Source organism: Abrus precatorius, unplaced genomic scaffold (genome assembly GCF_003935025.1).
Source record: "Abrus precatorius isolate BTA unplaced genomic scaffold, Abrus_2018 Scaffold9, whole genome shotgun sequence".
NCBI lineage: Eukaryota > Viridiplantae > Streptophyta > Magnoliopsida > Fabales > Fabaceae > Abrus > Abrus precatorius.
Window position 1 is genome coordinate 1,566,047 of NW_020874439.1, and position 72,089 is coordinate 1,638,135.

Genomic DNA, 72,089 nt, shown 5'->3' on the forward strand with positions numbered 1-72,089 from the left:
GATGCCTAATCCATTGAAGGGCTTGATTGAGGGGTTTGTAATTGATAACAAGTCTGGGAGTACCTCTTTCAATCTCAGCAGGTTTATTAACATAAAAAGCAGAGCAAGACCAAGGACTCTTGCTTTTCCTGATAAGATTTTTGTCTAAGAGATCTGTAATCTCTTTCTGACAGTAATGGAGGAGTTCTTCATTCATCTGAATTGGTCTGGCTTTAGTGGGAATTTGGGTATCTTTGAATCCAGATTCATAAGGGAGACTGACAATATGTTTTTTCCTATTCCAGAAAGCGCTGGGTAGGTCAGAACATATAGAAGTTTGGATTTTGTTTAAAAGTGACTGGATTTTCTTTTGAAGTGAAAAACTACCTAATTGTTTTTCAATATTAGCAAAAGAAACTTCTTCTTTTAAAAAGTTAATCTGATTAACTTTGTTTTGAATAAAATTAATATTTTTTGTAAAGGGCTTATTAGAAAATTTGAAGGTTATTTGTTTCCCTAAATGTCGAGTGGATATACCATCTTTCGAAATTTGCAAAGGGAAAAGAGCTTTTATGAAAGGTGTTCCCAAAATCACTTCATTTTTTAAATTTTTAACAAGAAGGAAGTTTGTTTCAATCTTAAGTTCTTGATTTTCAATTACAGCTTTAGAAAGCTTATAATTAATTTTCAGTTTTGAACCACTAGCAGTGCTGAGTTTTTCAGAGGTTTTTTCAAAATATTTTGTAGGAATTAAACCTTCTAAAATACAATTTGAATCAGCACCTGTATCAAAAAGGGCCAAAGTGTCAAGAACAAAATCATCAATAACGATTCTGATATTAATGTAAAATTTTTGTATTTTGACCTTGTTGATCAAACACATAAAAGTTTCTTCTGGATTACCAGAGTCAACCTTTACAGAATCATTATCCTCAGGAAGTTCTACTTTCTCAATGTCAGAATCATCATCTAACTGAGAAAGAATAACTTGGTGAATTTGTTGTTGATCTTTGATTTCTCTGATTTCTTTCTTGAGATTATTTATCTCAATCTGGAGATCTTGAATAGTGGTTGGTTTAATATTAGAATTCTTTTCTAACCTTTTGAAAATATCTGTAATATCGAATTTATTTGAAGTAAAATATTCTTTAGGTTTAGGTTTATTTTCTAAAACCTCTTTGAATTTGTTTAAAAATTCTTTTCTTTCTTGAAAATCCGAAATAGAGCTTATAGCTTCAAAAAGAAGATCTTGTTCTTTTGTCAAAACATTGATTTCTGGAGTTTCATCACTGTCAGAAGAAGAAGCTTGGTCATCATTTTGAATTTGGTTGACCTCTTCTTCAGATTCTTTATTAGAATCTTCCTCTTCATCAGAGGTATTAGCCAGGAGATTATTGATTTGGTCCTCTAAAGAAGGCTCTAGATTGAGGCTACTAATCTTTTTCTTAAGCCTGCAATACTTACTAATATGGCCAGGTTTACCACAATTGTAACAGGTTACGCCTGTTCTGGGTTTTTTGGGAATATTGGTGGGGATGACATTATCCCCTTGTTTCTTAGGACTGGATTTTCTATTGTACCTGCGCTTATAGGGCTTTTTGTAAGGTTCTACAGCCTCTTTCTTAGGGGCATGTTTCTTCCTTTTGGGAGAGCAGGATGGAAGACCAAACTGTTCGCAGAATGACCCTAATTCTTTCTTGCTCAAAGCTTTTTCTTTAGCAAGTTGTTTTTGGAGTTTATCTTTCTGGCAAACTTTAATACCGCTATGGATAATGATAGCAGTAAGTTGGCCATAATCATAATTATCATAATTGATTTCTCCAGTAGGAGAACGACTTCGGAGTTTACTTCTAATAAGATCTCCGAATGCTTTAGGAAGACCATCAAGATATTTTTCTTTCCAATAGGCTTGGTTGCAATCTTCCCTAGTAAGGACCCTAGACATAAAGGTATCTTTATACCACTTGAAATGTTCTAAGGAATCACATTTGAGTTTTGAAAGTAACTCACCAGATCTTTCCCTCCAAAGAGAAGGATCACCTAGGAAATGTTGGGATATTGTGTATAATAACGTATACACAGCATCAGGGAGATGCTCATTATCACTGACAATGGTTTTCCCTTTATCATTAATTTTAACTGCAGAGAGAATGTTATCTCTGTCAGCTTCAGTGAGATAATTATCCCACCAACCTTTGAGTTGGCCAGTAAAACCGGCAACAAGAATATAGACAATGGTGTCTTCAGGCATATTTTGGTTAGTAAAATAGCCCATAGCGACAACCGACATATTTTGAAGTTTGGCAATGATATTATATTCAGATAATCCATCGATATTCCAAATATAAATATCATTAGAATTAAAACTTTGAATAAAATCTTGTTTTTCTTCTAAAATAAGATCAGGAGCAGTAGCTCTATTATAATAAAGCTTGGAAGAATTTTTCCAATTATTGATAGGATTAATGGCTAAAACAGAATCTGTTTCAGAACAATGTTCTGAATCAGCCTTAGAGATGGCATTGATAGTTTTGGCAAGAGACCTAGTCCTGGGTTTAGCACTAGATTCTTCAGAAGGTTGAGGAGTGTCGGGAATGGTAGTGAGGAGACTAGTAATTTTACTAAGCAACTCGTTTTGGTTTTCCTCATTTATTTTGGTTTTCTCTTTTTGCCTAAGTTCTAAGATTTTCTGCTTAGCTTTGGCGCTAATCTTAAAAGGTTTAAAAAGAGGTTTTTCTAGTTGTGGTTGGGAGGATGAAGAAGCAGTTTCTTCAATTTTCGTTTTGACAGGATTAACAGAGATTTTCTCTCCTAAAACCTGAAGGTATTTATTGGTATAATTGGCCTGTTCCATAAGGCCTTGGATGTCATGAGGAGTGATAGACTCATCAGTACTTTTAGACTTGAAAGGAGTGGCAGTAACAGGGTTACCGCCTTTGTCTTTCAAATTAGGCAATTGGTATTGAGATGTGGGCGGTAAATCACTTTGGACTATTTGTCCATCTTTGATTTGCCAGGTTATAACATTAGCAGAGGAGGTACTAATAACATCTTCTTGCCAGGGATAATTAATATTATTTCGAATGGTATAAGCATGATACCAATCAAAGAATGGAATATTTTGTTTGACTTTTTCGAGAAATTGGTAGAATTTCTCTTGGATAGCAGACCTGTTTTTTCCCCTATAATTTTGAAAGAACCACTCTCTTTGAGGTTTCCAATCCTCAGAGTAAAAGTCTTTCCTAAGGGTTTCCTTATCTATAATGAATTTATGAGATAACATCATAAGACTCATTAAGGGAAGAGTAAGTTGGAGATTGGATACTCTGATTTTCGTCTTCTTTTTCAGAAGTCTGATAAACATTTCTAGGAATCCTAGAAGAAGTGTCTAAACCTTGAAGATTTAGAGAGGGGTCATGATTAACAGACCTAGAAATATCAGGTCTAACATAAGATCTAGAAGAAAAAGATCTCCTAGCAGAGACAAAATCAGATCGATTACTATAAGCATCGATCCTAGAGGAGAAAGAGTTTCTCCTATCAAAGGTTATTTCAACCTTTCCAGAATTGTCCTGTGAGATGTCCTGTATTTGAGGAGCAGGACGAGGAACACTAGGTGAGGCTTTATCCATCACCCATTTTTCTGGGAGAGTAACCTCATCCCATTTAATAATTCTAGGTAGAGAAACATTAGCCTTTGTCATATCAGTGATAAACAAAGTAGTTTCTCCCTTTTGAGGCTTGAGAAGGACTCTAGAGGCACAAGAATTCATGACCTTATACTGAATCCTATAGATTAATGCGGCGGGAATAGATCCCTCTTTCATGTCTAACCCATGAAAGCAAATATTAAGAAATAAGGAGTCTAGGATGTGTTCATCCATAAGACTCACAGTTTTGTTGGGAAAACAGTTAAAATAAATCGGACCTTGACCGAGACTGGTTTCAACTGTTCCTATGAGAGAATCATCAAATTTATTATGACAAATGTCTCTGAGACAAATTAAGACAGCAGCATCTATGCCTATGTCTATCAAAGGTTTAATTGCTACCTGAACACATCCTATGTGAAGGTACTTGTACTTTCTTTTATGGTCATTGAGGGAGGATTTAGACAGGAGATGAAATTCTTCCCCTATACCTTTCCCTAAAGGGATATTATTTTCAACAGTCTTGATAATATAATCAAAACTGTTTTTCTTAGGTTGGTCTTCAGGAACATATAAAGTATCCTGAGGAATGACTGGGATGGTCCAGTCATCCATACTTTGGTTGATCTCTTCAAAACGAACTTCTTCGTCGAAGAGGTTGTGTTTGGGTGTAATTTCAGGAGAATGATTCTCCTGGTCATTAAAGAGATTGGTTTTAGTTGGAGAGGAGGAGGAGGAACTGGAGCCAGAACGAAAGGAAATGCGAGAGAAAGAGCGTAAGAGTCTAGACATAATATAAAAACATCTGGCTCATCACCCTCATTTGGTTCCGTAACAATACATCTGTTAATTATTTATAACTTATTCAACTGGATCTGGTTATTTGTGGACTTTTTTTTTTTTTTTTTTTTTTTTTTTTTTTTTTTTACAAAATTCTGAAAATTCTTTTACTATAGCCACCAGCTTCTTATGTTCTTTTGTTTCTTTTGAATACAGCATCGTCAAATTAGCCTTACTGCCCTTTCAACTATACGGGACTTACTGCTACAGCCCTATTCAAAAGAACGAAGAACTGCTGTACTTCCAGTAAAGGATTTTCTAAAAACAAAGAACTGTACAAAAGCAATATTTCGGTATCATTAGTTCGTGGCGTTGTTACAGACAGGGACGATCATTACTGATCTCACCCGAAGGGCCTGTCAGCTGTCCAGCCTATAAACCATGATTACAGAAATTTCATAAAGGAATTTAAAGTCCAGATCTAGAAGAACATAGTTACAGACAATTAACAGTTATATTCCTACTTCCCCATCAGGCTCTGATACCAGATTATGAGTAGTGGATCAAAGAAACAAAGACTGAAAGGAAAGTAGGCAGTAGCAGGACTACTAAATGATATGCAGAAATTAAAAGTGCAGTATGTAAAACAGTTAGCTCATAAAGAAACTAGAACGGTGGTATAACCAACACAGATCTAGTGAAGGGAGAAGAGAAGAAAGCCGGAGCGACGGTAGTCTGAACAGGACCGGTTTTGATTATATTATCAAGACTGTTGAAAATAATATCCCTTTAGGGAAAGGTATAGGGGAAGAATTTCATCTCCTGTCTAAATCCTCCCTCAATGACCATAAAAGAAAGTACAAGTACCTTCACATAGGATGTGTTCAGGTAGCAATTAAACCTTTGATAGACATAGGCATAGATGCTGCTGTCTTAATTTGTCTCAGAGACATTTGTCATAATAAATTTGATGATTCTCTCATAGGAACAGTTGAAACCAGTCTCGGTCAAGGTCCGATTTATTTTAACTGTTTTCCCAACAAAACTGTGAGTCTTATGGATGAACACATCCTAGACTCCTTATTTCTTAATATTTGCTTTCATGGGTTAGACATGAAAGAGGGATCTATTCCCGCCGCATTAATCTATAGGATTCAGTATAAGGTCATGAATTCTTGTGCCTCTAGAGTCCTTCTCAAGCCTCAAAAGGGAGAAACTACTTTGTTTATCACTGATATGACAAAGGCTAATGTTTCTCTACCTAGAATTATTAAATGGGATGAGGTTACTCTCCCAGAAAAATGGGTGATGGATAAAGCCTCACCTAGTGTTCCTCGTCCTGCTCCTCAAATACAGGACATCTCACAGGACAATTCTGGAAAGGTTGAAATAACCTTTGATAGGAGAAACTCTTTCTCCTCTAGGATCGATGCTTATAGTAATCGATCTGATTTTGTCTCTGCTAGGAGATCTTTTTCTTCTAGATCTTATGTTAGACCTGATATTTCTAGGTCTGTTAATCATGACCCCTCTCTAAATCTTCAAGGTTTAGACACTTCTTCTAGGATTCCTAGAAATGTTTATCAGACTTCTGAAAAAGAAGACGAAAATCAGAGTATCCAATCTCCAACTTACTCTTCCCTTAATGAGTCTTATGATGTTATCTCATAAATTCATTATAGATAAGGAAACCCTTAGGAAAGACTTTTACTCTGAGGATTGGAAACCTCAAAGAGAGTGGTTCTTTCAAAATTATAGGGGAAAAAACAGGTCTGCTATCCAAGAGAAATTCTACCAATTTCTCGAAAAAGTCAAACAAAATATTCCATTCTTTGATTGGTATCATGCTTATACCATTCGAAATAATATTAATTATCCCTGGCAAGAAGATGTTATTAGTACCTCCTCTGCTAATGTTATAACCTGGCAAATCAAAGATGGACAAATAGTCCAAAGTGATTTACCGCCCACATCTCAATACCAATTGCCTAATTTGAAAGACAAAGGCGGTAACCCTGTTACTGCCACTCCTTTCAAGTCTAAAAGTACTGATGAGTCTATCACTCCTCATGACATCCAAGGCCTTATGGAACAGGCCAATTATACCAATAAATACCTTCAGGTTTTAGGAGAGAAAATCTCTGTTAATCCTGTCAAAACGAAAATTGAAGAAACTGCTTCTTCATCCTCCCAACCACAACTAGAAAAACCTCTTTTTAAACCTTTTAAGATTAGCGCCAAAGCTAAGCAGAAAATCTTAGAACTTAGGCAAAAAGAGAAAACCAAAATAAATGAGGAAAACCAAAACGAGTTGCTTAGTAAAATTACTAGTCTCCTCACTACCATTCCCGACACTCCTCAACCTTCTGAAGAATCTAGTGCTAAACCCAGGACTAGGTCTCTTGCCAAAACTATCAATGCCATCTCTAAGGCTGATTCAGAACATTGTTCTGAAACAGATTCTGTTTTAGCCATTAATCCTATCAATAATTGGAAAAATTCTTCCAAGCTTTATTATAATAGAGCTACTGCTCCTGATCTTATTTTAGAAGAAAAACAAGATTTTATTCAAAGTTTTAATTCTAATGATATTTATATTTGGAATATCGATGGATTATCTGAATATAATATCATTGCCAAACTTCAAAATATGTCGGTTGTCGCTATGGGCTATTTTACTAACCAAAATATGCCTGAAGACACCATTGTCTATATTCTTGTTGCCGGTTTTACTGGCCAACTCAAAGGTTGGTGGGATAATTATCTCACTGAAGCTGACAGAGATAACATTCTCTCTGCAGTTAAAATTAATGATAAAGGGAAAACCATTGTCAGTGATAATGAGCATCTCCCTGATGCTGTGTATACGTTATTATACACAATATCCCAACATTTCCTAGGTGATCCTTCTCTTTGGAGGGAAAGATCTGGTGAGTTACTTTCAAAACTCAAATGTGATTCCTTAGAACATTTCAAGTGGTATAAAGATACCTTTATGTCTAGGGTCCTTACTAGGGAAGATTGCAACCAAGCCTATTGGAAAGAAAAATATCTTGATGGTCTTCCTAAAGCATTCGGAGATCTTATTAGAAGTAAACTCCGAAGTCGTTCTCCTACTGGAGAAATCAATTATGATAATTATGATTATGGCCAACTTACTGCTATCATTATCCATAGCGGTATTAAAGTTTGCCAGAAAGATAAACTCCAAAAACAACTTGCTAAAGAAAAAGCTTTGAGCAAGAAAGAATTAGGGTCATTCTGCGAACAGTTTGGTCTTCCATCCTGCTCTCTCAAAAGGAAGAAACATGCCCCTAAGAAAGAGGCTGTAGAACCTTACAAAAAGCCCTATAAGCGCAGGTACAATAGAAAATCCAGTCCTAAGAAACAAGGGGATAATGTCATCCCCACCAATATTCCCAAAAAACCCAGAACAGGCGTAACCTGTTACAATTGTGGTAAACCTGGCCATATTAGTAAGTATTGCAGGCTTAAGAAAAAGATTAGTAGCCTCAATCTAGAGCCTTCTTTAGAGGACCAAATCAATAATCTCCTGGCTAATACCTCTGATGAAGAGGAAGATTCTAATAAAGAATCTGAAGAAGAGGTCAACCAAATTCAAAATGATGACCAAGCTTCTTCTTCTGACAGTGATGAAACTCCAGAAATCAATGTTTTGACAAAAGAACAAGATCTTCTTTTTGAAGCTATAAGCTCTATTTCGGATTTTCAAGAAAGAAAAGAATTTTTAAACAAATTCAAAGAGGTTTTAGAAAATAAACCTAAACCTAAAGAATATTTTACTTCAAATAAATTCGATATTACAGATATTTTCAAAAGGTTAGAAAAGAATTCTAATATTAAACCAACCACTATTCAAGATCTCCAGATTGAGATAAATAATCTCAAGAAAGAAATCAGAGAAATCAAAGATCAACAACAAATTCACCAAGTTATTCTTTCTCAGTTAGATGATGATTCTGACATTGAGAAAGTAGAACTTCCTGAGGATAATGATTCTGTAAAGGTTGACTCTGGTAATCCAGAAGAAACTTTTATGTGTTTGATCAACAAGGTCAAAATACAAAAATTTTACATTAATATCAGAATCGTTATTGATGATTTTGTTCTTGACACTTTGGCCCTTTTTGATACAGGTGCTGATTCAAATTGTATTTTAGAAGGTTTAATTCCTACAAAATATTTTGAAAAAACCTCTGAAAAACTCAGCACTGCTAGTGGTTCAAAACTGAAAATTAATTATAAGCTTTCTAAAGCTGTAATTGAAAATCAAGAACTTAAGATTGAAACAAACTTCCTTCTTGTTAAAAATTTAAAAAATGAAGTGATTTTGGGAACACCTTTCATAAAAGCTCTTTTCCCTTTGCAAATTTCGAAAGATGGTATATCCACTCGACATTTAGGGAAACAAATAACCTTCAAATTTTCTAATAAGCCCTTTACAAAAAATATTAATTTTATTCAAAACAAAGTTAATCAGATTAACTTTTTAAAAGAAGAAGTTTCTTTTGCTAATATTGAAAAACAATTAGGTAGTTTTTCACTTCAAAAGAAAATCCAGTCACTTTTAAACAAAATCCAAACTTCTATATGTTCTGACCTACCCAGCGCTTTCTGGAATAGGAAAAAACATATTGTCAGTCTCCCTTATGAATCTGGATTCAAAGATACCCAAATTCCCACTAAAGCCAGACCAATTCAGATGAATGAAGAACTCCTCCATTACTGTCAGAAAGAGATTACAGATCTCTTAGACAAAAATCTTATCAGGAAAAGCAAGAGTCCTTGGTCTTGCTCTGCTTTTTATGTTAATAAACCTGCTGAGATTGAAAGAGGTACTCCCAGACTTGTTATCAATTACAAACCCCTCAATCAAGCCCTTCAATGGATTAGGCATCCTATCCCCAATAAAAAAGATCTTCTTAACAGACTCAATTCTGCTAAGATCTTTTCAAAATTCGATATGAAATCGGGATTTTGGCAAATCCAAATTTGCGAAAATGATAGGTACAAGACTGCCATATATATATATATATATATATATATATATGTGTGTGTGTGTGTGTGTGTGTGTATAAGCGTAAAAGGGATGTTAGAAATTTGCATTGGATGTGTGATGATGGTGTTTTATGTGTAATGAGTATGAATATATGTACATATATGTATGTTGTGGATAAGTGTATATATATATGTGTGTGTATGCATGACTGGATATGGCTGAAATGGGCTAAGTGCCTAAATGTAGGGCATGATACTAGGCTGTTCTCGCTGCAACGAGAGGATTCTTGTTGTAGCGAGAGGGCCCTAGGTGGAAAGATCAGAATTATCGCCTTCTTGCTGTAGCGAGAGACGTCTCACTATAGCAACAGGGCAACAATTTCGGGTGCATTTCTGGGTGTAGTCTTGCTGTAGCGAGATTCTGCAGAAACCAGAGTACAGTTTTCTCTGGTTTTTTCACTGTAGCGAGAAGGCGTGTCACTGCAGCGAGAGAATACCTCACTGTAGCAAGAGTATCACGACTAGAAAAGGATTTAAAGGGAGTTAGAGTTCGGGGAGAGTTATTTCTCCCTCTCCCTTCAAAATTTCTTTAGTCTTCTCGTTCCCAAAGCCCTATTCCACCGATTAATTACCTCCAAAGTCGTTCGGGAGCTTGATTAAAGGTTGATTCCGTGTGAGAAATGCTTGGAGGTAAGTTTTAATGGTTAGGGTTTCAGTTTTTCATCCCCTTTCTCTATTTTCGTGTTTTCCCTGGATTCTTATGGAGTTTCTCCATGTGTTTAGGACGAAATCCGTGAGGGAGAGCATTTCTTGGTGGATTTAGCGCATGGAATGTCAATCCAAGCTAAGGGGGGCTCTATCCTACTCTTTTGTGCATGAATTGTTGTTATTTTGCTTAATATTGTGTTGTAGCTGAGTTAGTGGGTAGGAAATTGCTGAGAAATGTAATATGGGTCATGTGCCGTGATGTGTGAACATTATGTGTGTTAACCCGAACTTGATGGATGTGGATTGTATGTAAATGTGGTGTAATATAGATGAATATTGGTTGTGTCATGTAATGTGAAATGAATGTGGGCCTAGTGCCGTGTATTTGAATGCAATGTGGGTTGTGTGCCGTGTGTAAGCATGATTATTGTATGCGTGAATGGAATTTGTGTGAATGGGCGTGTTAGCGCCATTGTAATGTGTTGTGAATGGTTCAACAATACACTGGGGGTGTGGGAGATGAGGACAGTAGAAATACCTTGGGGAAGAGGGAGTGGTGGTGACACCGACTGTGGAACGGGTGCATCACGGGTCACATACTCTCTTCCTGACTAGACCTCTGACCATTACCTTTGCTGAGCGACCCGTGACTGCCCACATGGTATCCGTGAGGCGGGGGTAACCGGCGACCATTCATGGTGTAAATCTGTGATCAAAGTGCTGCAGTGAATGTGACTGGCGTGCATATGCATGAGTTTATGAATTATACTTATGGGTGCGAAATGCTACTAGTGATTGTGTTTTTTAATGTATTGGAATGTTCTGGAAGTGAGACTCTACGTTTATTGTGTGTTTTTGGGTAGTGCAGAGTACTCACCCTTACATTCATTTTTCAGGTAACCAAGACGATCAGCACCGGACTTAGTGAAGAGATAGATGGACTGCTATAAGACTTAGTTTTTATTTTAAAATTTGTTGTAACTAAACTAGTCTTGTAGTAGTTATTTAATATTAACTTGTAACCCTTCACTTATTTTGAAATCTTTTATGAAAAATTTGGTTATCCGATTTGTGAAATTATTATTTAAATGAAGTTAAATTTAAGGTGTTACATGAAGGGATGAATAATATGTCTATAGAAACTAATGAGTTCAGGCTATAATGACTATTGAGAGAAGTAGAGGCATAATGAAAAACATGGAAATGAAATGGGAAATATAAAAAGAGAAATAAAATGAGAAAGGCAACTGATAAGGACGAGTGTAGATAGCTCAGAGATACACTATGAGTGTAAAAGATGGAGCCGATTTGGAAAATTTTAGGGAATTGAGGGTGGTAAATGCTCGCTTGAACTGTGCATAATGAATGAAAGTAAGAGTACCACAAGCCTTACACTTATTTTCTGACCTAAACTCTTTACCATACTTTTGCTAAAAAGGGTCAGGTCGGTACATATTATATCTGTGTAGCTACAGTTATCCAGTAACTATCTGTGCTAAGAAAGACTTCAAGAGATTCTAGGGGCAATGAAAGTGTGAGATGATAACTCTAAACATTATTAGGAACAAAATGTCATAAGACTGAATAATTAATGATTATTGCATGTATATGAACTTGATTTTGTGGCATGATTAATTATTGTGTTAGCTTTATTTGTATTGCATGACTTAACTGTGAATGCATGCTTGGTAGTAAGAATAGAGACTCATCCTTACATAACCTTTCAAGGAACCAGGATGATGACACCCAGAGAGAGTATTAGCCTTATAGATAGCTCTGTACATAATAGGCTTAATTATGTGTTTAATGAATATAAGAGGACATGCTACCTTTAAGCTGGCTATACATGTTGATGGTATTCCTAGGAATATTATTATATTAGAGATGGACTTGTATTATAGTATCCCTTTTGACTTTCCTGTAAATAGAATACACCACACTCTATGTATATATATATATATCTATAGAGACATGGTTAGGACCCCAGTAGACTTCACATATCTGTTTATATACCATAACCATGACCATCTTGGAAGATTGACCAAACTTACCGATGAGCGGGTCAAAGGAGTTGAGGTTGCGGCAGTCTCAGGAGATTTATATCTCGGATCATATGATAACCTCGACTTTGAGGATCTAGAGGAGATAAAGAGATGACATGAGGATGACTAGCGCCGGGTCCTTAGTATCAGGATATTTTGAGGCTGCTATGAGGCTTTATCTATTTTAGTTATATAATTATTATTTTGAGTCTACATATTTTCACAAACAATATGTAAATTCTTACAATTAATATATGTAATGTATGTTCAATATCTAAATTAGAACAATTTGTCTCTAGTTTATTATGATCATTAAATTTTACTGCTATTTAATTAATATTGCATGACTGACAAATTTTATGAAATAAATTGATTCACAAAAGATTTTAATTAACTGGTATTTATAGAGTTGATCACATATGAAAATTCTATTTTTCTGACTTTGTATAAATAAAACAAGTTGTTTTAAGAATTTAAAATTGAAAGATGTTACATATCTATTCTTCACAAGACATGCAAGGTGAACAAGGAGAAAAAGCTTTGCAATCAATTTCTTTTTACATAACAATAAGCCATGTAACTGAATTTCTAGCATGAATCCTATTCCATTTATTTATGGGTGTCTTTGTTGGATATCGTAAGAGTTGTTATCACAATAATAAAATTTTATCCTTTTATGAAATGTCACAATATCTAACTTCTCAACATGGTTGGGGTCATCATAGATATAATCAAAAGCAAATTTACATTTGTAATGAACAAAGACAACAACATAACAAGTATGTCAAGTGAGTTTACTAAAAATAGGGCTTATTATAACACCCAATGTGACATCTCGCAAATTGACAAGGATGTAAGCGATCATCGATACAAAAGAGGCATGAAGAAGGGAGCGACTCTTGGTAGGCTTCCCGCGGAAGGGACACATAAATAAATCAAATTTTTATCGAAATAAGAGGGACTTAAACTATATATATATATATATATATATACATGAGACTATATAGTTGATAATAACTTAAAGGAATTGATTTGTACTAGTTGCACCAACAAAATATATTTGCCTTTTGATAGCCTATCACTTAAGAACTCAAAGATTAAGCATGCTTGACTTGAAACAATTTTGGAATGGGTGACCTTTTGAGAAGTTCTTAGGAAGTGTGTGAGTGAGGGCAATATACACTTAAAAAGTCTTATGTTGGTTAGTGAGAAGCAAAGTCTCTCCTAGTACAGTGTGGTTTGAGGATAAATTGGGTGGAAGTTGGTGGATATGTGGCATCCTAATTACTGATGAAGACTATACAGTTAAGGATAACTTGTACTACTTATACCAATAAAATGAATTTACTTTTTTTATAGCCTATCACTCAAGAACTCAAAGGTTTAACGTGCTTGACTTAGAGCCTTCTCAAGAAGTGTGTGTGTGTCAGGAAAAGACATATTCAAAAGTGTTGATTTGTAGGAGCAATCATCAATATGAAATAGCAGCTGAGCGTTACAATCACAAATTAGAATTATCTTTAGTTAAGCTCTAGATACCATGTAAAAAGAATGAAAAACGTAGGATAAATTTTTGTGTTTTGACTACGTAATGGAACATATATTTATAATAAGAATCATTAATGCAAAATATATAATTACATAATTATTGTAATTATAAAGATACTAAATTTTCTATTTATCACGTTACTATAATTATTGAATTTCAATAATATTAAATTACCTTTTAGTATCTAACTATATAATTGGCCTCTAAATTTTTTTATTTAAATAATTTATATTTAATTATTTTATTTATTTTCCTAAGTTAAAATAAAAAAAAAAAATCTAAACATGTTGAAAGAAAAATCCTAAACAGAATATGAGACTTAAACCTATTATTAATGGTTTGAGAATTTCTTAAGTTTGAATTTATATTACTCTTAGAATTTAAGTACTTATATATTAAAGAAAATTAATTTCTACCAATTTTTCTCTATTAAAAAATTCTCCTCTCCACCCTAAGTTTTTGCCTAGTTTACTGTTCACCTATTCTTGAACCTTCAAAATTGTTTCTTACACTTGATTTAATATATATTTAGGTTGGGTTATGAAGGAAATATGAGATTTAATATACTACGGATGAGTTTGAAAAATGATTTAACATGATAACTTGATGATGTTTTTGTGTTCTTGTATTTCCTTTTCAAAATTTTGTTGAATTTTTCACCAAAAATAATTTTGTTTCACTCATAAAGGAATAATTTTAGCCACAAAAGGTGATGGTTTGAATTTTGACTATCTAATTAAATTGTAATTTTATGTCATATATATTTAAAATTTAATAAAATTTAATTTCAAAATTTTTACTTTATCTAAGATTTTGTTTGGAAGATTGGAAGAAGAGAAATGGAAAGAGTTTGAAGGGGAAAAAGGATTAAACTTCTCCCTTTGTTTGGATGAAATTATTACTCTTTATATCTTTTATTTATATTTTTTTTCAAAAGAACAAAGAAATTAAATATTTTTCTTTCTCTAAAAATATTTTTATTTTTATAATTTTTTTTAAAAAAATTAAAAACTAACATATTTTGAAAAACAATTAGAATCCTGATCATGAAATAGTACGAGAGACTAGGATGACAATAAGTAAGTCATAATGGATAGAGTATTTATCCGCTATACGAGTATGGGTGTGGATAAAAACTCACAAATTTTAATAGGGATGAGTGCGAATATGAGTATCTAAGTACTCATCCCGTCTCATACCCACATTATATATATATATATATATATATATATATATATATATATATAACTATATATTAAATTTTTATATTATTATATTACTTATGTGAAGTTATATAAGATTAATATAAAAATATATTTAATAATAAAGTAAATAAAAAAAAATATTTTGGTTTATATTTTTAATAGAAAAATTTATTTACTATTTTATATCATTTAATTAGGCTAATACAATTTAATTATTACATAGTCGATATAAGATTGACTTTTAAAAAAAATATTATTTATATATGACACACATAAAATATTTTTCAACATATTTTTGCTAATAAAATTATATTAATATTTAAATCATAAAGTGAATGATAAATAATAAATATATTGTAAATATTTTATAAATTTTATAATCACCTACTATTACCGCAAACTTATTATTTATTAATAATATTTAAATTTTATTTTTTATATTTTAATTTAAAATAATATTTCTCTATCTAACATATGTATTACAAGCACAACTATAATCTATTGAATCTAAATAATATTATTCTTACTATTTATTTATGTATAAGAAAAATTTTGAAAAGATATAAAATATAAAAAATTATTGTTAATTTTTATTTGTTAATTTTTTCTTCAGATAAAAAAGTATATATATATATATATATATATATATTTCTTTATTATAAAATTTTATTGCGACTATTTATCTTTTATTCAAATTTTTTCTTTTAAAATTTATATACATTATAAATATTTAATTCATTAAAATAATTTTTCAAAAATTTATATTTTTGACAAAATACTTTTGTATAGTATGAGTTAAAAATAATAGTATTAATATCTATATATATATATATATATATATATTAATTATATTATTTTAATTAAATCTATTATTTTTCTTACAATTTCAAATTTAAAAATTAAAAAAATATTTTATGTATCCACTTTTCGTTGTTAGTACTTGAAATTCTCTACCCTAACTCTATTCTCATTCTCAATGTTTATCTCGTTAAACCTTACAACTATGAAACATTGTTTATTAGAGTTAATTGTCAATGTCGCCATAAGAGGTCACCAAGTGATCCCACACGAAGGGTCACCAATTGTGCAGATCTATTTCGTTATCGCTTTGACGTTGCTGATCGAATATCACACAATATAGGGTTATCGCTGACAAATAACTTGTGTGTTTAGTTTCGCTTATTGTTTCTAAGAATTTTAGTTTAGAAAATTAATTAAGATACATTTAGCACTTGTAATATTTGAATATTTATTTATTTTATCTATGTTTGTACCTTGTTCGGCAACTACATATTAAATTTTTGTATTATTATGCTACTTATATGAAGTTATATAAATATATTTTTCTTTATAAATATTTTTTTTCAAACAAGCGCAAGTAATAGGTAAAAGATGGGTATGCGGATATGCAGAAGGTACAGGTACGGAGATTAATGTTCATATCTACACGAGTATGGGATTGGGTACATGTATTTTTTTAAAACGCAGGTATGTGAATGAGTATTATAGTACCCTACCCATTGACATCTCTAAGAGAAAGTGAGAGAAAAAAAAATCATTAGAATAAGATATTGGAGAGTTTAGAAAACTTCCTTAACCTTCACCCTCCTAATTAAGTAACTTTTAAATAAGGGATAAGTTTTAATAACTCTTTTTCTTTTCTCCTCTTCTCTTAAACATAACTCCCAAACATAGCCTAACTAAATTAAATAAGATTAAAAGTTTTAATTAGAGATTACATGTCATTGACAAATCACGTATAAAATTAGAAAAAAATTAATTAGTTATTAAAATAAAAGAATTAATAAATAATAATTTAAAATAAGTTCTAATTAGAGATAACAAATTTTTAAAAAAATTTAAAATTAATCAGTGTACTGTAAACAAAAATTTGAACATGATAGGATAAAACTGTGTTGAAGCAAAAAGAACACAAAACAAAACCAACCTGTACCGGGAATACAACAAGCCTTTCGAGTCCAAACACAGAAGAGTTGGCTTTGGCTTTACCTCTTTCGAATCGACATGAAAGCCCCTTCCACTATTTTCCTCAAAGGCAACCTTCCTTCTTCCGTTTTACTCCTAAGAACCTTCAAAGGTAAAACCATTCATTACACTTCCAACTTTCAACACTCTTCTTACTTTCTATCATTCCTTCTAATTTACATTAGAAACTTGAATTGGGCGCGTAATGCAGGAACACCCAATGTCAAAATTCACCCAATCATGTGCTTCTGTAAGGGTATCCAAACTGATTCATATGAAATTGCAAATGGAAGCTATCATCCCACTCTGCACCACACAAAGCAAAACAACACTGTGGTATCTAACTCCCACTTAATTGCGTCTTTCTGGTTGTTTAGAATAAAGATTTGCCATTGTTGCCTTTACCATTTGATATATTCTAATTGTAGGAAAAGCCTTCTAGAAAAATTGAATCTATTGGAGCGTTTCAGAAGTTGCCCATAGTGATGCCTTCTATTGACATTCTTGGCTCGGCACTGAGGAAGGCCAAGAGGATATCTCCAACGAAAGGTTCGCGGGTGACTGCAGTTATGTTCTCTGATTCCACGTTTACATGTGTGTTTGCATATTGAATTAATCCTCTGGTTGACGTTTACTTAGGAATTGCCAATATTGCAAAAAGGGAGAAAAACAAGGGTGCAAAGCAACTTGATGCATTGATGAAAGTATGTTCTTTATTTCTGAATGTGTTCTTCTTAGTGCTATAATGTATATTTCGGCATCTATTGTCCATTTTATATGAAAATGAATGTATCGAAAGTATAATGTACTGCTCTTGTTAGGAACTTACTGTTCCGTTGAGGACATATGTCGAGAATTTTCCTAATAAAGCATATCTTCATCCTTATGAGAGGTCTCTTATTGAGCTGACGCTTGGAGATGGATACTATGAACAGGTATGTTAGTAAAATTGCATTGCATCACTGAACATGTGTTTTTGGAATTCTGCTAGCGTGTTCTAGTAGTAATTACAGGACATAGATAGTCTTATGATTATTTATCATTTCCATTTTGAAAAGGCTGAATGAGTACATGTTTTTGGTTGATGGCTATACTCATATAAACTTGTTATTATGGGTATTTTCTAATTTTAGATTTAAAATTGTTTAACAGGTGCTACGAAAGGTAGATGGTTTAAGGAAGAGGGTAGTATCTGTTGGAAAGGAACATGCTTCATTTTGTGCTAAGGTTTATTTAGTAATTTTCATTTGATTTTGACCTATTTCTTGGCTGGTTGATTCTGAAGTTGTCCTGCTGCTTGAAAGTATTATTTGCACTTATATGTATGAACTTTTAGTAGCAAAGTTCTGAATACCTTGTGCTAGGTCTATACATTAATAGCAATTTGTTCTTTTTTGTAATGCACCATCAATCCGAAAAACTTGAGCTATTAGGTGAACACATGAATGGTTTTAGTTTTATTCTATATTTTCAACACACCCTCTCACGCAAGAACCCTTTGGGCTTGGAGCATGGACAGTGCATAGGCCTACCTGCCCAGTGCTAATAAATAAACTTTGTTTATTAGAAGCACCAGGGTAGTAAGGGTCGACCACTTGGTCTTAGAGGCTTTGGTACTGTACAATGTCATGAAAATTCAATCTCAAAAGCTTAAGCTATCTACTATTAGATGAAGATTGTTGCATGTATGAAATCTTCTTGTCTTTGCATTGATATGATTTTATGTTAAAGTATTTTTGAAGAAATTGTCATATGAATTGTATGGTCTCCATTGCTTTATCCCAAGGGCAAGAAGTATTGTCCATGTCAGTATTTGTAACATTCAGTTGGTTATTATTCTGAAATTGAATCCTTTTAGATTGAGTGTTCTGATGTCCCCTTACATAATCATCTTGTTACGTTGGTGATTTCTTTTGTCATCCTTTGCTTTCTTAATGTGATCAATTTCAGTTCATCTTGTAACACAGTCTTCGTCAAAGCGAGAAGCAGAGGAAAGACTGAATGAGGTGAGGTGCATATCTTTTGAGGAACCATATGCTTTCTAATTTCTCTGAAGATTTCACTATGTGGCATGATTTTATGCAGGGTCTTAAGAAAATTGAAGAGATTTTTGCCGAAGAACGGAAAGTTGTTGATGATTTGTTAGGCATAGCCAAGGTATTCTGCATTTCCAACATACGAAATCCTTCTTGGTCGCGTGTGTGTGTGTGTGTGTGTGTGTTTGCTTTTTGAAAACATAAATATCATTGTTCACAATTTGGGTGGCCTGTGAAGTTGAATTTATTTTCTTCAACAATGTGCATTCTAAGCTTAATTCATATCATCTAGCTCATAGTTATAAATTTTACAGACTCTAAGGGCAATGCCTGTAATTAGTTTGGAAACACCAACTCTCTGCCTTGTTGGAGCTCCTAATGTTGGAAAATCTTCTTTGGTCCATGTACTTTCTACTGGCAAGCCTGAGGTATGCAGCCAAATGTGTGAATATTTCTTTGTTGAAATCCTTCTTACATATGCTGTTTTAATTTTATTTTATTTTTTACAAAACTGAGCATGAATTGAATTATTGACCTTTCTAAGTAACCAGTCTGAGTTTCTAATAAATTCTACATTGCTGGCATCACTCTCGATTTCCTTCCTATGGGTTTTCTGAAAATATTTAATATGCATATGATGGTATAAATAAAGATACAATCACTTTGGCTAAAATTGCCACTGGGGTAATAAAATATATAATTATAACTGATTCTCTGTTATAATGTAAATATTTCTATTATGTTGCTTGGTTTATTTGTGCGTGCATCTCCAATGGTTCTATGCTGGTGGTTCAGGAATTCTTTAGTGCCTTATGTCATGATTATGGTAGTCAAAATCGTGTGCCGGAATGTAAAATCGCACGATTTTATGATCTCCAACCCCCTCTCCGTGCTAACTCGGTGCTAGGATCGTGAATTAGCAAGATCAAGTGGGATTGCCATGCCAGAATATAAAACCGGTAAACTCAGACAATCCCCCCATGTTTTTAAACCCAATATTTAACCTAATGACCTGCTTTGTGATCGAGTTTGCTTGAAACCCTCAAATTGATTTCATTCTGTGATTCCTAAACCTTTCCTCTGATCTATGACTTTGTTCCTCTACACTGCAATCCCTATAGCTTTCGCTCTAGTAACTGTGTCTGCTCTTATGTCTGTTCAGTGCAACCTTGTCTGCGCTGCCAACCTTGTCATAGCAGAGCATTTTGCTGTGGCGGCCATCGCATTTGTATTTGCAGCCAATCGCAGCCTAATTTGTAGTGCAACTGTTGTAAAAGTTGTCAACTTTCCCTTTCTATTCCTAAGCAGATTTTAGGATTTTTTAAGGGTAAAAAAGACTTCTTATTGTTTAAAAATAATTTGACTTTTTCTTTTTGCCCTTAAAATGATTCTGTTTTAAGTTTTTTAAGGGTAAAATAGTCTTTCCATCAGAATACATTACCTAATCCATCTTTTCCTTCTCCTCTTCTCTGTCTCTGTTTTTAGTGGGCATGTCCCTCTCTCTGTTTTGAGCTGAGGGTGGCTCCCTTCCCTCATTTGTCTTTGTTTAGCTTTCCTCATTTTTATATTTATACTATTTTACATGCATTTATTTTGTAGGATCTTACAATCCGCGTTACAATCCTACGAGTTATGATCTTTCGCCCCTTCTCCGATCCTACAAGAATCTTGATTTTGACTACCATGGTCATGATTGTAGTGTCTTTTCCTTCTCTTATTCATTTGTTCTTGAAAGAATGCTTTTTTAGAATATTAAAAAATAAATTAAGGAATATCCAGCTGGTGCATGTGTCATAAGCATGAGCTTGTGAAACATGTTTGTTACCCTTGGAGCCAAGGAGATTTTTAGCAAAGTGATCAGCCAGTTAATCATTGGAGCTCAGTGATTTCTCTTTAGAGAAAAAAGAGAAGCATATGTTGAAAATCATATGTCAATTCACACTTTAGACTGCTGAATATATGTTAATCTAATAATAAATACACGTCTTTATTTCCCTAGGTAATGTATTTACAATAAAACAGAACCTAACAAATCATATGTACAATGAACTAGATACCAAACTAAGCTAGATTAAGTCTAGCACATGTTTTGCTTCAGGCTTCTGCAAAACTTCTTAGTTGCTGAAGATTTAAAGATTCCACCATCCACTTGTTATCTCATCCTTCCTCATTTCCTTTCCACTTAACATTTCAGATTTGTAACTATCCCTTCACAACAAGAGGAATTCTTATGGGTCATATTATTTTAAACTATGAGAAATTTCAGGTTAGCAATTTTCTCTGACTTGTTATTTGCTTTTTAACAATTTTTTTATCATTTTTTAACCTCATATCACTCAGTTGTAATTGCTTACCTGGCATGGATGTAGGTAACAGATACTCCAGGCCTGCTGAAGAGGCATGACGGTAATTAACATTTCATTTGTTTTTCTCAATTTAAGTTGTATTTGTTTATCTTATTTGGTGAGGACTATATACCCAAGGTTTTCTTGTTGAATGTTGTTTTACTCCCTCATTGGTTTGAGAATTAAATTTTCTAAGAGGGGAGTAATATAGACCCATGTGGATAGCGATGTTCAGTTGCATTTTACCTTAGGTTTTTTAGCCCCTTCTGAGAATTTGCATTGCAACTTATTTGGTGCCCTTTGGGTGCTAAGCTAGCTGCTCCGAAGATCTGTATTGAAGGTTTGATGGCTGGTATAATTTTATTTACTATAAATCTTTATTTTTCTTGATTAAGGATTGTAGTTGCAATTTCAGGTAGAATATAAAGATTTGTGGGAGATATCTTGTGGTTTAGGGATGGTGGTAGCAAGAAGGATCACTTGTTTAGTTTGTAGAATTGTTGCACACCAGAGAGAGAGAGGATTTGTTCTCTGTAATTTGGTTTCTTAAAGCATTATTATACTATATAAATGGCTACAGTATTACACTTTGTTTGGCATAAGACAATTAAGAGTAATAATGGCTTGAGGGAAAAGATGGGGAACCTTGAAAGCATGCTGTCTTGGCTTGGGTTCTATTTGGATACAGTGACGTGCCAGAATATTTACACAGCATTTTATTTTACCTACTGATAAGCGTAGGCCACCTTTAATGAAAGTTTATCAGAGGAAGCGTAAGAATAGGACAGCTGTAGAGGATTTGAATTGTCAATCATAACTGTATTAGTTATAACTGTATTTTGTTTCATGCTTTATAAATAGTTAGTTAGAAAGGGTGGAAGGGATCTTTTGGAAAAAAATCGGAGATTGGAGGGAGAGGCTGGAACTCTCGAAATTCCAGTAGGAAGGTGTTGTACAGTTTCCTATTTTCTTCTCTGAACAAGAGAAGATCCAATAAAGAAATCTATTCTTTGTTCTGTACCTATCACCTACACATTATGGGAAACACTGGTTATTTCAGCTTTGGGTAGCAGTCAGATTTTTTTGGGGAATTTCTGTCATGCAAAGAAAGTGGGTTGCTTTTCTCAGCTGATATTCCCTTTTCCATTTTCTCATCTGAATTTGTAATTCTCTATGTATTAACATTTAACAATCATTTTATTATTATTATTATTGTTATAAGCAAATATAGAAATGAATTTCAATAGAAAAGGTAGGAGTCAGAACTGGAGTTCATGCAACTTGTTGAAAATTAGTAGGCCCCTTCCATGTTGGTATGAGTTGTTGGGGTTGGGGGATTTTAGATCTCCTGTACCTCAATTATTTCTAATAAACTGCATTGATTTCTTGTTCTTTTAACATATTTTAAACATAATACTCTTTTCCTCCTTTTTAATTTTTCTTTTCTGGTTTGGATATTTAGGGGACAGAAATAATTTGGAAAAGTTGACTCTCGCTGTCCTTTCACATCTTCCGACAGCAGTTTTGTATGTTCATGACCTTTCTGGGGAGTGTGGCACCTCACCTTCTGATCAGGTGTGCTTCTATGACAACTGAATATTAGAACTGAAATAAGAGTGAAATTGATCTCTCCTTTAACTGGCTATAAAAGTAGTTGTCTGGTTCTTTGTTCAAACTTGCAATGCAAGAAGACAGAATTTCATTCTCGTGGTTGAATAATTAGTGATAGCCTGCTACGAAGTGGTATTGAGTTATGTACTTGTCTACATTACAATGGCTTGTTCAGGCCTGTGGTTACCACCTTTTGGTTATCTACTTTGCAATTACTTCCATTGAAACCCATAAAAGGTACATGTGATGGCATTCAGAAATAAAGTAACAGAATTTTAGATGAGAAAGTGATGGGAATTGAATTGACTCAATTGAGGTGGATTCATGTTCTAGGCCCTTCTACATTGCCCTACCCTTTTGTTTTCTGCATACTACTGTAAAGGAAACAAGAGAAAGGTCCCTTGTTAATTACAAAAATGGATTCTCTTCCCTCAACTTTGATGCATAACATGAAATTCTGTTCCTTTTTATCCAGTTGAATAAAACAAGCTGATCCCTATCACAATCCTTTCAAATTGCGGGGAGAGATTATACTATATTGTATAGTTGGCATTGGACTGTCTGTAAAATATCACCTACCTATTGAAGAATTTTAGCAGAAAATATTTAGCATGTCATGCTTGTTACAAAGTGACTCAAAACTAAAGAGGGTGGTAAATTGAGTTTATAAAAATTTTCAGACTTTTTACATTTGAACTTACTGATCGAGTTTAAAGGACTGAATAGATAGATGATGAAGAGTACTTCTCACCTGGGTATACCAACACACACCCATGTTAATAGTATTTAAATTGCAATGTAATGTAAATAGGCCGTAAAAAGGATGAGATAGAGATAGAGAAATAGAAATGGAAACTGAGATTGATAATGATTCAGCCGCTTCTTGTTACCTTCATTTTGTCCCCCAAGCAATTTAACATTACCTTACTCTTCTACATGGATAACACTAGGAAGGAAAATTTTTTATCACAGCTCAACATGTGTTTGTTTTCTTGGACTGTTTTACATATGTTATGGACAGATATATAGTTGGGATAGAAACAAAGACTGTCAATGACAATGAGTAATAAATTATTTCAAAGAAGTAATTGATTATTGCAAGGACATTGAGGCTTTATATTTTTATCAGGATGTGAAATGACCAATCATAGCAGACATGCCAAAAAGCCATGGCATTGTTGTCAATTTGTGGTTCTTTGGTATATTTGGTTGGAAAGAAATGCTATTATTTTTTGTGCCAGCAGTCATCTTATGAGTTCATTTTGAGATCCAATAGTTTTTTGGTCATTTTTTTTGGGCTGAGGGGGAGGTGTCTTTGTTAGATCTAAAAAAGAGATTAGCATGTTGTGTTGCCTGATTCATGTTCTTAGTTCTCTCTTTCTCCTTTTGTTTCTGGTCATGATTTCTTTAGTTCTTGAGGAATGAGGATTTCTTATCCTCTTGCATATGTACTTTTCCCTTCTATCTTAATAAATTCTATTTATAAAAATAAGTACAAGATTTTTGGATCAAGTCAAATTATTTTCCCCTTTTAAAAGCAATTTGAGATATTCTAAGTAAAAGTATTTTTGGAGGAATAGAGTCACATAGACTGTGCATATGCAATTTCACAACTCTTTAAATTTTAAGTGCGATTACAGATATGAGCAACATAGAACTTACAAAGATTAAGGCAAATCTTACCTCACAAGCTAACTTTTAGGGTTGAGTTGGGAAAATTTAAGATTATGTTGAAGCTTATCATAGATTCGATATTAAACCAGCATTAATTGTCCAAAAATAACCTGGTCTCACAGATTACCTAGTCCTGTAGCTTTCCTAGTGCAATCTAGTTGGTCCTAGTTTCTACAGCTTTCCCAAAATCCGAATACAATATGTGTGTGTCACTGTCAGTCCTACAATTTTCATGCTCCAGATGTCCAATCGTTGGCATGAGAGTTGTGTGCTGAGATTCCACATCAACTACACATGACCAAAATAGAGCCTATAAAAGTTAAGACAATCCTCACTTAATGAGTTAGCTTTTGGGGTTAAATTAGGCCCAACACAAATTCAAGATTGAGCTTAAGCATAATCACATCACATATGTCACAAAGCATCAAAGTACTAATGATCTAAACCTTGAAGTCCTTGACTTATGCTTGTCATTTTCCTTGCTTGTTAGTTATTATCAAAACCTTGCTTCTATGTTGACTTGCATGCTACTTTCACCATGGTTGGAGGAGAGCATTTTTCCATGGTTTGAAATGTTTGTATTTCAAATTTTAATTCTAGGAGTATCCAATGCTGTGGGGTAGAGCTTTTTCCATTTTGATGAACCCCTAATAATCTCTACAAAATTGTTTTTTGGATGTTCTACTATTCATAGTTTTAGTTGAGGTTTTTCATCCCTTTCAAGAATCCTCCATTCGTTACTGTATCAAAGATCCTGTAGTTTTTCTAATTTGAAATATATATAGGGGATGTCTCTAGTGAATGATTAAGATTAAAACACGAATATTAACCATTGGATCATACCTAAATGGACTGGATGAAATCAGCCATGAACTCGATCTGCCATTGATGAAGAGAATCAGGTTGGCTAAAAAAGTTTTTTAACTTCAGTTATTTTGGAAGGTCAATCACTATGAGCTAGAAAAGCCCACTGTTTGAGGTTGATGAGCATCTGGCTTTTTGTCTGTTTTTTGTCCATTAAGTGCTACTTTATTCCATTCTTGCTTATAATAAACTGTTGTCAGTTGATTGAGGGAACATTAAACAGTTCAAATGGATGGTCCTAAGACAGTACTGATATCTACAAATTGTGATTGCTAGCTTATGGTTGTCTATGTGGAATTTTGTACAGTTAAACAGAAAAACCTACCTTCCCATAGGTTAATTGTAAAAAACTGGAAATTATCTATAAAGTTATTGTGACATTTTACAGACAGACAAAAGAAAGTTCCTTGCTTTTAACCTTTGGCTATTATCTTACTTTTGGGGGAAATCTGGATTGGAGATGGGGTATAAAAAATCTGAAAATAATTGTAATCGACAGTTTTGGTCTTTTGATAAGGCATTCAATTGATGGTGGTTGGTTATGCAGTTTTCAATATACAAAGAAATCAGAGAAAGGTTCACTGGACATTTGTGGCTTGATGTTGTGTCAAAATCAGATCTGTTGAAGATGTCTCCAGTGGTCTATGCAACAGAGGAACTTTATCCCACTCAATTTGAGCTCCAAAAATACCGGAAATCAGGTCCTGATGGAGCTATTAATGTATCTGTGAAAACACAAGAAGGGCTACATGAGGTGAGGAAATTCTGTTCTAATTTTTCACATTTTCATTAGAATCTAACAATGATAAATTCCTAAAAGTTTGTAGAATCATGGAAAGAATAAGCTATAACCCACTTTTTGCTAATAATCACAATTTTATGGATAGAATTGTTTGTAATGATAGCCATATTGGCACTCTTTATCCCCCACCCCATTTTTGGTGGAAGCACATGGTGCATCCTGTTGAGGCAACTGCTAATTTCTTTGGCATGATACAAGCCATTTTCCTCACATGGGCTTTCAACCCACTGCCTCAGCACATCACATTATATATAATTGTTTGAATAAAAGTTATAATGAATTTTAAAATAAGTTGCTGCGGTTCATTGAAAACCAAATTATAATTTTGAAGCTTTTAAAGAATTAAATTATGTAATTGGTGCTTGGTGATTAAAGACTTAAATTTTGTAACAACCCCATCAATATTAGTTGCTAATTTGTTTGTGTATGTAAAATACAAAACACCAACATCTATTTATACTAATAATTTGGTTAAGTATTAGCGTACTACTACCAATGCAAGCCCAAGCTCACTAATAGACTCCTAAATCCCTAATTAAATTGGGAAATAAATAGTAAACCTAATGAAATTAAGAAACAGCTAAGATTGTTTCCCCATTTTATTCAAAATATTCTATAAAATGATTAAGATATTATTTGATGTTTTAAAACTTAAGATAATAGGATTAAAATACACCTTTAGTTCCTAAAATTGACACTTATTTACAAATTGGTTTTGGGCCCAAAAAACTTACGTTTTAGTCTTTGTATAAATGTTTCGTTGTGTTTTAATAGTCATAATAACACCATTTGGAAAATGTTAACGTGGCTCAGTCATTGTAATTTAATAAATAGTAACTTTTACTAATGGTGTTGAAATGATAGGAACTAAAGTGTAATGAACCATTCATATAGGGACTAAGATGTAAGTTACTTTAGGAGAGACATTAGCGGCTGTTTGGTTTAAAAAATGTTTAGTTTTCATTCAATTTCCTATTTTCAAAGATTTGTACAAGAAACACTGAAAATAACTTTTTTCTGTTTTCGCAGTTTCATGTACAAATTTTAGGAAGCAGGAAATAGAATCAAAACAAGGTGAAAATTTTGTAATTAAAAGTGAAAACAAAATGAAAACAGAAAACGTTTCCATGAACCAAATAAGGCTCTTAATTTGTAAATGAATGTTAATTATAGGAAGCAAATTTGTATTTTAACCATATAAAAAATTGGTTTGCTCAAGGCAATTAGAGGTATGAAGATAGGATCATCTTACTTTCATAAACTTCAATTGAATAGATAGGTTAGGACGGATAAAATAGAAATATTTGAAAGGATTATCTTAGGTGTAGTACCATTGATTCTGCAGGTGTTATTCTTCAATTAGAATTAGAGTTTCACTTCAATAATATGCATAATAAAGGTCCGCATTAAAGGTTAACATACGAACATTAAAAATTATCACACGTTATCAAGGTAAAACTCTAGTAATATTAGAGAACACGACATCATTAGTACGTATAATACTGCATTTAAGTTTTGTCCAATTTAAAGAGGAGGAGGAGATGGGGTAAGGAACATAGTCCATATGGTCCAAAGCATGGGTATAATTTCAAGTTTTTTTTTTTTTTTTTTTTTTTTGCAAGAAAAACAAGATGCTGAGAGACATTTGATGCGCCAACTATATTGGAGCAACCTTACCTTATTTGTTAGATTTTTATTTATTTTACCTTTTTTTTTGTGCCCAAGTTTATTGACTAATAAGGGTTGTTGCTTTTCTTGTGTAGCTGAAGCATAGAGTGCATGGACTGCTTAATTTGCAGATGTCCAAGATAAAAAATATGAGCAACAACCAAGAGAAGTGAAAGGTCACAAAAGAAGGGCAAGGTGCCATTCTAAGGGTATATCTAATCTGTGAGGAAACTTCTTGGTCAAATAGGGAAGTTGAGATCTTCATGAATATCTTTGTAAATTAAGTCAGCAGCTCTTTGGCCAGCCTCCAAGCAGGAAAACAAGCAAAGGCTTTGTAGAGTAAATTGACGAGGAGACTGAGCATGTAAAACTTCCAGAAAGTGTTTGGCCACCTATTTGGCTTTGTTGAGGGGATCTTGTTTCCAACCGTATCGAACCTTCTGAAGAAACTAGAAATGCTTCCTTATTGGCTATCGTTCCAGGCATCTGGCCATGGTATTTAAATTTGTTGTCGTTGATTGTGACCATAATGTATCCATGTCCATTGTCAGAAGTCGTCTTAAATTGGTTAATAAAAGTATTATTATTAGTATTTCTTTTTTCATGTTTATGTTATGCTTTGTCAACGAAGATAGAAAATGTTTCCTTGTGCTGAATGTTAATCATGGTTAGAAAGAACTTACATTTTAAAGATAATTTATATCCATGGATATATATACGTATATCGTATGTATGTATGTATGATTGATACCTAATCAAGGAAAAGCAAAATACTAGTTTTAATTGGTCTTTTTATGTAAATAAATCAAATACCATTCTTGAAAGTAGCAGGTAGGATTTAGTTATGGGTTCATTCTAGTTTTAGATTAACTTCAATTTACTTGGAGATTTTTTTTGTTAGTTTAAAGTATTATAATATTTTTTTTCGACTATGAATATTTGAAGAATTATTTATATGTAAGAAATAAAGATATTGAAAATAAGAGAAAGGGATTGAATTTATTTTTAAAAGATTTTTTAAAACTTTAAAAGCAACTCCTTCAAAGCAAATGAGAGCAAAGTTAGAAAGATGAGTACATTGGATTTTATACTTGTATACTCTTAAGACAATGTTATGTTCAATCCTTGATTTTTAGCCAAGATATTTACTATATTAAATATTTAAGTATTTCTTTTTTTACATGAAGTGACTTCAATTTATAATAAATTCACCCAAAGTCTTGATACTTAAATTGTTTTCTAAATTGACTTTTAGATTATTTGAACCCAAAGTCTTCAGGTTTTTAGATTATTTTAAGATGCAAAATTATTTGCTTAAGTACTTCGAGTACCTTTTTTACATAAAGGTTGGAAGTTCCCAAGTACTTAGAATGGTTTTCTGCTTCTTTTATTTGCATTCATCCTTGGATTTCTTCTATCTCCTTGCTCATTTTCGACTAAAGCGAGCTGACTTATCTACATTGATAATTTGTCTTGAAGCTAATTGGTATTAATGAAGGATCAAACTCTAATATTACCTCTGCCTCTAAGCTACTAGCTTAAAAAAAAAATGTCAGCTATCCATCTAGACTTGGAGTAATTGAAAGTTTCATTTGACACAATTTTAAAAAGAAAATCTTTAATGAATTTCGTATCCATTTCTTTCCTCATGTCTTCTGCCACTCAAATTTTCGCCGTAGTAGCATACTCTAAATTAGAAAGGTTATAGAAAAAAAAAAGCTTTTAAAAGAATTTTAGTTATGACCTTGATAATGCCATGTTCTTCTGTACAGTTTTCCTTTTGTTTTCGTAAAATTTTTTAATAAAATATAATAATTTATCTGTTATAGATAAAATTATATAATAAAAATATTCTAACGTTATAATAAAGTAATTACAACAAAATATTATATATATAATAAAAATTTTATGAATTTAATACTTTTTTACTCTCTTATAGCAATAGTTTTAAAAAGTATATTATATGAACATACGATTTTCTTACAAGTGCACAAGTTGTTAAGTAGTAAAATATCATATCCATATAAACTATATTGTTAAGTGCCACGACTATAAACGATTCAATAATTTAACTGTTCCAATTGAGATTTTTAAAATAGAAAAAGTGAATAAATATTGCAATACAACAAATTGGAACGCAAACTTAAGGATCGACATGATTTATAATGCAAAAACTTGTAAGACTAAGGTTCTATCCAATTTGCATTGCCAAAACTAAAAAGATAATCACTCTTGTTGAGTTTTACAAGTTTGGAAAGTGAATCAACCTTAGCTAATTATTCATTTCTTTCAAGATACAATAATGTGCTTAATTAAACCAACCTATACTTTCGTTGCAATTGTATTTGACTAAAATAAATCAAAACTATTTTTGTGATTTTAAGGTAATTTTTAACACCGAAGTTTGTAAAATTGGTGGATTGTTTGATATTAAATAGTGTTAAAGTATGTTTGAAAATGATTTATAAGTGTTTTAATAAAAAAAATTTGTAGGAGATCTCGCTCAGGCGAGACAAGTCTCACTCAGACAAGACTGAGTACTCAGGACCACAAGATTTTAGGGCTTTCTCGCTCAAGCGAGAATGGAATAAACTCAGCTCAATTGTCATCTCGCTCAAGCGAAAATAGGCTCACTCAAGCGAGAATATTATAAAATAGTTAGAAAGACCACTGTCTGCATATCTCACTCATGCAAAATAGAGCTCACCCAAGTGAGGATACCATTGGTCAGGCGAGAGCACGCGAGAATCCAGGTGTATTTAAGGCATTTTAGACTTGAGACTTGCATTATAATCCAAAAAATACTTCCTAACTCTTTTCCTCTGAACTCTTTCTTCCCTTATTCAGATAAAAGTCTTAGAAACTCCAAAGTTACTCTAAATCTGAGCTTGAACCTCAACTCTACAGAATCATTGGAAGATCTTAGCCTGTTAGACCACTTTTTCCACTAGTTCTCTTCACAAAACTTATTCATTGAGGTAATGAGAGCTCTATTCCATTACTGAAAACATGATTTATTGTATTCGTATGAGTGTGGCTATGTGTCCTTGTTTGTGAATATATGTCTAAATAATTTTGCTGATAACATGATTTTTCTTGTCCTTAATGGATTGAAATGACATGTGAATTAGAAATAAATGTATGCATGAGATGAAAAAATTAGAAAGAGAAAAGGATGAATAATATGTTAGTATAAAGAAAATAAGTTCGGGCTATAATGACTAATGAGAGGAGTAGAGTCATAAAGAAAAACATAGAAGTAAGATGAGAAATTTGAAAAGTGAAATGGAATGAGAAGGGAAAATGATAAGGACAAGTATGGATAGTTGAGGGATACACAAGGAGTGTGGAAGATTGAGGCAATTTGAAAAATCTTGGAAAAATGAGGGTGGTGGATGCTCTTCTTGAATTGTGCATAACAACTGAGACTAAGAGCACTACAGGCCTTACACTTATTTTCTGACCATCTTTTTACTAAAAAGGGCCACGTTGTATCTATTTAATTGTGGCTATCTAACAATTATGTATATTAAGAAAGATCTCAAGGGATCCTAGGGGCAGTGAAAGTAAGAAATGAGAACTCCAAGAATCAGTAGAAAGGAAATGTGATAAATTGAATGATTGATACTTTTTGTATGAATATGGATATGATGGTATTGTGTGATTGATTAATATATTATCCTTGCTTGTATTGTTTAACTTAAATGTAAATTCATGTTTAGTAATGAAAAGAGACGCTCATCCTTATATAACCTTTCAAGGAGCAAAGATCACGGATCCCCCGGAACTTGTTAGTTTGTCCAAGTTACTTATCACTAGTAGAATAAATCATGTAGCTAGGGAGTGGCAGCGGTTATGCCATTGTAGTTTTATTATACGTAGTAATGATGGTTCGTGTATTACATTTACCTTAGAGATGACCATAGAATATGACGTACCTTTTGATTACCCTCACAGTGGTAGAATCCACCATACTATATGTGTAGTTATATACAGAGGTTTGACCAAGCCACTAAATGCATAGAACTATACTTTTCTAGGCCACAATCAGCATGGAAGACTAAGTCATTGCACCGTTGAGCAGATCACGGGTCCTAAACTGGTAGCTAACAAGGGTGACTTTGATGAAGACAAAGACTTATTCCCCAAAAAGATAGCAGAGATAGAGGGGTGATTTGGGAATAATGACTAGTAGTGTCTTCAGTCTCTTGGTGAATAGACTGCTCATTAGGACTTGTCATATTTATATTTTGAAAATGTTAAGCTCTTATAAATTTATGAGAACAATGTATATTAATGTTACTTTATTTTTTAATTAATTTGTTTAATCCCTATTACTTTATCATTTAAATTTTTATAGGTATGAGTAAATTAAATAAAATAGTTTATATTTCTGCGCTTTGTATTCTGCGAGCAAACAAATTTAAACTAATTTCCCTTATCGACTCCAAAATTATTCTCACTACTGTATTAAATAAATAAGGATGTTACAAAGTTTACATTTTGTACTTTCTTAATGTTTAAGATCATGCAAAAGCTATTTCTAGAAATAATTGCAAGCATTCAGAATTTCATAAATTGAATCAGAACTCATAAAACAAAAATTAATAATATAAATAAAAAGTTTAAATAATTATCATCTAGAAAAATTAGACTACTCCTAAATCCTAGGGTAAGGAAATCACTTGTTTATCTTCAACATAGAATCCATAAATATAATTTAAAACAAAGAACACATCACGAATAAAGGAAGAGAAAGAAAAAAGGAGAATAAAAATCTAGTTTCCATCATAAGAATCCAAGAGTTCTTTAGTTTTCTCCCCATCAGTCCATAGTATTTCTATTTATATTTAGAGCTTTAAGACTCTCTTTAGACCACTTAATCCATGTTCATGATGAGTATTATTAGTTGTTAGTAGAGCTTTCTAGAACTAAAATTATAAAATATGATGCTAACAACAAAATTCCCAAGTGTAATTAAGCACCAATTGCTACTAGTGGAACTCTCTAAATAGTAAATAATAATGAACTCCTACTATAAAATACTAATTTTTTTCTCATATAATAAATTCTACTATTTCTTATATTTTTAAAAATGAATTTCTTAAAATATTTAAGTTAACAAGTGAAAGATCAAGATGCTCTTAATTGATAGAACTTGGATAAAGGTTCCATCAAGTATTAATTAATAATATTAAGACTTAATTAATTTTAATTTAGATAAAGCTAGATAAATTAAGAAAGTTAGAACGAGAAATTGAAAAACCAAAAAAATTCATTTATTGAAGTGAAATTACCAAACTGCTCCTAAAATAGAAATGCTTTAAATACCCTTGGTTTGCTTGTAATTTTGAGCAACTTGGATGTTGATTTCTTAACAGAAAATGGCAGCACATTCCTACACTTTGATAGTCTAAATTGACAATCATAGATAGGATTTTAGATTAAAATATTAGAATAAGTAACAATTCCTTAAAGAATTAATTAAGTCTTAATAAAATCATTTATCATAAAGTTTAGTATTTTCTAATATACACACTTTCTCAATTTTAATAAAATCATTTATTTTAAAGTTTTTAGTACCTTTTAACACATATCATATAGAATAATAGTTTAATATTAACTGTACACACATAATAATAGTAAAATCATAAAAAGAAACTCCTCAGAAACTTGGTTTACTTATAACTTTTACTATAAAATTTTGTCTAGATAATTTATGAAATAATTATCGGTCTTTCATGCCCAAAAGTTCAATTCTTAGTATTAAAATCTCAAGAATATTAGATTTTTATGAATAAAAGTAGAAAAATTTAGGGTTTGTAAATCAAAGTAGAAAAATTTAGAGTTTGTAAATTGAAACGCATAAATAGGAAAAATTTAGGTTGTAAGATCGCGTTCTTCGTGAGGTTTAAAAGATATATACAACAATTTTGATGGAAGATTTTGTCCTAAAGACCAAGATCTTCCTAGTATTACAAAGTAGAAAACTTTAAAGAAGGAGAAAACAAAGGAATATGAGAGAATTGGAGAACTAAGCTCCAAGAAACTTACTTGAAACAAGTGTTCAAGCTCAGATTCGGAAGAGTTTCAGAACTCAGATGGTTTTCTCTAAGAAGAGAAGGTGAGAGAGTAAAGAGAAATGAGAAGGAATGTTATTTGGTTCTAAATGATATGGAAATTCCTTAAATACCTCTCCAAACTCGCGCGTTCTCACTTGAGCAAGTGAATTCTCGCTTAAGTGAGACCAACTCTCACTTGGGTGAGAAAATCAGACAACAATTTTACCCAATTTTTTGATATTCTTGCCTGAACGAGAGGTAAGAGAACTTGAGCGAGTGGATTCTCGCTTAAGTGAGATCACCTCTCGCTTGGGTAAGAAAATCAGACAATGGTTTTACCCAATTTTTTGATATCCTTGCCTGAGCAAGAGATGTAACATCCTACTTTCTATTAATTAATTTATTCTATAAAGATATGGAAATCTCATCAATTATTTGAATAAAATGGGTAAAACATAGATGAATGTAGAAAATATTCCTGAATATATATATTCTAAATCAGTGGAAGTGTGTTATATTTTAAATCACAATTATATATTTTTTTTGAATTCTCAATTCACACTCTCTAGAAAAGCTAAAATAATTCTTTTATTTCTTTTCTTGAGTAAATTAAGTAAAAGATCAATAAATATATAAGAATCTTTTATCATGTTGTTTAGAGTTACTAAAATTGAGTAAGATAAAGAACTTCATTCATAAACAATTTAATTTAATACTTCACATTTAAAGAAAACTGAAAGGCTATATTAATCGTCCTTCACTAGAAATTTTTCAAAGTGCTTTATCTTTAAATTAAAACTTTCATCAATATAATAGTATAAAGTAAATAACTTTAAATAGAATTTATTCAATAAAATCTTTTCAATTCTCTCTCTTAAATAAACTAAACTCTACAGAGCAATTTCCTTCCTGTTATTCCTTACGAGTATGACCCTAGAATGAATCGATCTTCTTTACCTGAAAAATAGTTGTAAGGGTGAGCATCTCTTGCCCACTAAATCTTAATTTATAAAATAAAAGAAACAATGCAGACAGTATTGTCAAAAACCACATATAATAAGTTAGGAACAATCAATTTCTAACAAATTCATTCATCATTTGGTTAATTAACATCTATTTCTCCTTGTATAATATTGTAATTCAATTATTCAATTCATTTCCACTTTATCAAATTGATTCCAAAATATTTATCAATTTATATTCAAAGTCTATGCATTCCCTACTTCTTCTAGCATACACATGCAACATAACTTCTTTTATTCTTGAAAAATAATTAATCCATTCACATTATTTCCCTCCAAATTTTAATTCTCAATTAAACATACAATAATAATAAGACATGAAAGCACATTACTTTACACTTAGCCAAATATCATAATCCGATTCATAATTTTGTGTCACTTTATCCCTTTCACTTTCGAATATTCCATCAATTCAATGGTACTCTCGGGCCCCTAACTCACTGCCAACATACTCTTTCTAGTTACAGAGAACTTACGCAGCATAGATAGTTGTTGATGAGCTAAACCACACACGGATACAACGTGTGCTTTCACAGCCTTCTAAACAAAAGTATAGTTAGGAGTTCAGTCAAGAAATAAGTGTGAGGCCTGTAAATGTTTCTCACTTTTACATTGTGTACAATTCAGTGAACTGCATTTACCACTCTCATTTTCCCCAAATTTTCACAATCAACTCCAAATCCTATACCCCCAGTATATCTCTGAACTATCCATATCATATCTCAACCATGACACCTCTCTTTATATTGTTCTGACACATTATATTGTTTTAATACATATGTTGCAACTACATTAATCGATGTATTACAACATATGTGTTATAATCTCACCTATCGATGTATTACAACACATATATCATAATCACATCAATCAGTGTATTTGTAACACATGTACTAGTATTCCATTTTCTTTCCTTCACACATATCATTACTTTTTCATATCACATAATTTCCCAAAAGCCATACTCATACACCTCTATTCACTGTTACAATTTCCATCCTTTTTTCTCATCATTCAATTCATCAAAACATATTCAGTAATTCATATATCCCAACAAATTTGGATTCACATATTTATACATTTCTTCTTCCCAATATCCACTAAACTTCATTAAATTCAAACAATCATCATATTCTTTTATTTCAATACATAACCTCAAACAATAACACATTAGCACATAATATACCGAGGGTCAGACACCCTCGGACTCAACCCAAATCGTGCAATTTCATAATCATTCACCAGAGATCATATTTCCTTAATCTCAATAGAGGTTTCTAACCTAGAGTTCAGTATTCTGTGTCTTTTATTACTTAACTCCTATTTATCTCAATTAACTTAGTCCTAAAACTTCTTCATGTTGTTCTAGCCTATAACTTTTGCTAAGAATCTAATTCCAGTGATTTGAAATAAACCCAAAACCTTTCTTTATACCAAAAATTCTCTTTTACCATATGGTTTCATCAAAATTTATAGATTATTACTAAAATAGATTACTCATATTCTCATGGGCTCATTACATATAGAAATAAAACAAAGGCTCAAAAATACTCCCCTTACCCGGAAATGGGTCTGAGAACTAAGTTCTTTGTGAGCTCTAGGAAGAAACTCCACATCTCAACCGGTAAAACTTCCCAAGAACTAGAGTTCTTTCTAACGTCACAGAATATATTACTATCTGAAGGAGAAAGAATAGAGAAATAGAAACTAGATTCAAAGGTTAGGCTCTAGAAACTTACTCGGATTTGAGAAGAACGGATGTTGGAGCTCCGATCCAACAAAGATTCAGAGATATTGAAAGCTTTCCTTATGATAGGAAAGGGAGAGAACACAGAGATCAGAGAAAGAGAAGTGGTTTTGGTGAGAAATGAAATTTCTAAATGTAAAAGCCCTTAAATACCCTTTAAACCCGCGTGATCTCAATTGAGCGAGCACATTCTCGCTTGAGCGAGCTCTTCCTCACTTAAGCGAGCTAACCAGACAATGATTTTTTTGATATCCTCGCTTGAGCGAGAGGTATTCTCACTTGAGCGAGCACGAGTCTAGAGAGTTCCAGATTTTTCTCCGACATCTCGCTTGAGCGAGTTGCTCCCTGCCTGGGCAAGCTTCCTTCTCGGCTAAGCGAGAGGACAATTGAGGCAACCCCATCCTTTCTTGCTTGAGCAAGGCTTACCTCGCCTAAGCGAGAATGCTCCAAAACACCAGTTTAGAAAATGTCTGTTTCGCTTGAGCGAGACACATCTCGCTTGAGTGATAAATCTTGCAGCAAAACTCTTATTTTACCCAATAACAAGAGAATAAAAATAAGTGTTACAAGAGACATTCTTGCCTGGGTGAGAATGGGTCCAAAGAACTCCCCACTTTTCCTACGATTTCTTGCCTAAGCAAGTTCCATTTCACTTAGGCGAGAGGATAGTTGCAGTAATTTTATCATATATTGCTTGAGCGCTTGAGCGAGAGTACTCCAAAATGGTTAACCCAGAAAATCTTGTCTTGCATGAGCAAGACGTATCTCACTTGAGCGAGATACCATGCAGCAAAATTCTTATTTTTCTAATACAAGAGCAACAAAATTGAGAGTTTAACATCTCTTCTTTTTCATCTTCTTTCTCATCACTTCAACTCTCTTTCCACCACTATATCAGACTCATCCTTCTTTGCGCCAACAAGGTTGTCCCCCTTTAACAACTCTTTTTGTTTACCAAGTAATAACGTAAAGAAACTTATTAAAGAAGAAGTTTCATATTTTAGATATGTAATTTATAATATAATAATTTACTTAGTTGGAGTTTAAGATCGAAAGGACCTAGTGATTATATGAAATATTCATTTTGCAAAAAAATTTAGTATATGGAAATTTTAAAGTTGATAAATACTTCTAAACAAAGTAACATTTCTACTTGAATAGTAGTAATTTTAGCTTTAATAGTAATGATTCATGTGAAGTAGCACTTGAAAAGTAGTTATGAAAATTGCTCTTCAAGTGACATAACTCTTTAAGTACATTAAATTTTACATAACAACACTTGTTATAATAGTTTGAATTGCTCTCCAGAATAATACAAAATCACTCTTTAATATATTTTTTTGGTATAATGTTTCTTATTTTAGTTCCTAATAAATGTAAAATATTCAAAATTAGTCTCTCTTGTTACTCATTATGTTAATTGTTGATTTAATTAATTAATTTTCACATAATTGTACTATTAAAAGAAGGTTAAATATGTTTTCTAATTCCTATAAAATTATCAAAATTCACTTTTAGTTGGGATAAAAAGTTATTTTAGTTTCTACTTAATTTAAACATAAAATATTCATTATATAATATTCAATTTATTTTTAAAATTTTAAAAATTTTATTAAGATATATGTTTAATAAAAATAAAAAGAAATTAGATATAATTTTATATATAATATTAATTTATCATATATTAAAAGAAACAACATTTACTTGATTACAAATAGAATGTGTGTACCACTTGTGTTTCCTACAATATTTATACTTATGAGAAATGCTAGTAAGGCACTAGCATACACTCTTTCTCTAACATATTATTGGCTAAAATTTATTGAAAATTACAAAAGTATGATAATGAAATATTAATTTAAGAATAAGAATGAGTGATGTAACACCCTCTTTTCATTATTTAGAATATTATATTTTGTTTAATATTAATAGCATTAAGATGTGTTAGAAGTGTATTTTGAGGAGTATTAGAAGAGGATGATGCAGGGAATCTTGCTCAAGCGAGATTGAGTGCCCAGAAATATCTTGTTTCATAGCAATCTTGCTCAAGCAAGATGATTCTCACTCAAGCGAGATAGGATAGAATCTGCCCAACCATCACCTCGCTCAGGCGAGATGAAGATCTCGCCTAGGCGAGCTGTGTCTTTCAGGCGAAGACTCACAGGAGAAATATCGCCCTCTATGGTCGTCATCTCGCTCAGGCAAGATGGAGCATGCTCAAGCGAGCATACAAGAAAAATATTGAGAAAACCATTGTTTGCATATCTCGCTCAGGAGAGGGATCCATCGTTCAAGCTAGATGTCGTCGCTCAAGCAAGAGCGTGGAGAGCTGAGGGTATTTAAGAGATTTTCAACATGAAAATTCATTTCATTTCTATAACTCACATCCTTCTATCAATTTCTCTAAACTTTCTCTTCTCTATTACATATAAAAGTCTTAGAAACTCCAAAACTTCACTGAATCTGAGCTCAAACTTCGACTCTATGTAATTGTCGAACTACCTTGGTCCATGAACCAACCTTCTCTTGCTATCTCATCACCAAAACTAGTTTTTTAAGATAAGGAGAGCTCTATCTTATTGCTAAGAACTGTTGTGTTTGTATTTATGAAAATGCTTGATTTGAGTATGTGATGCATGATAATATGTTTTTGACATATTTGGAATATGATTTGTTATGCATGAAGCATGTTTCGGTAGTGATTGATGATGAGTATGATCTTTATTTGAATATATGCATGTACATAGTGGACTGAGTCCGACGGAACTAACTCTCAACAATAACTGATTTATTGTATGAAGTAATAATGAGTTAGAATAAAATATGGAAAAATGAGATAGAATATAGAAAGGGAAAGAAATATGATAAGGACGGGTATAAATAGTTCAGAGGTATACTGAGAGTATGAAAGATGGAGAAGACTGAAAAGTCTTGGGGAAATAAGGGTAGTGGATGCTTCTCTTGAATTGCGCAAGACAAATGAGAGTAAGAGCACCACAGGCTTCACACTCATTTCCTGACTAATACTTCTAACCATGCTTTTGCTAAAAGAGGTCGGGTCAGCACACGTTGTATCTGTGTAGCTGTGGCTATCTAGCAACTATCTATGCTAAGGAAGATCTCAAGAGATCCCAAGGGCAGTGAAATTGAGAAATGAAAGTGTTAGTAGTAATAGACCTAAGTTTAATAAATTAGATTATTAATGATCTTGTTATATGATGCTTGCATGATTTCTTTATCTATATTCTTGAATTATTTGCGAATGTATGCTTAATAATAAAAATAGAGACTCATCCTTACATAAACATTTCAGGGAACCAAGATTACAGCACCCACCGAGAGAATTAGATTAGTAGATAGTTCTGTAACTAATAGATTTAATTATGTATTTAATGAATGTTAGAGACTTTGTTTCTTTAAGATTGCTATATATGTAAATGATATACCTAGCAACATTGTTATGATGGAAATGAAATTAGCTTATAACATTCCTTTTGATTATCCTATAAGTAGAATCTATCGTACCCTCTATGTATATATCTTTCCTGGCACCGTGAGGACCCTAGCAGCATTAACCTACTTGTTGACGTACTATGATCATGATCATCTTGGAAGACCATCTCGATAAACATTTGAGCAGATGACGGGTACCCAAGTTACTACAGATCCTGGTGATCTATATTTTGAATCGGATGATGATCTCGACTCCGATGATATAGCGATGATAGAGGGATGGCACAGGGATGATTAGTATCTCTTTGGTCATGTGATGGATAGACTGGTCATTAAAATTTATTATGTTTTACATTTTGTAAATGTTGGAAAATAGTCTTAATATATTTTGATGTATTTTGATGAATATTTTGTAAATGTTACTATTTTGTATATCAAGAGAACAATGAGTGTTCATTTTATTTCAATTTTTATTGTTAAAATTTTTTTTATTTTATTATTTTATTATTCAAAATTCTGATACATTTGAGCAAATAAACAGGATATATAATAATTTCACATGTTATATTTGACCAGTAATAAATTTAAGTAAATTTTCATATAAATTCTAAAATTTTACTCTTATTGTGTTGAATAAAAATAAAGATGTTACACATGAGACTTCATAATTTTTATAATTTTTAATAAATTTTAACCAATAAATTTAGAGTGTGTTAAAAAAGTATATTGTTAACTTTCTTCTTATACTTATTTATCATATTATTATACTTGATTATTCTTTCCATTTATCACCTTTTTCTCATTTCATTCTTAACTCTTTCAAATATCTCCGTCTTCAAAATATTTTCTAAAATAAAGAAAAATCATTGTTCTTGTATGATATATAAAATTTATTATTAATTTTTTTTATATTTTTGTAAGTTATAATTTAATATTTTTATTATTTGATTTGTTTTAATTTAATTTTTCATTATTTTATAAAATTAATAAATAATTATGTTTTTATAATTTCAGTCTTAAAATTTAATGCATGTTTAGTAAACAAATGTATTTTTTAATATCCATAGTTTTAATAATTTTTATTAATTAAAATAATAACTAATAGATATAGTAAATTTTTTATAAAAATAAAAAACTTCAACTCTTATATAAAATTTTAAGAATACTTGAATTAAATGTAATAATACATTAATATCTTTTTTTCTAGTAATATATTAATATCTTTAAACTTATATAACGGTGATTTCAAATAAACATTACTTTAATTTAAATAATTATAAAATTTTAACTTTTAATATAGTCCTTCAATTTAAGTTGATTAAATAATTAATTAAAAATTAACATTTATGTGTAATTTTTTTTACTTAAACATGTTGTACAACAGGTTTTTAATTTTATTTTTAAATTCACTATTTTCATATATTTACTGACTTTTAATATTTTATTTATTTATATATTTATTATATATAATTATATTTAAATATAGTAGAGACTAAAACATAATTTTTTTATAAGGAGTTAAAGGAATTTTAATAATTTTATATAGATTTAAAAACCTATCAAGTGAAGCTTTTATAGCCAAATTAACGATTAATTAAAATTGAATAATAATAAAATTAATTTTAAATATTTTATACTAACTAAAAAATAAAACAAAAATTATAAAATTGAAAAATAAATTTCAATAATTTTATAAAAATTAACAATATATTTAACTCTTAATATAATATAGCGTAAAATACATTATAATGATGTAGTACTAAAATACATTTATTAACATATATTATAATTAAATAGAAATAAAAAATTATAAAATTACAAATAAAATAATAGTCATAATTGAGAGCTAATTTTACAATTATAAAATAAAAATTTAATGTCTATAATGAAATATTCTTTAGATAAATAACGATAATATCAGGAATCTTCTAAATAGCGCTGCTAGAGTTTTCTCCAAGATTACCATTCGTTCTTTCAAGAAAAGGGAAAACGCTGCTAGGGTTCTTGTCTTAGTTTCCCAAGCCAAATCGTGCTTGAGCGACATTGAATCTAGCAACTGCTCTCTGGGAAGGAAGAGTCTCTGCTAACTGTCTTGGTTTGAGTAGTATGGACAAATGGAACGTACTGAAGGTAAGAAAAGATCCAAGAAGGAGATGGATTTGATGAATCATAGCACTAAGGTGCCTTCTATCCCTCGCTCTTCTGAACCCTATTCTTATAAGGATAAAGTTATAGGGGTTAATGACTTAGATCTCAGTTTAAATGATGCTGAAATATTAAAATCAGTTTTAGATGACTTTAACATTTTGGATGAGAATGAAGACAATGGCCCTGTTCATAATACGGTACAAAATCTGTGTCCAGATCTCAAGATTCCTCTAAAGGACTATGAGGGGTGGTGTGCGTCGTGGAGGTACACCCTAATAGTAAAACTTCTTAGTAAAATTGTCAGCTTTAACTATATTAATCAGAAACTAAGTAGCCTCATAAAAATCTTAGATTTAAACAATGAATTCTTCCTAGTTTAATTTGAAAATATGGAGGATTATAAATTGGCTCTCTTTGAGGGGTCATGGCTGATTCTGGATCACTATCTTTTAGTCCAAAGGTGGAGACCTCTTTTTAGAACTAAAAATTATAATCTTAGGCGTATTGCAGTCTGGGTTCAGATTCCTGACTTACCTTTAGAATTGTATAATAATAAGTTCTTGTGGCAGATAGGTTCTTGTTTGGGTTCTATGTTAAAAGTTGATCTCTATACATCGCTTCTCTCTAGAAGGAAGTTTGTTAGGATATGTATAGAAATAGATCGTAGGAGGAAGTTGATCCCAACTTTCAAAGCTTTAGGGCAAAAATTTAAGGTGGAGTATGAGGGGCTGCATTTGATTTGTTTCACTTGTGGTAAATATGGCAATCGCCAGGAGATGTGTGTAGAGTCTGTCAAACCTAGTTAGCAAAATATGGAGACTGAGTCTAGTATTCCTATTAATGTTGATAGAGAGGAAGGTGGTCTAGGTAACTGTGCTAGTCTGGATAAAAATAGGATAATAGATGAACCTGTTAATGAAGATAGGAAAGAGGAAGACCTTTTTCGGTCCTTCGATGCTAGCAAAAAAAAAATTTAGGAGAAGGGCTAGTTCCCCAGCAAGTCTTAGGATTAATTCTAAAAATGGAAATGTAAAGGATGTTGTATCTAGATCCAAGTTTGATGTTTTAAGTACCAATAATAAGGTTATGAATCAGGAAGTAGAAAATAACAGTCTTGAGTGTCAAGAATCATTCCAGAATAAGTAATCTAGTACTCAAGATCACTTAGTCTCTAAGGAGCAAACCAAGCCTCAGAATTCTATCAAACCAAATGATAATGGCAGGCGAAGGGGCAAAAATAAATTGAATTTTAAAAGTGAAAGTACTAGTAAAGGCAAGGATTTAAGGCCTACACAGAACCAAGACACTATCATAAATAAGGATCAAACTCCACAAGTATTCCAACCTAGTAAGGAGGACCAAGAAACTATGTTCTTAATGAGCACCTATGCGAAAATTCTAGAAAAGAATAAGAATGTTATTCATAACATCCAAGACATTATAGGACTTAACCCTGACTTTATTTGGAAAGGAAAAGAAATTCCATATCCGGACCCTACTGATAGACCACCTAATAGGACCTTTTTAATAGACCTAGATTTAGGGAAAAATTAGGAACTGGATATAACTGATAGCAATATCTCTGACTCTGAGAATATAAGATTATCTCTGCATCCTAAGGATGTATTCAATCTTAAAAACTGATTTCATGAATTACCTTTTTTGGAATTGTAGGGGTGCTGGGGGAAATACCTTCCCCAAACTTATAAATGACCTTATTAAGATCCATCATCTGGATTTTCTGGCCCTTTCTGAACCAAGAATTAACCTTAGCAAAGCTGATGCAGTTATGAAAAGATTTAATTTAGATGGTCGTGTAAAAGTTGATGCAGTGGGTTTCTCTGGGGGAATTTGGAACTCTAGGAAAATTAAGGTTGATATTTTAGAAAAGACTAAATTTTTTATCCACTTAAGGGTTAAATTTGATCAAAATTATTGGATCCTATCCTCTGTCTATGTCAATCCTCAGGAAGGGCTTAGAGCTCAATGCTGGGAATCTCTTATTAACTTTAGTTATACAGTGAAATGTACTTGGTGTTTGGCTAGAGATTTTAATGTTGTTCTCCTTGAAAAAGAAAAATCTGGGGGCAGACCTGTTAATATAAATCTTCTTAATTAGTTTGCTGCTTGTCTTAATACCTGTGGGCTCCAGGATTTGAGATTTAAGGGAAGTCTCTTCATCTGGTAGAGGGGTGATATTAAAGACAGAATTGATAGAGTTGTAGTTAATAACTCTTGGAGGATGTTATTCTCTAATAGTTCAGTTATTCACCTCCCTATCCTTAAGTAAGATCATATGGCTCTGTGGTTAAAAATTAGGGAAAAGGACCAGGCTAGACAGTGTAATAAATCCTTTAAATTCTTGGTTCCTTGGTTAACTCATGATGATTTTCAAAATCAGGTTAAGAAATCCTTGGTCCCTTCTAAAACTTGGATTGAAAACATAATTAACTTTAGAAATAATATTTCTAATTGGAACTTGAATGTTTTTGATAATATTTTTTAAATAAAAAGAAGATTTTTTAATAGAATCAGGGGCATTACTAATAAATTAGATGTTAAATATAACCTTTTCCTAGTCAATCTCAGGAATTCCTTGTGGCTAGAATATCATCATATTTTGGATTCTGAAGAAGCCTACTGGTTTCATCATTATAAAGCTAGCTGGATCAATCTAGGTGATAAAAATAATAGTTTTTTCATAAGGCTGTCAAAATTCGTAGACAAGCTAATCACATTGAGGCCGTTAAGAATGATAAGGGAGAATGGGAATTTGATCCTATTAAACTAGAAACTATGGTTCTAAAATATTTTAGGGATATCTATTTTGATTCCTGTCCTATTAGTAATAATCTTGAAACAATTTTTACCTTTCTTCCTTTTAGGAATGCTAATTTGGATTTGATAAACTATGTTCCTTCAATGGAAGAGGTTAAAACAACTTTATTCAGTATAGGAAATTTTAAATCTCCTGGGCCGGATGGGATGCATGCGGTTTTCTTTAAGGATCAATAGGATTTTTTGGCCCCTTTTATTTTTAAGTTTGTCTCTGATGTGTTTAATAACCCTATGAAAATTTCTGAGGTGAATGACATTATGATATCTCTCATTCCTAAAGTAGATGTCCCTGAAAATATTAAACAATTTAGACTTATATCTTTGTGCAATGTTAGTTATAAAATCATAACCAAGCTGTTGGCTAATAGAATTAGGGGGTTCTTCCTTATATTATCTCTAATAATCAAGCCAGTTTATTCCTGGTAGGCAGGGAATTGATAATACCCTTATTTTACAAGAGTTGGTTCATTCTATGAATAGTAAAAGCCACAAAAATAAATTCATGATTATTAAGATAGATTTAGAAAAGACTTATGATAAAATTAAGTGGAACTTTATTTCTGAAACTCTTCAACCTTTGGGTTTTAATTCCAATATTTTTTCCTTAATAAATCTGTGTATTTCCCCTTCATCTTTGTCTATTAATTGGAATAATAATGGTACAGATGTTTTCAGGCCTAACAGAGGAATTAGACAAGGAGATCCTATTTCTCCTTACATTTTTGTTATGTGTATGGAAAGGTTAGGTCACTTGATTCAGGATAGAGTAGAGAATGGTAGTTGGGTGCCTTTTTCTTTTAGTAATAGGGGTCCTAAAATATCCATTCTCATGTTTGCTGATGATATTATTTTAATAGCTAAAGCTGACCATCAAAATGTTAATATTATATCTGAAGTCTTAAATAATTTTGCCTCTGTTTCTGGTCTTGTTGTTAATAAAGATAAATCTTCTGTGTATTTTGGTAATGGATGTGATTCTGCCCTCACTCAAGACCTTAGCACTAGATTGGGATTTAGGAAGTCTAATCAGTTTGGTAATTACCTGGGAATTCCTATTAACCACCTAAAACCTAATAGACAGGATTTTAAATTCATTATTGATAAAATTAGGAAGAAACTTTTTATTTGGAAAATGAATTCTCTATCTATGACTAGTAGGATTACTCTTGCTCAATCTTGTCTCATGAGTATTTCTAATTATTTTATGCAAGCTATTACTATTCCTTTAGCTATCTGTAAGGAATTTGATACATTCTGTAAAAGGTTTATTTGGGGTTCTCTGAATGGGAAAAAATGTCATCTTATTAATTGGAAGACTGTGTGTAAACCCAAGTGTGAGGGAGGTCTGGGTTTTAGAAATATTCAATTAGTTAATCAAACTTTTGAAAATGAAACTTTGTTGGAGGCTTTTAACATCCCCTAATGATTTATGGGCTCAAGTGGTTTATTAAAAATATAATTTTAGCCTAGAAAATTTTTAGGTTTGTACTAGTCGTAAAACTGGTTCTTATATATGGAAAGGAATATTGGATGTTTGGGATAGATTCTATCAAGGTTTGGGTTGGATTCTGAGTAATGGTATGATAGTTAGGTTTTGGAAAGACCATTAGCTCATAATATCCCTAATTTATCTAGATATGCTTCCCATATAGTTAATTCTAAGGAGTTACAAAAGTCAGTGGCTATTTTTTCTCATAATGGCTGCTGGGATTGGCAATACTGAAGCAGGTTCTTCCTGATTTTGTTTGTAATATGATTGCTAAGATTGACCCTCCCAGAATTACTAATGCCCAGGACCAGTTTTTTTTGGAGGTTGACTAGCAATGGTTTGTTTTCTATCAGTTCAGCCTATACTCTTCTTTCTGATTTTAATGATAACATGAGTAATAATAATCAACTTTTTAAACTAATTTGGGACTAGAAAGGTTACCCCAGAATTGTTGTTTTATTGTGGAAAGTTGCTCATGGGAGACTTTTAACTAATGATGAGAGATTTCAATGTAATATGACTACTTCTTCTTTGTGTTCCAGGTGTAATGAGGCACCTGAAACTGTGATTCATGTTCTCCGTGAATGCTGGTTTGTATCACAGATTTGGTCTAAGTTGCTTCCCCTGGATATGGGAGTTCCTTTCTTTAGTTTAGGTCTTCATAATTGGCTTATTTTTAATCTGTCTACCATTAATTTTTATTCTCGGCCATTTTGGCATATTCTGTATGGAATTGTGATTTGCAACTTATGGCATAATAGAAATTCTATTATTTTTTAGAATGGTCCCATAAGCAATGAAGGCCTGTTGACCAAAATTATTCATGAAATTGATTTCTTTTATCTTTGTGGCCGAGGTATTTTGAAATCTCTTTCTCATTATGGTAAGCCTACTGATCTGATAAGATGGCAGCCACCCCTGGACAAGCATTTCAAATTGAACACTGATGGTTCAGTTGCGTATAACCTAAGGACTGCTAGTTGTGGTGGCCTTATACGTGATTACATGGAAAGATTTATAGCTGGTTTTTGCAATTTCCTCCAACCTTGTTATTCCCCTCTTGCTGCTAAACTTTGGAGAATTTTCTGGGGCCTCAAATTAGTCATTTCTAAAAACATTCATATTATTTGGATTGAAAGTGATTGTAAAGAGGCCATTTCTTTAATTACAATGATTCAGAATAAGAATCATCCTTTATTTTTTGTTATACAGGAAATTAGGTTCCTCCTTCGTAGTATTAAGTTGTTAGGTTTAGTCATGTTCTTAGAGAAACAAACCAATGTGCAGACTGTTTGGCTAAGATGGGGCTGAGTCTGCGGTTGCTTCTATTGTCTTAAAAAATGAAATTCCTCTTCCCTTGGATCCTCTTTTGAGGCTGGACTCTTTGAAGATCTGTTGTTCTAGGTTTAGTAATTAGCATGTTTGTTTTTGGGCGTTTTGCCCTGTTAATTAGCAAAAAACAAATAAAAATGATAATAACAATTGTTTTAATATTTTACATTGAATAGTATCAACCGTTGCATTATAAGATACTTAACTCATTGCTCATATTCAATTTTATACTTTTATTAATTATATATTTTTTAATATTTAATACTTTTGTTCTTGCAATAAAAAATTTTATCAGTATTATGTGTATATTTTTACCAACTTTTACACTTACACATATAATATTTAATTTTTATTTTAAAATATTTTAAAATTATCAGATACTTATGTATTTTATTATATTAATATAATTTGAATTTACTATTAATACTTGCAAATAATACATTATTTATAAAACTTATAAATCTTCTATATATTAAATAAAATAAGATGGTAAAAACTATTTACCTTATTAATATTATATATATATATATATATATATATTAATGTTTAATATTAGAATCATGAAAATTAATTTTTCATTTGTCATAAAAAAAACCTATAAAAATATGCTTTAAAAGTTTATTTTTTCACATTTTAATAAATACTTTAATAAATTATCATATATAGGATTTTATTTATATCTTTTTTATTCATACTTTTAAATTTTATAGCTATTATATTACTATTATAGAAATACTTTTCAATGGTAGAATAACTCATAGTAAATTTCAGATACTATTAAATATTTTTAAAGATGATAGATGCTCGATTATGCAAAATTTTCATACTTATTTAATTAATAATTTAAGAATATCTTTGAGATGAGATAAATAAATTGACTTTTTAGACTTTTGATAGGTTCCACAAAGATATTTTTACTATAAATATTCTCATAATACATTGAAGTCATTTTAACGAAATACAACACATACTTTTTGAAGGAGATTTTAAACAAATATTATCCGTAATACTAAAAGTACAAAAAAATATAATTCAAGGATGCATTAATAAGTTTTGTTTGTGGGATTATTGCAAAATTTATATGTTAACAAAAAGTATAAGAATTATCAACACCCCACTTTCAACTCTAGTAACTTCTTTGGCACGTTAATTTAATAAATGAATCGTCCAAGTTGAAGATGAAAAATATACCAACAATTAATAAAGAAGGAAATGACATTCTCTCGTGATTAAAAATTCTAATTCAATATCTACTTAAGTTAATGGAGATTCATTCTAATAAATTGTTGAAAGTATTTATCCAATTTTTTAAAACAAATGTGAGATTAAAAATATACCATATACTTACTTCTTTTAACAACACATTTGATGATATTAATAATTATACCATATATATAATTGAAGGGCTAAAAAAACACTACAAAAGTTCTAACGAGATTAACAAAGCATAAAATCACTAAAGAAAAACTTATGTGCACAATTGAATTTCTGAATGCTTTAAATTTTAATAGATTTCTCCATATTGCTTACAACTCAAGAATCAATGTCAATTATCAATGCCACATTAGGAATATGCAATGAAATAATACTCCTTATCATGCATGTAAGAAAGTAGATAATTAAAACAAAAATAATTACAGAAAATAATATCAGCGTTAAAATACTTTTTTCGCAAATAATTTTAAGAGCAAATGACTCCAGTTGACATTTTCTTGTAAGAAGAAAATAATATTTTATAACAATATACTATATAATAATAATAATAATAATAATAATAAATAACAGTCAAGAATAATTATTAAAGTATATTTATCAAAATCTATATTTAATTATAATTAACTGTACATTTCATTGTTTAGCGTAACATTAACAAAAAGAATAAAAATTAATTTTACCAAAAAAAATGAAAAAATAAAAAATATTGTATAAAAAAAGTATTATAAATTTTTTTCAATATAATTATATTTAATATTATTTAACTTAATAAAATTTTATTACCATATATTGTTATTCCTAAATTATAGTTTTTATATTTATTTTAAAAAATTATAAAAAATATGAACAAACTCGTGCAATATATAAATATATTTATTAGTAATATTTGTATTAGAAAATAATTAAATTGATAATAAATATACTAAAAATATTAGATTATATAAAAAAATATATGTTTATTTATTTATTATTTATTATAAGAAAAAAAGACAACATTCCTTTAAAAAATTATTAAAATTAATTCGTTCTTAAGCCTATTATTATTATTTTTATCCACTTTTTAAAGAAAGTAACTTAAACGAGATATATGTCCTTGAAGAGCATCTCCACTTTTGAAACACTTTTACTATAAACAAATAATAAATTCTTTCGGTCAAACCTTTAATAATCTTTGTAACAAAAATAGAAATAAGCGTAGCGGTTAGGACTTGATATCCTATTTCCAATTTAGCATTCAGCATTTTCATGCACACAATATAAAAGCATTCTTTCTAATTTATGAACTATTGTTCTTTAACCATCATAACAAATTTTTAAAGTGAAAATTTATCATTAAACTATTAAAAATATTATTTTAAAAATCTCCAAAACATGCTCTCTTTAAAATTTGAGTTCTGTTAACCTCAGTTTTAAAAGTTGAGGATAAATAATTAATAATAATAAAATTTAATTAAAAAAAAATATTTATTATATTTTTATAACATTAATACAATAACTGTATATTTTTTTTATAAAAATTTTCTATTTATAGATACTTAAACTCGTCTTAAGAGTTAAAATTAATAAAATTCTTAAATTTTTACTTTAAAACATTTTAATAAAAAAATTTATTTGTCTAATAATTGTAATGTCAATTTGAATAATATTTGTGAATTAGGAATTTATAATAAAAATTTTGACATGATTCAAAAATATTATTTAAATAATTAGTATAAGAATATAAGAAATATAAAATCAAAATAAAATCATGTATAATTGGTATAAGAATATTAAAAAATTATATTTACAATTAGAACGTTATATTTATTTGATATTAGAGGTGATTATTAGAAGCTCTCTGTTATTTAATTTCAGAACATTAGAAAATTACATATAAAATTTGAGCATTTCATTTAGTTGTATTTAAGCACAGTGAAAATTATTGTGTTACATTTAGTTGATACAAGAGCATTAGAAAATTATATTAAAAAAATAGAGTATTACATGATTTGATATTAAAGAATTAAGAAATTATGATTATTGCCATTGCCTCTCTTGATTAGTCCCTCCTATTTTTATTTATAAGTAAAAAGCTTTAAAATTATAACTAGGTGACATAATCCATGTTATGGTAAACTTCGCTAGCTAGTAGTGAAACTTTTTAAAACTAATATAAAATTTGACCTTAACACTACTTATTGCCTATATAGCTTTCTAAATAACAATAATGAACTCCTCTTTGAATGTGCTTATTCCATAACTATAGTTAGCTCCACTAACATCTAATAGTCTTTTGGGAATCTAAATTCCTCCTCTTTTAAGTTTTAATTTGCTTCTTAACTTCCATTTAACTACCCATCTATACAAAATAGGCAGTACAAGATTTGAATATTAGTTTAGGCTAGAACGTAAATATACATACATCACTAGAATAATATTGCAATAACCAAACTATACATATATATACATGTACACATGCAAATACACATATATAGGTTTAAATTAAGAGTTAAATAAGATTTTAACCTATTTAAAATTATCAGAATTTATTTTTAGTTCTTATTAAAAAAAATTCACTATATCATTTTAAATTTTTTAGAGCAGTAATTTCCAGAGCAATCTTATCTGTAATCCCTCTTTAAAGTAACTTTAAAGAACATTTGCATTGCAATACGAAATTATTCCCCAATATTTACTTGTAGAGTGATTTTGTGTATATTTATTTTTTAAGATCATTTTAGAAGCATTTATGCATCAAAGCTCTTACAAAATAAAAATTAAAAACACACTTTAACAATTTATACTTTGTAAATACATACAAAGATAAAACGTCGCTCAATTTGTAGTAGTAACAACACCACTTACAACTATATCTCTCTTCTTCTTTTTCATTTTTTTCATCCCTCTCTATGCCAACAAAGTTAATCCCCTTTAATAACTTTTTCAATTTATTAAGTAATGACTATCATTTCATTTATTTGAATGAAAACTATTTTGTTATCTCACTGTATAAATTTAAACTTTAACACAACAAGAAATTAATTTTGATTTATAAGAAGAAACTTATTAAAGCAGAAATTTTACATTTTAGATATATGTTTCGTAATATGATATTTTATTTATTTGAGTCTATAATTGAAAGGACTTTAGTGATTACATGAAATATTAATTATATAAAAATTTTAAAGTTGATAAACACTTTTAAACAAAGTACCATTTTTTCTTGAATAGTAGTAATTTTAGCTTTGACAATAATAATTTATACGTAGCACTCCAAGTAACAGCTATTCAAGTACATGAAATTTTACACAAAAATATTTGTCAGAGAAATTTGAATTATTTTCCAAGATGATACCAAATAACTTTTTAATATATTTTATAGTATAATATTTCTTATTTTAGTCCCTAATTAATATAAAATGTTCAGAATTAGTTTCTCTTATTACTCATATTATGTTAATTGTTAATTTGATTAAATAAGTTTCACGTCATTGTAATGTTAAAAAAGAAGGTTAAATATATTTTTAATTCTTACAAAATGATCGAAATTCATTTTTTAGTCTAGATAAAAAATTATTGTAGTTTCTACTTAATTACAACATAAAATATTCACTATATATAATATTAAAATATATTTTTAAAATTTAAAAAATATTATTAAGATATATCTTTAATAAAAATAAAAAAGAAATCAGATATGATTTTATATATAATATCAATTTATCATATATTAAAAAAAAGCATGATTTATTTGAATACAAATAGAATGTATACACTATTTGTGTTTCGAGCAATATTTATACTTACAAGAAATGCTAGTAACACATTTGCTTATAATCTTTCTCTAATAACACATTATTAGTTAAACTTTCTTGAAAATTATAAAAGTATGAGATTAAAATATTAATTTAAAAGTAAGAATAAGTGAGACATCATATTTTTGTAATTTTTAATAAATTTTATTAATAAATTTAAAGTGTATTACTGACGTTGCTCTTATATTTAATTATCATCTTATTATACTCAATTGTTCTTATATTTATCACATTTTTCTCATTGTATTATTACTCTTTCAAAGTATCTTGATCTCCAAAACATTTTTTAAAATTAAAAAAAATCATTGTTATTATATGATATATAAAAGTCATTATTAACTTCTATATATATGTGTGTATATATATATATATATTGTAAGTTATAATTTAATATTTTTTATTTTATAAAGTTAATAAATAATTATATTTTTATAATTTTATTCTTAAAATTTAATGCATGTTTAGTTAAACAAATATTTTTTTAATATCCAATTTTTTTTCATAATTTTTATAAATTAAAATAATAACTGATAGATATAGGAAAAATTAAAAAAAGAATTTTAAACTCCTATATAAAATTTTAAGAATACTAGAATTAAATGTAATAATATATTAATATCTTTAAACTTATATAACAGTGATTTCAAATAAACATTAATTTAAATAATTATAAAATTTTAACTTTTAGTATAGCCCTTTAATTTAAATTGATTAAATAAATAATTAAAAATTTACATTTATGTGTAGTTTTTTTACTTAAACTTGTTCGACAACATGTTTTTTTAATTTTATTTTAAAATTTATTATTTTTATTTTTTTATATTTTATTCCTTTATATATTTATTATATATTATCATATTTAAATTATGTAGAGACTCAAACATAATTTTTTTTTGCAAGGAGTTAAAGTGAATTTTAATAATTTTATGTAGAAAAAAAAAATTTAATCTTTTAAAACAATATCAGGTGCAACTTTTATAGCCAAATTAACGATTAATTAAAATTGAATAATAATATAAATTAATTTTAAATATTTTATACTAACTAAAGCAAAAAAATTATAAAAACAAAAAATAAATTTCAATAATTTTATATAATATAGCATAAAATACATTATAATACATTTATTATATTATAATAAAATAGAGATAAAAGGTATAAAATTATAGATAAAATAATAGCCATAATTGAGAACTAATTTTTGAAAATTTTATATCTATAATGAAATAGTTTTTAGATAAATAATTATAATGACAATTGTTTTTTTACATTGAATAGTATCTACAGTTGCATTGTCAGATACTTAACGCTCACATTCAATTATATACTTTTAATATTTAATATTTTTGTAATTACAATAAATTTTTTAATAATATTGAGTGGATACTTTTACTAACTTTTATACTTACATATATAATATTTAATTTTTATTTTAAAATTAAAAATATAAAAATGTAAAATAAAATTATGTATTTCATTATAGTAATATAATTTGAATTTACTATTAATACTTCCAAAAATACATTATTTATAAAACTTATAAATCTTTCATATATTAAATAAAATAAGATGATAAAAACTATTTATTTTATTAATATTATACATGCTAATGGAATGATAATAAATACTAAATTTTAATATTAGCAGCATTAAAATTATTTTTTCATTTGTCATAAAAAATTATAAAAATGTGTTTTAAAAGATTATTTTTTTTCACATTTTAATACATTATTATATATAGAATTCTATTTATATCTTATTTATTTATATTTTTAAATTTTACATATTATAAATATTTTTAACACTCAATTTGCCATATTAATAATTCAAGCATATCTAATTGTTTGGGATGAGATAAATAGATTAATTATTGAGACTCTTGATAAATTCCTTAAAGATATTATTGGTCATAAATATTTTGGTAATACATTAAAATTCTCTCAAAATGACAACACATACTTTTTAGAAGAGATTTTAGACAAATATTACTTGTACATGTTATTAAAAGGACAAAGAAAAAACATAATTTAAGCATGCATTAATAAATTTTATTTATGAAGTCATTGTAAAATTTATGTATTATCTAAAAGTACAAGAACTATCAATATCTTTTCAAGTTTGACAAATTCCTTGCCACATAAATTAAATTTAATAAATGACTCGTATAAGTTAGAGAATAACAATTAGTAAAAAGTATAGAGACATTCCTTTGAGATTAAGAATTTCAAGCCAATATCTACTTTAGTTAATTAGGGTTTTACTCTAACAAATTGTTAAAAGTATTTATCTAATTTTTTAACAACAAATTCAAGATAAAAAATATCTTCAAAAAAAATCATACTTACTCCTTTTAATAACATCATTGATCATATTAATAATTAATATATATAATTGAAGGGCTAATGAAACACTATAAAATTTCTAACAAGATTACAAAACAATTGATAAAATCACTAAAAAAGAACTTATGTATACAATTGAATTTTTTAATGGCTTAAATTTTAATGAATTTTTCTATTATTACTTGCAATTCAAGAAAGAATGTCAATCATGCTACTTAAGAATATTAATTTTGTATTATAAATATACAAATGAATAATACTCCTTAACATGCATGTAAGAGAAAAAAATAATAAAAAAATTAATTACAAAAAATAATATTAGTGTTAAAATACTTATTTCGTGAATAATTTTAACTTCAAGTAATTCTAAGTGATATTTTTTTGAAAAAAAAATAATTTTTAATAAAAATATATTATGCAATGAAAACAAAATTCAAAAATAATTATTAAATTATAATTTTCAAAACCTATATTTTATCATAATTAGCTGTATGTTTCATTGTTTAGAGTAATATTAAATAAAATAAAATAAAATATTTATTTATGAGAAGGATGAAAAATATAAAAAAAATGTTGTATATAAAAAGTTATTGTATAATCTTACTTGATGTAATTATATTTAATATTATTTAACTTAATAAAATTTTATTATCATATATTTTTATTCTTAAATTATAATTATAATTATTTATATTTATTTTAAAACAAAATAATTTATAAAAAAGTATAAACAAACTTGTATAATACATGAGTATATCTACTAAAAAATATTGGATTATATTGAAAATTTATGTTTATCTTTTCTTTATAAATATTAAATATGTAATATCTATTTAATATTTATTATAAGAATAAAAGGATAAAATTATTTTACAAAATATCAAAATTAATCCATTCTTAAGCGTGTCGTTATTATTTTTTTTTGGCTTCCTAGGAAAGTAAATTAAACGTGATTTATGTCACTGAAGCTGAGTGTCTCCACTTTCGAAACACTTTCACTATAAACACATAATAAATTGCTTCAGTCAAACCTTTAATAATCTTTGTAACAAAAATGGAAACAATCGTAGCGGTTAGGACCTGACCTCCTACGTTTCCAATTAAGCATTGATAATATGGATGCACACAATATAAAAGCATTCTTTTTAATCTATCTATTATTTTTCTTTAACCATCACTATAAACTTTTAAAGTGGAAATTTATCATTAAACTATTAAAAATATTATTTTAATTAAAAATAATAAAAACATCCAAAACATGCTCTCTTTTAAGTTTTAATAAAAGTTTTTATTTGTATTTACAGTGTTTTATGAGTATTGAATAACCATTAAAAAGTCTCTTTACATACATATAAAAGGAAGTTTCCATATATACATTTACTCTTTAGGTGCAGGTAAAAGGGTATCTTTACAGTTCTCCCCAGCGACAAAATCCTTTGACCTTTTGACCTCTCGATTCTTTCTTTACACTGATTTTTTTACATGAAAATAGGGTGTTAAAGGGTCGATTTGCATTCTTATCTGGCACGTAATACCAACTGCATTGTTTTTCTCCTTCTCTTCTCCGTTTTTCTTTCTCTACTTTGTCACGCTTCCGGTCTTCTCTTCTCCTTGTTCTTTTTACTTACAATTCTTTTCTCTCTGCTTGTTCTGTCGCAGTATTTCAGAGAACAAAGCTTTCTGTTTCGTTGTAAAGTTGAAAAGGAAAAAGAAAAAAAGAAAAAAAGAAAAAAAAAACTGTTCTTTTATTGATTTTAGCTTTGTTTCTTGACATGGATCGTTTGGTTCCTGTATCTAGCAGAACCCGTAGCAAGAAATTTTTAAACCTGTTGAATGTTTCAAACACTGGATCATCCTCGACTAAGCGGAGAATGAGTGTCAAGAGTGGTGTAATGGCTGAGAAGAGGAAGAGGAGGAGAATGAAGAAAAGGATAGATGGAGATGACGTGGTTTGCTTGGGAGAAAACTTGCTTGAAGAGGGTGCAAGTGGGAAGATTGAATCTGGGTCTAGAGCTGCACCTTCATTATCTGGTGCTTTGAAGGGTAAAAAGGTAGCTGAACCAGATATTGTATGTTTGGAAGAATGTGATGATGAAGAATCTTGTGAGATGATTAAAATCGATGATAGTGATAATGGTAATGACACTGAAGAGGGGTTGAGGCATTCTGAGAAGATGTTTGAGGTTAATGTTGTTGTTGGTGTTAAAGAGGAAGAGAAGAGTGAAGAAGGGAAAGAGGATTATGTATTTGGCGATAAAGTTGAAAACTTTGGCCATAGTGACACTGGTTGTGGTGGACCTGAATATCCGGCTATAATTACTATTGATTCAGATGGGGATGGTGAGAGTGAGAAAGAACATGGCGTGGGTGAAAGTGGTTCATATGATGAATACGATGATCTTTTGTCTTCAACGGAGAGTGAGGATATGGAGACCAGTGATGAGGATTTTGAAGCTGATGTTGTGAGTGAATACTCAAGCAGTGAACAGAGTGATACCTCTTCTGATGACGATGAGAGGGAGAGCGTGCAGGGGACGTATAGCAAGATGGTGAAGGAGCAGGTGAGAAAGGTGGCGAGTGAAATCAATGAAGTTTTCATTAAAAAAGGTGAAAGGAAAGTTACACAGATAAAGGAGGAGGAGCGTGAAAGGACTCCAACATTTATAAACGACAATGACTCTGGTGAACAAGATCACGATCAATGGATTAGTGTAGATTGTGCCAGTGTGACCAGTAGTGAATCTGAGATTCATGAGGAGGAAGCAAAGAATGCAGCAGAGAAACATGAAGCAAATAGAGGAGAAAAACCAGTAGAAAATTTCATTTCTGATGTCAAAGTCTTTGGTGAGTACATGAAAAATACAGATTGCTCTATGCGTTCTGAAGATGAAGCATTAAAGGATAAAGAAAAACAAGATAGGGATCATCAAAGTATACCACTGACGAAAGAGACAGGAGATTCAACCATGGTCAAGAAAAATGAGAAAAACAATGATGCCAATGAAAATGCCAACCCCAGCTTTAGTAACTGTGTGAATCTTGATGCACATGAAGAAAAAGGGCATCACCATGACAAAGTTACTTGTGTGAGAAGTGTTTCTTCTTTGCCAGTAGTCCTAGAGAAGATAGGAGATTCACCTATGGTCATGAAGAGTGAGAAAAATCATGATGTCAGTGCCAATGCCAGCACTGGTAACTGGGTTAATCTTGATGCACGTGAAGGAAAAAAGCATCATCGTGACACAGTTACAGGTTTGAGAAGTGTTGCTTCTTTGCGAAAAGACCTAGAGAAGATAGGTGTGTCAGTTATAGACAAGAAGAGTGAGAAAAATAACGATGCCAATGCCAATACTATTAACTCTGTGAATCTTGATGCGCATGAAGGAAAAGAGCATGATCATGACAAAGTTACAGGTGTGAGAAGTGTTGCTTCTTTTCCAAAAGACCAAGAGAAGATAGAAGATTCAGTTGAAGTTAAGAAGGAGAACAAGAAGGAATGGGAGCATAAAGATAGGTTTGACAGTAATAATCGTGAGAAGAAGGTAAGGGTGATGGATAATGAATCTGGTTACAAAGATAAGCAGCATGTAGTCCCCATGATGTCATCTAGGACGAAGGAGCAACGTTTAATTAAACTGCTTGCTGAATGCTTTTGGGGCAAACATGATTCGGTAAAAGATGTTGATTCAAACGGGCTAAAAGAAAAGGAGGATGATGTTGATCCGCGTGAGGAGACTCAGCCACCAGCTTGTAGAGAGACAGTCCCTTTGAATTGGACCTTAAAGAAGGTTGAACCCATTGAAAAATCAGAGTCTGAGAAGGAGCTGGATATGTTGTGGGAAGAAATGGAAATGTTGCTTAGACTTGAAGAAATCAATTCCCAGGTAAATCTCCTTTTACTAGCTAAAAGGATGAAGAAAAATATTAAAAAATATATATACATTTTCAGTTACAGTCATTAGCTATTAAAAACATTTCAATTTGAAGTTTATTATAGGCATATGAGTGAATTCTTCATGAATACCTGTAGCATGTGATTTTGAGTATTTGAGCTCTATTCTGAATTCTTTACGAATGGATGGATGTTCAAACATTTTTTTTTTTATATAAGAGGAGAAAGAAATCAGTTACTAACTCTGTATGTTATGATTTGCAGGTTGGCAGTATAGGGACAAATGAAGCAAGAGAAAATCAAGTTTCCTTGTGTAAGCATGACTTTTATCTTGATGAACAGATTGGGATATTGTGCAGATTGTGTCTTTGGGTTGCCACTGAGATCAAATATGTCACCCCACCGTTTGTGAGTTTATTATCTATTGAACTATGATGATCAATATTGTTATTAAGTATTTATGTGTTCTTTTCTTTGTTATGCAAAAAATAAAACAGATATTGACTGCTGTGGGATCCATGGAGCTTAAATAAGAAACTGCTATTTTATGTTTGCTCTGATTTGATTGTGGGATCTAGCATGCCTAATGAAACACACTAATAGGAAGCACTGACACGTGTGCCCTTGTTTGTATTGTGCATAATACAGGTGGACGAGTTTCATTCTGAAGGATCAGGTAAAAGGGTGTCATCTGGTGGAGGGAACACCTCACACATTGATGGGGTTCGGTTTAATGACTCTGGTGGTGACTCAGAGGCAGTTTGGTCTCACAATGAAGGCACAGTTTGGGACCTTATTCCTGACATTAAAGAGAGCTTGTATCCTCATCAACAAGAAGGCTTTGAGTTTATTTGGACTAGATTGGCAGGAACCATTGACCTCTGCACGTTGAAGAATGTTGATCCTTGTAGTGAAGGTGGTTGCATTATTTCTCATGCTCCTGGAACTGGAAAGACAAGGTTGACCATGGTGTTTCTTCAGACATATTTGCAAGTGTTTCCAAAATGCCTACCAGTTATCATTGCTCCTGCTAACTTGTTGCTTACTTGGGAAGATGAGTTGAGAAAGTGGGACATAGGAATCCCATTCCATAACTTCAACAATCCTGAATTATCAGGGAAAGAAAATGTTGATGCTGCTAAAGAGCTTGAGTGGTCTAGAAGTCTAAGGCAGAATAAGGATGCCATACGCATGTTGAAGTTGTGTTCGTGGTACAAAGAGAAGAGTATTCTATTAATCAGCTATCATTTGTATGAGAAGCTTGCAGGGGGCATGTCTGAAGTTGATGATAAAAAGGGGAAGAAAAGAGGGAACATGCAAACCGAAAAGAAACGCGCAAGGAGTCTGGTGATCATTGAAAGTGAAATGGGAAAGGTTCTGCGTGACTATCCTGGTTTGTTGGTTCTTGATGAAGGGCACACGCCTCGCAATCAGCGTAGCTGTATTTGGAAGGTTCTCTCAGAAAGTAGAACTCAAAAGCGAATCCTTCTTTCGGGGACTCCTTTCCAGAACAATTTTCTGGAACTCTATAACATTCTGTGCCTAATGAAACCATCGTTTCCTGACAGCATACCTCAAGAACTAAAGAAATTTTGCCTGAGTAGACTAATGCATGAAAAGAAAGCACCAAAAGACGTGAGTTGGGAACCAGTTTCTTCTGCAAATCCTGCTGATCATAAAATAAACCAGCTGAAATTTCTGATGGATCCGTTTGTTCATGTTCACAAAGGTAGCATTCTTAAGAAGAACCTTCCTGGGTTGAGAGATTGTGTGCTGATTTTGAAGCCAGACAGTTTGCAGCAGGAAATTCTAGAGAGCATTGAAGGTTCTCAGAACATATTGAATTTTGAACACAAGTTGGCTTTGGTCTCAGTCCATCCATCCCTTTTCCTCAAATGCTCTCTGACAGAAAAAGAAGAATCTGTTATTGACGGGGATCAGCTGGAAAAACTTAGATTGGACCCTTATGGAGGAGTCAAAACCAAATTTTTGATGGAGTTTGTAAGACTGTGTGATGCGTACAATGAGAAAATTATTGTTTTCAGCCAATACATTGATACTTTATGCTTAATTAAAGACCAACTTGGGTCCGCTTTTAATTGGTCTGATGGGAAGGAAGTGTTGTATATGTATGGCAGGCTTGACCAGAAGCAAAAGCAATTCCTCATTCATCACTTCAATGATGCAAATAGCCAAGCAAAGATTTTGCTTGCATCTATAAAAGCATGTTCTGAGGGCATTAACTTAATTGGAGCTTCAAGGGTTGTGCTTCTTGATGTCGTTTGGAACCCCTCAGTGGAAAGGCAAGCTATTTGCCGAGCCTATAGACTTGGCCAAAAGAAGGTTGTTTACACTTATCATCTCCTTGCACAGGGCACCACTGAATGCACAAAGTACTGTAAACAAGCACAGAAGGACCGGTTATCTGAACTGGTTTTTTCAGATAGAAATAATGAAAATGATAAGCCTAAGAGTTGTCCTGTAACATTTGAGGATTCAGTTCTTGATCACATGGTTCAGCATGAAAAACTCAAAGACATGTTTAGTGAATGTGTGGTACATCCAAGGGAAAAAGATTTAGAGAATTTTGGCCCTTGATACTTGGATGTTTGAAATTTATTAGTTATATCTGGTTGAAACATCTTTTTTGTTTGTGACAGTTATATGTTAGACTTTTGTTCTGTATGCAGTAGCAATAACTACTGCTAAATGTTGAATACAGAAGTTCATTGGAATTATTGATTCCATTATTTTATCCTGTGGGTCGTTGTGTTTGTTACACTCCTTAAACCATAATCACTAAATAAGTAGAGGTTTTGTTAGTTAAAACATGTAGGATTCTAGTGTTCAAACCGCCAAAGAGAGAGAAGAAGAAAGGTGAACAAAGTGGAAGAAAATCGTTAACCAGGTTTATCTTCTATAACCCTTTTTCTTTTACTATCTTCCTTATCTACGTATAAACCAAGATTTAGGGCACGATTCAGGTCAAGACAAATTTTTATATAAGTTCTTGTTAAAATTTTATAAGTTAAAAATAATTTATATTACTTTAGTTTTATACAATTTAAATGAGAAATTTTTCAAAAATAAAAAAGCATAAGTTAATTTTAAATTACAAAACATGTTTCATTAATTTTATTATTAATTTTTTAACTTCTACAAGTACTTATTAAAAAATTTATTTAAATTAGGCCATAATTTCTTGTTTTTGATGTTTGCATTATCAAATTTATTAATTTATTTTCTTTAGCAAATTAAATTGAGAACAGAATTTTCTTCAGATTTGAATTATATATATCCTTAAAATTTAAAAAGGATTAATAGGATTTGATTCATGAATTTCTTGAGAATTAATGACCTTATAGATCAAAGGAGAAATTATTGAATTGATTAGACAATAAATTCTAATTTTTTTGTTACACTTTTAAATAATAATCACTAAATAAATAGAGGTTTTGTTAGTTAAAAAAAATGTCGGATTCTAGTATCCAGACTGTCGAAAAGAGAGAAGAAAAGTGAATGAAGTGGAAAAGAACGTTAACCATGTTTGTTTACTAAGATATCTTCTAAAACCCATCTTTTTGTTTTTACTATCCATCGTATCTATATATAAACCATGATCTATAAACTTTTATTACATATATAAACTTTTATTTTGCATATTATAGTTTGATTTGTATGTATGATAATCTTTAAGAGAGTTGATTTAATTGCTCTCACACTTAAAAATTTATAAAAATAAAATCTTTATTTCACTCAATTTAAGATGAAGGTTTACATACTTAAAAATTTAATTAAGTTAGAGTTATAACTAATTCTTTACTTGAAATAATTGATAACCAATTTGTTCTTTTTGTTAAAAATTCAATTCTTTTTAAACAAGACCATTTAGTAATTCGATACTAGTTGAGTAATTAATTACAATATGGTCTATTTGTTGAAAATTCAATTTTTTTTAATCAGAATTATCCAAAAATTAATTACTAAGATTAGTCATCAATTACCATGTATCTCTGCTACATTGTCTTAACTATCTTTTGTTATTAAAACCAACCAACCAACTTTTTCTTATATGATGAACTTTTGTTAAAAGTTTCGTTCTATCCTATAAAAATGTCACAGAAAAACCTAATTGAGACACACAAAAGTATTTTGAGAACATTTAATTTTCACATTAAACCTTTTCATGAGAGCAATTTAATCATAATCTTTTGAGAAATATTTATGTTCTGATTTTAATTCATGTAAAAGGGTTTTGAGTTTTTCTACTGCTATTCTCTTTCTGTGTTCTTGTATCTTGTTGAGAATTTGAGTCTTTGTAAGTGAGGGATCTCAAGAGCTTGTAAAGTAAGAATGGTGTTTTTGTTGATTTGAAGTCTTTAAGTGAGAAATCTTAAAGCAATTGGTGTATTGAATTCATTGGTTATAGTGAAGAAACTCCCAAAGGTATTTTGGAAGTGGATTTAGCTCTCAAATGGTGAGAGTGAACTACTATAAATCGTCTGTGTGATTTTCTTTAACCCTATCTCTTTTAATTTCTGTTTTTACATTACCAATAGCTTTTTATATGTTTGATTTTGCTGCATAACTATGTTCTAATTGAAGATTGTATCACATCTCACGTTAATTCATCAATTTTATATTTCTAATATTACATTTCTTCTATTAATCATTATAATTAAAAAGATTAATTGATGTTAAGTGTTGAAAAGCAAAGAATTGTTAAAACCTAATTCACCCTTTTTCTTAAGTTTAGAAGCCATAATAACTATAAAAAATCAACACGAAAAATGAATGAAAATTTTGCATAAGTTAAAAATAATTATAATTTTAGTTTTACCAAAGTTTAATGAGAAAATTCCTAAAAATAAAGAAGCATAAGTTAATTTTAATTTATGAAAAAAGTTTCGTTGATTTTACTACTAATTTTAAAACTTCTACAAGTACTTATTGACAAATTTATTTAAATTAGGCCATAATTTCTTGTTTTTGATGTTTGGATTGTAACATTTTCAAATTTGATAATTTTTTTTCTTTAGCAGATTAATTGAGAACAAAAAATTTTGTTTAGATCAAAATTATATAAATCTTTAAAATTTAAAAAGGATTAATAGGATTTGATTCATGAAATCCTTGAGGATTACTTAACTTTATAAATCAAGGGAGAAATTATTGAATTGATGAGGCTGCAATTTTCTAAATTATTTGCAAGGATTTATGTGAATTGAAGGAGGAAAATTGAAATAAATAAGTTAAGACAAATTGAATGAATAAGGAAACTTCACTTAAGAACATATTTTTTAGAAAATTTTCATGAAATTAGACAATTAGGCCAAAGGTTAAATGGTAATAGCTAAGTCAAGAAATATGCTAGAGTGTCAAGGAATAAGGTAATTAATATGGGAAAATATACTTTAGTATCAATAAGTCATTAAATAGCCAAACACTTTGTTCCACCAAGACTTCCTAAACACTAAAAGCTCACAAAGTTGTGTGATTCCTGACAACGCCTATTTGGAAGAAAATACGAAATAGGATAAGTCCACCCATCAAACTAATGTAAGGGGAGGGAATACTTTCATAAAATTAAAGGAAGAGTTATTTAACTTTTGTTATTGGATGATGGGTGTTTGCATGATTATATTTTTTTAAAATACAATTGACAATGGTGGAACGAAGATTGGTTTGAAATACACTTGACTTGGTTAGAGTGTTTGACCATGATTGAATGTGATGTGACATTATTTCATGACATAACAAATGTACACATACTCTAACATCCTCAATTTTGTTGCCCTTGCATGAAATATAAGAATTTTGGTGCAGGGTTTCTTACTCAAGCAAGATACGTCTCACTCAAGCAAGATAGAATTTTTTGAAAGAATGCATTCTAGAACACTCTCGCTTAAGCGAGATAGGATAAAGTTATCCCAATTATCCTCTCACTTAAGTAAGAAGGGGTCTCATTGATAGACGATTGCCAAGTCGCTATCAAAACAATTAAGTTTTCTAAAGATTTTGTAGTATAGAGTCAAACTTAGGTTAATTCACAGAGACACATTCTCAGTCAAATTTAATTTTAAGTTTTGTTTTAAAAAAATGGAAATAAGGTTTTTTAGGGTTTTAAAAATTATAAATTAATTAAATTAGATTACAAACAGAATTAAGTGAGTAAAAATGAATTAAGAAAGATCAATCCACATAATACCAATTATGTGTAACTCCGACTATCATAATATCTAAAGATTCAAATCCATGTTTGAACAATCACCCAATTCAATTATTAATTCAATCGAATAACCTAATTGAATAGAGTTACGAATTAAATCAAATAGTTATTTAACCTAATTTGCATTAATTATCAAATTAGAGCATCAATCGAGTCCTAATTTGAAATTTAACAATAGAAAAGTCAATCACAATCGCAATAAACAATTATGAGATTAGAGAGAAAAAGAGAACAAACTCGGAGCAATTAGCGCAGAACTCAAGCCGGAATTACAACATTTGGATTTTGCAGATTGAACGAGAGGTTTAGCCTTCTATCAAAATGCTTAACCCATGCAAGAATGAGAAAAGAATGAGAGAGTTCAAAATGATTAGGGTAAATTAGGTAGCCAAAATGCAGGCCTCAATAATATCTAAGAGCCTAAATACAAGTATTAAATAACAAGGGTTCAAATGCAATCCCGCAATAATATTCAGCAAATCTGGCTCAACTTTAAAAATCATAAAAAATAAAAAACAACTCCAAATCTAGTGATCCATGTATGCATTTTGAAGCCCTGGATATGTAAAATCCAATGCAACTAGAATCAGCCAAAAATGACATCTGTAGAAAAATTTATGGCCAAAAGAGTAGTCAGAGATTAGAATAACCGAAAATACAAAATTAAAACATTTATTTGTAATAGGCCCAATTTATTCAAATAAGTAAAAAATGGTAAAAACTATAAAAATAAAGCATATGAAAAGTGTTTATTAATAAAAATAAAACATTAAATATAAACATTAAATATGTTACATCACTCACTCAGGCGAGGAGTTGCAGGAAAACAGGGAGCTCTTTGGACCTATTCTCACACCTTTCGCTCAAGTGAGAATGCCTCTTGCTAAAGCAAGAATAGTAGAAAATGGAATAGTTTCACTGTCTAGTTTTCTCGTCCAGGCAAGGATGGTCTCGCTCAGGTGAAAGTTGGGCTCACTCAAGCAAGAATACGCAAGTTTGGAAGGGTATTTAAGGAACTGCAATCCTAAAAATGTTCATTTCTTACCAAATAACTTTTCTTTCTTGTTTTTTCTCTGTTCTCTCACCTTCTCTTCTCTGAGAAAACTCTCCCAAACCCTGAGTCTCTTCTAGATTTGAGCTTAAACGTCTATTCCATTAAGATCCAAGTAAGTTCCTTAGATCTTGGTTCTCCAACTTCATTCTTATTTCTCAATTTTCTTTAATCTAAAGTTTTATGCTTTGTGATACTCAAGAAAACTTTAACCCTTAAGACAATATCCTCGGGTCTGAGGAACCTATTTTCAAGTAAGAAGAGTTGATCCCAAACCATAACTCAATTTTTTTAGGTATTTTGGTTTTAAAATACTAAGTTTTTCTAATAGAACCCTAGAATCCTAATATTTTCTTAAAATCTCAAGTGTAGGAATAGATATTTTTAGACATGAAAAACTTATGGTTATTTTCAGAACTAGCTAAATACAATTTTTTAGTAAAAGCTCTGAACAAAATCATTTTTGAGAAATCTTGTGATTTTACTATTGAACATTATTCAAGTGTAGTTCATATTACTACTTAATATTATGAATAATAAACATACTGTGAATATTGGATGATGCCAGACCTTAGGATAGGCAATTTTATTAATACTGAGAAAGTGTGTATATTAAATTGTACGCCTGAGTCGAGTCTGAAGGTGTATTGGTATGATACAATAAATATGGATATTGTTTGATAGTTGATGTATGTCAAAATTTGTGGATTCATGTTATCGATGAAAAAAGTTTGACTAATCTTGAATGAAGAAAGAATATTACATGTAAAAGTGAATAATGTGACATGATTGTAGAATTATGAGATATGTGATTATAATATGTGAGTCATAATAGATTGATGAGTGTGATTATAATACAAGTATTGTAATAAATCAAATGGTGTACTTAAAATACATGTAATGTAATATATTGATTTATATAATCATAACTTACATATTATGACATGCTAATCCATGAAAAAAAATATAGAAATGAAAAATGTTGAGAAAGAGAATGATATGAAAAATGCTAAGAATACGTATAAATAGTCACTAGATGCACCGGGAGGTGTGGAAGACATGAGCAATTTTGAAAATTTAGGAGAAATGAGGGTGGTAGATGTTTTTCTATGATTGCGCATAATTAATGAAAATAGAAGGAAAATATACCACATGTCTTACACTCGTTTCCTGACCTAAACCCCTAACCACACTTTTGCTAAAATGGGCCAGGTTGGTACACATGTATCTATGTACAAAGGATAACCAACAACTATCTATATTATGTGAAGTCCTCAAGGGATCCTAAGGGAAAAGATTATGAAAGTATGATGAATGTGAAGTAGTATAAAAATTGTGTGATTATAACATGTATTGTAACATATCGATTGATGTTGTTAATGATATATGTGTTGTAGTACATCGACGTGTGTGATTAGGACATGTGTATTGTAACATATTAATTGATGTGATATAATACATGTATTATGACATACAAATTAGTGTAGAAATATATGTTATAAATATTGCAAAGGTGATTGATTTATTGTATATGCTTTATTGTAATAATGAATTATTTGATCTGAGTGTTATTGTTAACCAATGCATGTTAGAAATGCATTAGATAATATTTTCAATATTACATAATTCTTCTCTCAAATAAGAGATTTAGTGAGACGAATAATACTCACCCTTACTAAACATTTTTAGGAAATGGACTTCGAAGAAAATTAAAAAAGATTGACCCGAGTCTAGAGTCCTATTCTCAGTGGGACTGTAAGGAAGGATTGCTCTGTAGGGTTTATAATATTTTGAAGAATTGTAATGTCTATTAAATTTCCATTTAAATTAACAATGTTACTTAATTACTCTAAATGTAAATTTTAAATCTATCATATTTTGATAAGTTTAGTTGTAAATATTAATTTTGGAGTGAAATTATAATATTAATTGTTAGTTATTTTAACTATAAATTACATTCTTTTTTATAGAAATTTATTTTGCTAAAAAATAATGTTGTTTGTGTTCAAATTTACAAATTTAAATTTATTCTTTACAAATTTTGAATACTCTCAAGTTTTCATAAAATTGAATAATAATAATAAAAGTTTAACTTTTTCTCAATCCTTTAAGCTGTAAAAATAAAAGTATTTACTTTCTTTTCTTTTCTTCACTATTATTTATGTCACAATTTAAAATATAAATTAAGAATGTTACAAAATGATATCATAGCCAAGCTTGTCCTGAGGTATGGGACTAGTTCACTTGCACTAAGTGTTGTGTGCATTAGTGTTTTTGTAGAATAAGAACATAAGATGATTGTTTGTTAGTTTAACATGTTTGGTACTCCAAATAGGGATTTGTGTGACTGTGTGATTTAATGCATATACATATGTGAATAATATAGGCTTGCTAATATATGTATGATGTGTTTATCTAGATTAGAAAATGGCAAGTAGGGATAGATCAGAGGAAGCAATCGCTAAGATTTTAGCAAGTATGACCCAAGTGTTAGAGCCCTTAGTACATGATCAGGATGCAGAATTAGCTAAATGTCATGGATGTCGTCATTCATGGAACACCGTCCTCCAAAGTTTGAAGAGAAGTTTGACTTGGAAAGAGCTTATAAATGGGTTGTAGAGATAGAACAAGTCTTTGATGTAATGGATTGCCAAGAAGAACGTAAGGTGAAGTATGCCACTTATACGCTAATTGGAAAAACAAAGGATTGGTGGAGGATCACAAGTCAAACTTTGCCACAGGAAGACGAATTTATCACTGGGAGACATTCAAAACAAGTTTCTTAAAAAATCATTTCTCAAAAGATCTGAAAAAATAAGAGGAAAAAGAATTTCTAAAATTAAAGCAAGTAGAGATGTCAATGAAAGAGTATGTTCTTAAATTTTATAAGTTGATAAAATTCTGGTCTTATTTTTAGCATAAGAACGATGACAAAGATTGGTGTACTTGATTTGAGAATGGACTGAGGAGTGACATTCACACTATAGTAAGCATTTTTCAACTAACGAATTGACCAACATTAATGAACAAATGTATAATTTTAGAAGATAATTTGAAAGGAAAGCTAGTAGATAATAGAATCGGAGGACCAATGAGAAAAGACAAGAAGCCTCCAAGATTTCAAAGAAAGCCATACCCGAGTACAACTTAGTCTCAAGCAAGGAGAACAACACTTCATAGTAGCAACAATAATAAGTCCAATAATTCTCATGGTAAGATTAGATGTTTCCAATGCAAGGGACCTAACGTGGTCAAAGACCGTCCTATGTCGTTCTTGATCTGTGAAGGGCACTCAGCTAATAACTGATGGTTTACATTTTAGAAAAAAAGAAGCACTAGTAGAAGCAAGAAACACTTATCTAAAAACAATGATTGGATTCAATAAAATGTTTTCGGTGCAGAGGACCTCATATGGTGAGAAATTGTATGCAATTACCTACAATTTGCTGCCATTGTGGAAAAACAAGACATTTAACAAATATTTATTGGTTTGCACTACAAAAGAATGGAGGTGCAAGTGGAAGTCATAATGTAACACCTTAATTTAATTTCTAAATAATAAATTTTACAAAAATAAGAATATTAAAAATTTTCATTTAACTAAAATTCCCATTACATGGCTTCATAAAACAGTTTAAAATAATAAAGGATTACAAGTTTATATCAAAGAATGCTACAGGACTAATCCAGTTACATCATAAATTTCAGAATAAATTCTAAGTCCTATAGCAGTTCATCTTTCCTTCACTGAGTCCGGTGCTGATCGTCTTGGTTACCTGAAAAATGAATGTAAGAGTAAGTACTCTACACTGTCCCACATGCATAACATAGAGATTCACCTTGCATAACTATAGGTATTCTAATATATTTTACTTAAGTTTAGGTAATCACAACAACATTTCATTCCAGTTCATAATCGATGCACTCATGGCACCAAACAGTTTACACACGTGCACTCACTGCACCTAGCCACGTTCTCTGTGGCACTGTGATCACAGATTTATACCATGAATGGTCACCAGTTACCCCCGCCTCACAAATACTATGTGGGAAGTCACGGGTCGCTCAACAAAGGTAGTGGTTAGAGGTCTAGTCAGGAAGAGAGTGTGTGGCCCGTGGTGTACCCACACTCACTGTTGGTGTCATCATCACTCTTTCTTCCCAGGGTATTTCTATCGTTCCCATCTTTTACACTCCCAGTTTATCACTAAATCATTCACAACACAATATAACGGCGTTAACACGCCTCATCCACACATATTTTAGCATTTAGTCATAATTCACGGCACAAAGCCCACAATCATTTATTCGCAACAATCATTCTCAATACTCGGTACACATGCCTACATGTATTTACAACATAATTCATTTCAACCACACACAACAATTTCAACCGAGTCCGTACCCATTAAGTCACTCAAGCATACACAATTTAACCATTTTGGCAAACATAATACTAACTAGCTTCCACCACTCTATGTCCAACATAATAACTTCGTCAAAACACACATATTCTCACATTCCATTTTAGCCACATTATAATGCATAGAGAATAAATGAATTTCTAAACAAAATAAGATAGGGTAGAGTCCCCCCTTACCTCAAATGAAGACCCACATACAAAATCGATAATGAGAAGGCTCCCACATGGACTTCGTCCTAAATACATGGAAGAATTCCATGAGAACCCAAGGAAATCACGAAAACTGGGAAATGGTAGGAAAAACAAAAACCCTAACCATTAAAACTCACCTCCAAACGTTCTCCACACAGATTCAACCTTCAATCTTGCTCCCGAACAACTTTAGAGGTAGTTTAATCGGTAGAATAGGGTTTTGAGTTGAGAGAATCGAAGATATTTGGAAGGGAAGGTGAGAAATAATCTTTCTTGAACCCTAACCCCCTTTAAATCCTCTCTGGTCGCGACACTCTCGCTATAGCGAGATATTCTTCGCTGCAGCGACTCCTTCCCTCGCTACAACGAAAAACTCAGACAAAACTGCACTTTGGTTTCTGTAGAATCTCGCTACAGTGAGACTGCACCCAGAAATGCAGTCCAAACTGTGGCTTTGGTCTCTCGCTGTAGCGACAAGGCGGCAATTTCATCCTTCTCTCCTAGTGCTCTCTTGCTACAGCGAGAGAGGCACAGTTTCATGCCTCACGTCCAGGGGCCTCTCGCTACAGTGAGAATGCCCTGCAACAGCATCCATACTTAGCCTGTTTTTAGCCCAATCAATCCAATCCAATCCAATTATATATATATATATATATATATATATATATATATATATATATATACACATGCACACACACACCTCCATACACATTATACCCACAACATCATCATTACGCATTCAAATGGAAATTACATCTTTCACATTTATACGCACATATAAACACATATACATATATCAATAATAATTAATATTACAAAAATTCAGGGCGTTACATGTAACACCGTAAAATTTTAAATTCGTACCATGTACATCTTATTCTTAACAATTTTGAAATAAAACATCAATTTTTGGATGTAATGAACTTATTATAACAAATCAGT

The 72,089-nt window shown here is 30.8% G+C and overlaps 2 protein-coding genes across 2 annotated transcripts; both read left to right on the top strand.

Moving 5' to 3' along the window:
* Nucleotides 1–16,924: 16,924 nt before the first annotated feature.
* On the top strand, nt 16,925–28,513 carry LOC113849689 (nucleolar GTP-binding protein 1). Its single transcript, XM_027479767.1, has 14 exons — nt 16,925–17,030; nt 17,130–17,254; nt 17,347–17,467; nt 17,558–17,622; nt 17,740–17,853; nt 18,071–18,145; nt 18,886–18,924; nt 19,004–19,075; nt 19,269–19,382; nt 21,149–21,220; nt 21,324–21,360; nt 22,762–22,874; nt 25,996–26,202; nt 28,014–28,513. The coding sequence occupies exons 1-14, from the start codon at nt 16,958–16,960 to the stop codon at nt 28,089–28,091; spliced, it is 1,305 nt and encodes a 434-aa protein (XP_027335568.1). The 5' UTR covers nt 16,925–16,957; the 3' UTR covers nt 28,092–28,513.
* Nucleotides 28,514–57,132: 28,619 nt separating this feature from the next.
* On the top strand, nt 57,133–61,850 carry LOC113849496 (SNF2 domain-containing protein CLASSY 4-like). Its single transcript, XM_027479443.1, has 3 exons — nt 57,133–59,244; nt 59,517–59,660; nt 59,901–61,850. Exons 1-3 carry the CDS (start codon nt 57,133–57,135, stop codon nt 61,848–61,850), a joined length of 4,206 nt encoding a protein of 1,401 aa, XP_027335244.1.
* The last annotated feature ends 10,239 nt before the right edge of the window (nt 61,851–72,089 follow it).

Coding starts and splice junctions, on each gene's coding strand:
- LOC113849689 (XM_027479767.1), top strand. CDS start 16,958: ATGAAAGCCCCTTCCACTATTTTCCTCAAAGGCAACCTTCCTTCTTCC. Junction 17,468..17,557: donor GAGGATATCTCCAACGAAAG/GTTCGCGGGTGA, acceptor ACGTTTACTTAG/GAATTGCCAATATTGCAAAA. Junction 21,221..21,323: donor TAAACTATGAGAAATTTCAG/GTTAGCAATTTT, acceptor GCATGGATGTAG/GTAACAGATACTCCAGGCCT.
- LOC113849496 (XM_027479443.1), top strand. CDS start 57,133: ATGGATCGTTTGGTTCCTGTATCTAGCAGAACCCGTAGCAAGAAATTT. Junction 59,245..59,516: donor TTGAAGAAATCAATTCCCAG/GTAAATCTCCTT, acceptor TATGATTTGCAG/GTTGGCAGTATAGGGACAAA. Junction 59,661..59,900: donor AATATGTCACCCCACCGTTT/GTGAGTTTATTA, acceptor TGCATAATACAG/GTGGACGAGTTTCATTCTGA.